Raw genomic sequence first — 72,089 nt, 5'->3', positions numbered from 1 at the left:
TACGAATTTGATTACAACTGTTAACAAACTCTGAAAGTCCCTAGAATTCGCTGCGCTCGCAAACATTTGCCGCTCAGTGAGATACCCCTTAAGACTATTAGTACTATGGTCAACGATCTTTTCAATATCCAATACCTCATCTTTGGAATCAGCTCCCTGATGATAATATTATGAGAGCATGTTTACCACTAGTACTTAGTTCAAGTCTTCATTGAAGTTTCATCTGTTTGTGAAGTAATTTTCACTGTTTTCTAAACTCTTACTTTAATGAAGTGTTTTAGGTTGATATATTATTTTTTTTCTCTTTTGTCTTTGTGTGTTCTTATACATGTATCTGAAGTCTTTTCACGTTTCTTAAAAAGCGCTTGGAGACGTAAATTTAATTTGCGTTCTATAAAAGTGGTTTATTGTTATTTGTTTACGAAAAATTCGGAAACTTTCCGAGGTCAGATTCCTGAATCATGCATGCTGAAACTGAATCGTTGAAAGTTATTCACGGAGTTATCTGGAGTTCCTTTCTCAAATACTACGGATGCTCATGGATGAGCCATTTCTCTAAAGAAAACAGAACTGTACCAAAAACAAATGATGCGAGCAAATAGTGACAAGTAAACGACAGGTTCCAGAAAGCATGGGGACTCACCAAGAGGCAATCTTCCGCCGTTGGTGGCGTTGTACGGGGTCCAAACGTAGCCGTCTTGATTCGGGAGAGTGTTGAGAATTGTAACCTGGTCATTCTGTATATCCGAGCTTGGAAAAAAAAAAAGAGAGAGGAGTGAGTAAAAATTAAAACAGAACGAACTCATGCACATTCTTTACTTGTCGACATGACCTTTACAAGTAACCAACCAACTGAAGGCTATAACTACATCGAACTACTTTCTCTTTCTTTCCGTCTCTTTTCCGATCTATCTCTTTCTCTTTCATGTTTTCCCTACACTCTACGAAATGCTAAATAAACATTCTGAATGTAGTCTCTTCTCTAGCCTTTTTGTTAAATGTTAAATCTCACACTAAACAGGTTATGTTTAACCCTCAACATGTTAAACTACCATTTCAAAAAAAAAAATTATATCCAACATGAAGAATGTTATATTTAGTATTATAGTACAATAAATTGATAATTATAATTCTTGCAATATATATGATGATTATATATTACAAAAATTATCCTTTACAGAAAGGTTGGAGGAATTAAAGCATTAGAAATTTCGATTTACCATTTCATTTTGAAAGTGTTCCTGTAGCTTTACCTGATTTTAATGGGAACTTGTTCGCTTGCTGTCATGACGGCATCAAGGAGCGATTCTTGGGAGACGTTAGACAGGACTAGCTGCTTACAGACTGGCTGGAACCTGGTGCCGTTTGTGAAATTCTGGGTGTTTCCCGACGACACGGTGAGGTAAAACACACCATACGTCAAAGGCATGTTCGGTTGAATATCAGGTGCATTCAGACATACACCTGGAACATTGTGGAATGCGAGAAAGCGCAATAGATACAGTATAAAAGCCAAAAAAGGACAGTTGCAAACTGAAATGTCGCATAAGTTAATTTTTGATATAGTCAGTCCTTTGCCATTGACTCTTTGATCGCAAAACTTGCACCTTTCGAGCAAAAAATAAAGAATAAGCAAAGTAAATAAAGAAAAAAACAAAGAAATAAATGAAAAGCTCAAAAGAAAAATCATACACGTTGATTTGACTTCATGAATGAAATTAGATTGATACGTTTATGTGATGTGTATAGGAAACCCTATATATTATAATTGAATATATAAATGAATTCTCAGAATATGCCTTTCTTTACTTTTTAAAAATGAATTTCACCAGTTCCATGCAGAGTACAGAGTAAAATTCAGAGTCACTGATTGATGAGGATGGCCGCTGAACGGGGGTGGGGGGGGGGGGGGGTGGGGGGAGGGGTTGCGCTTCTCATCCCCTCTCTTTTAGGTCTTGAAAAAAAATGACGCAAAAAACAACAACACCAATGACTTTCAGAAGGACTGGTCCCGTCCCCCCCCCCCCCCGGAAAAAACAACAAATATAAACTAAAGATAATAAACATTCAACTTCCCTTGGATGAGATGATAATTTCTGACACAAATACGGTTGACTCACCCTCGTAAGTCCGATTATGATTGCCGCTGGACATCACTTCGGTGAAACTCCATATATACGCAGAGCCCTCTACGGGATACAGGAAGTCAACACCTGGTGGACGGCAGGATGAAAAATGGTTGTTGAACTTAAACATCCAATGACCTTTCTCGGAAAGGTCGAAGGGCGAGTGAATGTAAAGGGTAGACACAATTCAAACGTAGCTACAGAGACAGATTACCCAAATGCTAAACGTGTCCTAAATAGCGACTAACACATCGAAGTTTTTTTCTTCTTCTTTTTCTAAACGTCTTGCTGTAATATAAGACTCTAACCATAGTGTCAAGCATTGGTTTGCTATGATATCATGTTGTTAAAGGGATAGTCAATTGGTGGAGATGAGGATTGGGCTTTTAACTTTTTGCGAGATACCAAGAAACCACTTATGAAAATAGTACAGAGCATACCATTCTAAGAGGAATTCACAGTTTATTTGATGAAAATCGGTTTTGGAATGGCTGAGACACCTAACAACAAAGTAAAACAAAGCGATCCTAATAAAAGGATCCCACCTTGTATAGGATTGCTCTGTTTTGGATATCTCAGCCATTTCAAAACCAATTTTCATCAAACAAATGGTGAATACCTCTGGGAATTATATGTTCTTTTATAGTTCATCAGAGGTTCCTCGTTATCTCACCAAAAATGCTGGAAACGTGAAATTATAGGTTTTAACTAAAACTATACGGGCCCTTTAAAGCAAGAAAAAAATACCTACAATGCTGTTGATTAAATTTGGTAGGAAAAAAATAGAAACGAAAATGAAAATCACACGATTCAGTGTAATTCAAACATCACAATTTGAATGATTGATAAGCACACCAGACTGCACATGGAAACATCAAAGGAAATGAGCAGTGGTACAGCATAATTATATTTCAGAAAAATCATAAATATTCTGGTACAAGTCAAGTTGTGTTGTTGGGCTGGAAAGAATAAAGGTGTCCCACCGTGTGAACACATTGTGAACACAGTGTGAAATCTCTTCACATTATCAAATTCGAGTGTTTTAACAATGTGAATACATTGCTTGCAAATCATCAATTTACATGCAGTGTGGAACAAATCATTGATTTGTGAATTCTCTTAAAACCACACCACAGTGTGAATTCATCTTCACACTGTTAAATTCGAGTGTTTTCACATAGTCGACTATGTGAACACACTGTGAACACACTGTGAACACACTGTGAACACACTGTGAACACACTGTGGGACACTGTTCTTTCCAGCATGGATTACTCACCCACAGGCGTCATAGCACCCATTTCGTCGTATAAACCCCAGAAATAGTCGCTGTTGCCCATCAGGCCGTTGATAGTTGTAACGAAATGTCCGTACATAGCATAAAGTTGAGCCTCAAAGCTGCGGAAAAGTCAATTAAAGCCATACACTCTATTTTATTTCTTATGTTTAAGTGTCGTACATGAAGTGGAACGCCAAGTTTTCATGCAAACAAAATGTTACCAATTATGTGACATTCAGGTATATTTGAAGTGGATATCAAGCAATCTGAAGTTTATATATTTTTACGGTACAGTAAACACTCCCGTTATAACGAACATGGTTATAGCGAGATTCCGGTTACAACGAAGCAAAATTCAGGCCGCAACATTTTCAGCTCTATGAATCTGTATTGTTTCATTTGTTCGGCTATAACGAAATTTCGATATAACGAGAGAAAACTGCTGGTCTCGAGGACATCGTTATAATCGGATTCCACTATATGTCACAAACAGTGATCATGGCGGTATCAACATAATAATTTGAATGCGTTTTTCAATGAAATGATAATGTTATTGTCCCGCTAGAGTGGATACATTGTGTGTGTCTATGCACGCTTTCCTAACCCGACTCGGAAAAGCAAGAAATCGTTTCCTTTGTATAATCATGATAAGAGTGTAGTCACAATCATAGACTTCATCAGTTATCCAGTCATTTCTTGTCAATGTCCCCGATTAACTCTGACGGTATAATAATGATAAGAACTAGGGGAGGAGGGATTATATCACTTTACCCCTCCGTAGACCACTATCATTAAAGAAAGAAATCATACTGCATACAGATATGTTTCCAATGGAAAACTATGATCTACGGTCTGGAGAAAATGTCCAGCTTACGTGAAATTCATGCCATGCTGTTGTGACGCCGCAAGCATCCCTTGCCACAGGGTGGCGTTCTCCGGTACGCCGTACTGCAGCCGACAAAACGTCGAACCGTTCCCCTGACCATCCGCTGAAATGAAGCTTGTGATGATCGGGATGTTTTCGCTTGTCGGTCCGTACATACCCATTTCCATCGGGCACTCATTGTAACTTCCTTCATAAGAGAAAAAAAAAAAGCATTGTCAACAACACAGAGTATAAAATGAATGATATATTTGCCGTGTTGCCAGTTTACCGAATGCATCGTCACAAGATATAGTACAATCAAGAAAAAAAGTAGTTTATAACCCAGTAAAACACAGGGAAAATCAAGCAAAATCCTAGTATTGTATAAAAATGAATAACATTCATTTGATAATCAAACACCATCGTCAATCAGGGCAAATTGTCAATGGTGAAATTTTCTATTTCATCAGTTTATTGAATAACTTTGTTTATTGTATGGTTTCAGTATACTTTGAAGGGGAAAAAACGCTAGTTATAACTTTTCAAAGGGAAGAAGGGCGCGCCCACAAACACACACAAACACAACCATTGATCCCTGGCCAAAATTCTAATTTCATACATTGGGTTTAAGTTGAAAAAAGAAACCCGCAACTTTATGGAATAAAGACGGATCTCACTGAATTTAGAATAGTCACTATTCACAGTGATTCATCCAGGATTCTTCCAGACTATATCCAATGTTTTAGTAAATTGTTAAGTCTACAAACAGGTTAAACAAGTGCATTTCGTAACAACTGTAACAGACTCACACACTTTAAAAAAAGAAAACACTTTGTGAAGGTATACATAACATACCTTGAGTCAGAGCTGCCCAAACCAAGAAGAGTGATGTTGTCAGCAAAACTCTCGCCATGTTAGAAATACAAGGTAGTTGCACGGATACTCGGACTTTTTTTTAATCTTCCTCTTCCAGTACTCTGGGACTTTTGCATTGGGTCCGGATCAAAGAAGTGATGCGTTGCGACTGCTGAGGACTAGTTATCATGCCCAGTTTATGCCGCTAGTCGGACCCTACGTCATGTGGGCGTGCCAACAAGGCAGTCACATCCAGCCAATCGGGACATGATCTTTAGAAAACTGACGCTCGATCCCCAACCACGAAGTGCAGCGTATTTCCACAAAGAGCAAGCGGAAATGACAGCGAAAAAAAGTTACTGATGTTGTTATTATATTCATGCGATATATTAGTTTGGTGTAGTGGACATCAAAGTGGCCTCGTATGACTATGAGGATAGAAAACTAAGCAAAACTGATACAAACCACAAAATCAGTGGCTTAAAAAAACAGGGATTTAGGCCAAGAATGACAATCAGTGACGTGTCCCGCTTGCAATTTTTTAGCTTTTGGCCTAGTTTTCAAGGCTTAAACACGCTTGACAATTATATATCAATACTATAGTTATTTGTCTTTATTTCGTTACGCCAAGTCGCTGGTTATGAGGTGCTGGTAAATACACCCTGCTTAAACAACAACGCTCATGAAACGAAACATTATTGTATCACAGCTGGCATAATGATACCGATTTTCTAAAGCTTATAACTGTTATTGCAAACCTTCACATGGTGGATGTATGAATGTATCTGTACGTTGTTGTTGTTTTTTGCGAGCTCATTATTAATGAAACTGAATTGATATTAATTTAATTGTCAACAGTCGCATTTGACTCATTTCTTCCTCCCATTCGTCAGTGAATTTTCTTGTATTAGTTTTTCTCCCCCTGCCCCCCCCCCCCGTCCCTCCCTTTCTCTGTCTATCTCTTATTGTTTTCACTCGTCTTGTTTTCTGCCACTTTCTTTCTTATTTTTTATCTTCTCATTTTTTCCTTTTCTTATAACGTTCCGTCTCAGTCTCCTTCTTATCTTCTTTCTTCATCTTTTTCTGACTTCCTCTGAAGTTTTTTTTTTTCTGAATCCTTATATTCTTCTACCACTCCTGTCAAGATACTCATACACACAAGCAGAGTGCCACCTTTATGTTTTCATGGAATTTTCACCCAGACGCTGTTTGTATGTCTATTATGTTCTAACCGGATACTGCTGCGAAATGTTTGGCTGATTCCATTGTGCCAAATTTTACCGTCAAACTTCCTACTCGCTTTTAGATGTGTGGGATCTTGTGATAAAGTAGACTAGCTAGAGCAGACCCAGTCTATCTTATCAAAGTTACAATCATCTGGCGCTATTTAAAGTCCTTGGTGGAAAATTACAGCGTTGTCATTGGTTTAGAATCCAACTATGATACACATTCCAATAGAAATAGGTAATAACCTGATTAGCTCAACATCTGTAAATAATGGCTCGTACACACACACACATAACTGGATAAAGACATTTTCTTCGATATTAACCAGCCACAACTCCCCTCCCCATGCAACCCCCCCCCCCCCCCAAAAAAAAAAATGATAATAATAATTATATATAATTTATATTCTCTGTTCGGAATAAACACCACGCGAAGAAATCTAGCCATCCATCCAAACGAAATCCAGATCAAGGAAAGAAAACACTCAACACATTGGTGACGAGCATGTCACGTTTGTCAATGATGTGAAACGTATACGTCTCTCACTGTCAAGACATTACTGTATAGATGAATTGGTAGAACCAGGCATTACGACAGAGTAGTCGCCATAGCGACATATCCAGTTTGTTCTTAGTTTTGCGATGACCTTAGATATAGGACTAATAGCGATAACAACAGGAAGGAGCACGAGGTTTAAAGTGAAACAAGCTGATTCACAGATACATAAAAAATGGAATGCCCTGAACCTTTCATTTCCATCATGAAAAGAGAGACAAACTCAGAATCCTACATATTGAATTGCATAATATGAAGAGTTTGTTCGCAAAAACCGATAAGTCCATTTTTGAAGATTTTGAAGTACGACCTCTGTCATAAAGTACAAAATGATACCTTTTAAATGATATATTGGTCACTATATATAAAGGTACATTTTTGAAGTCATGGACAAAAGAAGCAAAAATTTTCTTATCATTCTCTTTATTTTTCTTGTTCTTTAATCGCAAATATCTCCATTTGGCAAATATGGACTTATCGGTTTTTGCAAACAAACTCTTCATATGTATTATGCATTTGTATATGTGCAAAAAAAAATCATATTATGTTTTCTTCATTTGTTACTCATTATCACATGTATTGTGTTAATATACTATTTTAACTTTCATTAAAAAATAAGTTCTGCTTATACATTGTAGATGAATTTCTCTATTCACAATTTTGATGAAAGTGAAAGTGAATTTGAATTTGAATTTGAATTTGAATTTGAAGTTGCATTGTATCTGAGTTTGAGGTTGGCATCTAAGTTCTGCGTTTGCCTATAATAGGTATGCGAAACAGCGGCATTTTGCATTTTCTTTTTTATTGTTTCTCTCAGCCATGTTTTGTTTTTGCGTCCTTCCGCTTGTTCTGACGTTCAGCAACGTTTCAATATACAAATCATTCCGCTTTGTAGCCACAACAAGCACTGATAAAACCTATACGGAAATGACTTGAAAAAGAATATCCCCGACCAAAAAAAAAAAAACACAAAAAAAAAACACAAAAAAACAACACCATCAACTATTGGTCTTCTCGATGTGGTCATGCAAATCTCGTGATAGGCAATGAGTGTTAGTTTACCAAAAGTGACGGTGTTGATGCCAGAAATTCTGTAAAACCTCTGTTCGCCCCTAAAACACACACACACATACATACACACAAAAGAAATACCAGAACAGAAAAAGGACATGGCTAACGGCAAAATTAGATAATAGCAGGTCGTTTTTATTGATTTTGTTTCAACCTATTTTTCATTTCTATCAGTGTAAGTATTGGGTACATTGTAATTACTTTAATGTCAAGATAGTATCCCATGAAGCAATTCAGAAGTATATCGATCTGCAAGAGAATTTGTCATTTCTTTTGAGAATTGTTTTTATTTCTTTGTTTTAATAATCTTTTTTAGTTTCTTCATGAGCAACCATGGCACCATGGGGTTTTGGTTGACTTCTCTTTCAGTAATAGCTAAATCATATATATATATATATATATATATATATATATATATATATATATATATATTATATATATATATATATATATATATATATATATATATATATATTATATATATATCCATGAATATATATATATGTAAAGACATATATAATATATAATATATAATGATACAAAAACTTCTCGTTGGATCCATGGCGTACTTGAGACTCTTTCTTCTATATGTATATATATATATATATATATATATATATATATATATAACTGGTTTTGAAGAAATGTTCTCCTGCTAGTAGTTCTGTTGTTGTATTTGTCTGCATTCAGTGAAATTACTCTCTGAGGGTTATTTCCACATCAAAGTTAAAACGTTAAAAAGGCGAGAATACATCGCGTGTGCCTTCCTTGTGGACATAACACAAGCAATAGGCCTTGTCATGCCACTGGCGAGTACGTCATTTCTATTCTAAACAATTTAAAGGTGTGGATCTTACCGCAGATGTGCGTAGGGAAGACTTATAACAATGGTGCCAATGCCCGGATGCGGTGTCAACATTTACTTATGGGGAATTCCCCCGTTATTTCCCGTCCCTTGTTTAGTTTGCCCAGACCCGACTGCTCTCTTTTTTAGCGTGGATTTCAATATCAGTATTGTAAACAAACCAGGCATGTGAATCTGCGCCTTCTCCGTGGAATGGGACGTTTCTGTATTGTATTCAGACTTTATTCATACTTTGTTAACAGAGCTTGCCGGAGGCTTGACCTATTTATACCTGTAGCATCAACTATAATAATAATAAGTACAGTATTTGTAAAGCGCCTTCGATCTAGTAGCCTATTCTGAGGCGCAAATGGACATACTTATAGAGAGAATAACATACATTATATTCTTATAGTTGTACATAAGAAGGTTGAAGAAGAAAGAGGTAGAAATATATACCCAATGAGCAATTCAATGAATATTCAACCAAACAAGGATGCGAACATATGAATTCAGAAGCTGTTTAAGTGTTTCAATGGTTTCTGCTGATCGGATCCTCAGTGGAGGAGCGTTCCAGAGAAATGGGGCTGCAGAAACAAAGGCTTTTTCTCCGAGAGTCGAGATTATTCTTTAACTGTTAATTGTTTACTATTACATGAACGAAAATTTCTGCCGGTGACGTATTCTGAAGCGAGGTTCTCCAAATATTTTGGAGCTGAAGAATGTACTGCTTTCCATGTAAGTAGAATATTTTTAAACTCTATCCTCTTGGATATTGGTAGCCAGTGAAGATTTTTAAGAATTGGGGTAATTGCTGGAGAAGAAAGATGTTCCACTGAGGACCCGAGCAGCAGAGTTCTGAGCACGCTGTAGTTTGGCCAGTTGGTAATAATGAAGCCTTGAACAATAATGTATTTCCATAATCAATACGAGACAAAACATACGAATGAATAACAGAGGGTGCAACTTTGTGTGATAATGACTTCCTGATACTGTGAATATTGCGTAGTTGTATATCAAGAACAGATCGATATGTGTTTGTCATGACGTGTCCCCATTGACAGCAATGCAGTGAATTCCTGGCTATGGAACTTCCCGGGAAGGAGCAGGGGAATAAAATGTTTCGTCACAAGGCTGTATTAAAAGAAACATCCATTTAATGTTAATGCATTACAGAAACGGTCTATTGGAGTACAGACAGTATAATACAATATACACCCCTTACAAACACGCAATCAGGGCTAATCTTATTATTATTATCATTATTGTTTCAGTCACATATACACGTACTTTCCAAGGTTGCGGCTCGCTTTGAGGGGAAGCCAAGTGGACGGGTTGGGTGCACTGGCAAAATATTTCTCCGAAACAGAATCTGGTTCACCAGTCAGCCAAAGTGGCATTTCACCAGATAATGTGTTCCTGTTGTTGTTGTTGCTGTTGTTTGCTGTTGATGTAGTTTTTGGTGGTGTTGTTGTTTATGTTGTTGTTCTTGTTGTTCATGTTGGTGCTGCTGCTGCTGCTGCTGTCTTTGTTTACAAGTCATAAGTGGAGCATAGCCCAAATAGCATTAGCGAAAATCTTATCAAGAATGAAAAACTGACATTCAAATTCAAATCCAAATGATTTTCATTTGGGACAGAGAAGAGCTTTCTTTTTGAGGTTTTTGTTTTATACTAAGTAAATAAGATTATGTGCTTTATCTGCATATTAAATCTGTAAGGAACAATAAAAACAAACAAAAAAACCTTCATGATAATACTCTCTTCGAAAGTAAACAATTCCCTTCCCCCACGTATAATACGCCTTTCTGGAGGCTCATGAATTATGAGCAGGAGAGAATGAAAAGAGGTGAGGCACTGGGTATTCGGGTTCTAGAGCAATTACCCTAAAGACAATTACCCCAGACCCTTCCTAAACCTAATCCTAACCTGAACCTAATCCTAACCCAATCTCTAACCTTAAAGGTTGGAGGGAATCCCATTTGCATGCCTCAAATGAAGAGTTGTATAAATACAGTGGTATGTTGAAGAGAGTATCATTTTAGAAACTCCCATAAAGTATTGAAAGTGGAAGGTAACATTTAGTTCATTTTTATTGACCGTTAGATTTTGAATTGAATTTTTTTCGGGCTCACCGTAAATTACAGTACATTACTAGGCTACCTTTGCAGACCCATGCACTGCATATGTGTCCATCATGTATGTTTTGTGAAGAAAGTTCATCAAAACTTACAAACATTTCTATATACATTCTTGCCACACACTCTATATGTTATTACATCAGCTCTTATACTTTTAGATTTGTGTTTATAGATAAAAAAATACAGAAGACTGCAACAAAAAGGCTTAAGTGTGGCTGACACACAGAACTACTGAGTAGTTGAGTTTTGTGCATTATTCAAATTGTAGATAACTGTTGACTTCCAAATTTCTCAGCAGTGGCCTAAACAAGTCCCCTGAGGTTCATATTTAATGTTTTGCTGCATTTTGGGAGGTCTGTAAAAGGTATCCCCTACCTTTAAACCTAACCTAACCCTAATCTTTACTCTAATCTTGTCACTAACCAGATATAAGTTAAATTAGCGGGAGGGGTGGGGCGTTACTGTTCCTCATGGGGTAACTGCCCTGTTATGGGGTGTTTGACCCTACGTCAATTTCAATTTCAATTACAATTTCAAATGAATTTTTATTTCCAAATCCAATAGCACATTTTCGTTGATACAAGTTCAAGGGAAAATCAATGTTTACAACAATACTACACTGCAAAAAGTCCGGTGTTAAATAGTGAACACCGAGCTGGTGTTACATTTTCGGTGCTCATTTATGGTGTTAGATTAACACCCCCGGGTGTCATTTCCAAATTTTAGACTGTTTTTTTTGAAGAGCTTCTTAGTAACTGCACTTCTTGTTGATTTTTGATTTAAACAAGACGATCAAGAATTTTACATTAAAATACTAGATTTTTTTAAAAATGTGAAAATAAATTTACACCACAGTAACACCAGCTGGTGTGGTCTCTTATTGAAGCTGGACGGGTGTTAAACCATTGATATTAACACCAACAAATATCAAATCAACACCATGTGGTGTCATTTTTGAATTAACACCAGTACAGTGTCAAAATAACACCAGGTACAGTGTCAAATCAACACCACGAAGTGTCAGGTGAACACTTTTCAACACCATCACAGTGCATTTTTAACACCTGTGGGTGTGGTCCTTTATTGAAGTTTGATCGGTGTTAGATTTAACACCCGTGGTGTTAAATCTAACACCGATGTTTTTACAGTATAGATACATACATGTGAAATTAATCTTCGAAATAACTGCGTTATTGGAAAAGAAAGGCCCATTTAAAAGACAAGCTTGAAGAAAATTAGATGTGGGCCACACAGAATATTGAACTCGAAATACAAAAAATATATATATAATATATACAGGAACAAAACCACAAACACAGGCACAAGACGCTCGCGGTAAACAAGGACGTAAGAAAAACAAGAAGAGACAGTACGGAATAGGAGAGGGAGGTTTAATAGAGAAAGGTGGAAAGGAAAAGGATTGAGAAAGAAAGGCATGCAGGGGTCCTCAACGTCATCGTGTCACTGATTGCCCTGAAATGGCTTTAGGGCAGTGCAGCTGGCCGGTGTAAGCAGTAGGCAACGACGCACTGTTCAAATTCGACGCTAGTTTCTTCTTTTTCACTTGTTATTCATGATCTTTCATGCATGCATGTATTCATTCATTCATTCATTCATTTTTTCCATCTCCAACAGAACTTGTAAATACAAGTACTTTTTTCACATTAAGATATACGTAGGTACCTATACATACATGTATATGTCAACGTTACAAAATATGACATATGAAATTTATGGATGTAATGATAGGGTAAAAAAGAAAAAAGCACATACGTACGGATGAATACAGTGATGTAATAATACAGAATATTTGATGGAGCACACGATCTTTGGCCTAAATACGCAGAGTACAATATGAAAAAAAAACTATTTATATAGTAATGTCATTTCATATTTTCCACAAACCATTCCGCTTTATTGTTATTCATGAAAGCGTTCTTTTTGTTGTTAATTTAACGTTCACGTGTTTTAGACAAACACACAGACTTTTATCTAATTTGATGAAATTCTTACCCCGAGTTGTTTTGTTTTGTTTTGTTTTGTTTTTGATTTTTTTGGGGGGGGGTTGATTTACGACGATGTATAAAAGGTAATTTGAAATAGATAAAGTGAATTTGAGGAAAAAAATAAATTGTGTGTTGAAAATTAAAAGAAAATGTTTTTTTGAGTCGAAAAGCTTTAAATATCTTTTGACGACAAATCGCAGTGGGTTGTTCACATCGAAGAATTAACATCAAACTATTTGACTGATTGTAGTTATAGGTCTGCTTAGGCAACGTGTGAACATGACTGAACTGAAGTTGATAATAATATGCTATTGTGTTAAACCTTATTTTGATTATAAAACGATACCATGTACTCTACAGTATAATCGGCACAACCAAAACAAAACTTTCTAGCGTTTATTAAGCCAGGGTCTTATACATGCACTACAAATCACATTGATTTCAGTGTGGATTAAAATACCGTATCCAGAAGACAAGAGATTTGATATCATTTGCATATAGGATATTGAAATAATCTCCGTTTACCTCAGCCTAAAACAAAACTACTGCAAGTGATCATTCTGTATTGAGTTGAATGATAATGAAATGTCTCCAACTTGACTTTTTTTTTAAAAGATTTCTCCTCATGCTATGTTTATGACCCAGAGACCGCATTGCATACACGGACACTGCCAGCAGCATATATACCCATCATGGACACCAGCACGTACGTACAACACGCGGGTACATAATGCTTTAAGGGGGGGGGAATTCTGGGGGGGAGGGGGGGGCGTGACTAATATTTCTGGTGCCACTTCCGGGTTTCATTGCAGTTTGTTTCTTTTTATTTTCTTTGTTTTTAACGAAAATTAAAGGGGGGCGTGCGCCGGTTGCGCTCCCCTCTGGATCCGCCACTGCTTTACACCACACCCTCGAAGGTTAAATCATATCGATCTTTATTTTCCAACAATAATCGCTTCGATCGACGTGCGTACATTTTCCAGTGAACTATAACAGTTCTGTCCCTTAAACTGATATGAATGAAAACTAACAATACTCATGAGCATAGAATTACTATTACACTAAACGGAATATACACTTCTCTTTAATGTTCTCATTACAGTTAGAGACAAGCAGCTGTTGATGGAGTCACTGCACACTTAGTCCTGTGAGTTGCAGACCAACAACATGTAATTTGAGCGCAGAGATATTAGCAACCCGCGATCATCGGTATGCATATACGTGTAAGAGAAACTACGAGTGTTTCGCTACCAGCAAAGTCATATCTACCGAAGTGTTTTTACTTCTTCAGTGCTTTGTATGTGGTGCTCGTTAATATAGTTGGAAACGTCTGAATTCAAGAGACCATTAATCGAGTGGCGCCAGTCAAGTGCCTTCACGGGCACCACTTCGTTCATTGTCGTATTAATTCAGGCGTCTCTATTACTGCAGATAGAATCACCAAGCACTATCTAGCTAAATTCAATTGGTCTACACAGGTCTTAAACCACAAAACATAATGGGCATTAGACAAAAAGTGAGTTTAACCAAGTGGCAATTTAGCCCCAAATCAAACTTACCCTAAGGCTGCGTTCAGGCACATGAAACAAACAAAAAAATGTCCTCAAACTATAAGATTGCAAAATTTGCAATGTTACGACCTCACTTCGGTCCAAAATATATAACTTTTTTTTTTTGTTCTTATGATGATAAGATAAATGATTCATGATTTTTGTTGTTCGCTTGGACACCAGGTGACGTCCACCTTTATCAAAAACAAGCAAGCAAACAAGCAAACAAAAAAAATCACTGTCTCTTTCCGTATCAAAGATGTCATTTTGTTTTTATTGTTGATTCTAAATATTCTTTAATATGTTTGTGTAGCATTCTTTGTTTTATTTCATTTCACTTCGTTTATCTTTTCCCTCGTTTGTCGGCTAAAGGTGTGCCTCTAGAACCTCTTTTTTTCTTTGTGTGTGTATATATGCAGTTACTTTGCTTCTTTGTTTTTGTTTTGTATTTTTTTTTTGGTTGTTTGTTTATTTGTGTTTTTATTTAATGAAGAATTGGCCAGTAACAAGAGAGGGCAGTATTTGCTGCAATGATTCATCATAAATGATTCACAAGTCTCGATACCGAACTCGGCTCAGCGAAGACTCTGCCAAGCGTGCACGCATGCTACCATAATAAATGTGACTGCATGCATGCGATAGCTAGGATGATAGGACTTTCCAGCCCCATCTGTTATAATCGTAGGCTTCTGTAAGTTTCATCATTGTAATGTTTCGTTATTGTTCTGTAATCTGTTCAATTCATGTATATTTTTCAACTGATTAACGACTTGCCCTACATTGGCGTAAATAAGCGCTGAATTGATAAGTGTTATCAGCTGGTTATAGTAGGATCTATGACCCCATCTGTTATAATCGTGGGCTTCTGTAAGTTTCATCATTATAATGTTTCGTTATTGTTCTGTAATCTGTTCAATTCATGTATATTTTTCAACTGATTAACGACTTGCCCTACATCGGCGTAAATAAGCGCTGAATTGATAAGTGTTATCAGCTGGTTATAGTAGGATCTATGACTCTATCCTCATGATTTCTTTTTATCACTGCAATAAAACAGCACGACGCAAGTTATAAATCTATATTATGCTATATTGCTTACATTATATCCTGTTTCAAAGAAAGTCAAGAGTAGTAGTGTTTATGTAACATTTTTGTCATGCATGATTGTATAACGAAGATTCAATAATTTTTTGCGTCTTCATTGTAGCAAAAAAGTTACAAGTCATCATTCTTATAATGACAAATTTTAAAAAAAAGTATTTTCTAATTCATTATGAAATACATGTAATGGAATACTTGAATATAAGAAAGACCAAAGCCTATACAAAGAGCATCAACAAAATTCAAAATAAGAAAACAAATGAAGAGTTTGATCCCAAAAATGGGATTAGCACCATTTTTAAACATTTCACATTAAGGCCATCCAACGATAGAGCACAAGAAACCCTTTCCAATGATATCTCACTTGTAACATAACATGGAATATCTTTGAAGTTATGATTGTAATACCTCATAATTTCTTATTTTTTCTTTTTTGTTTTTAAGCAGTTTCAAAAGGAAACATCAACTCAACTTGACGCAAACAGCGTTAACTCGAATGAAGATCAAGCTCCTTAAATAAACATCCTGATATTTTATTTTATTTCAATTATGAGAATTTTAATCACGCAAACTGATGACAAATGATTGGTTTACACTTTTTTTTTGCAAGGGTCTCCAATTATTAAGGCCAAATTTGGACTTGGGCCGTTCTTATTTTCAGATATTCCATATTTGATATCACTGCATTATTAAACTCAGAACTCCGTATCTGAAGAAACACATAGAGCTACAGGGGCCGCGGAGTCGGGAGGGGGGGGGGGGTAGGGGAGTAACCATTTATTGATCCTAGACCCAACCACAAGAACTGCCACTGACATACCCCTCCCGCCGCTACGAACAGCATATAAAAAAGAAAGAAAATAAAAGCACACGGGCCCTGAGCTTTCACTGTGTATCCTTCACGTATTCATTGCTTTGTTTGTATTCATCATCATCACCGCTTTTAGCATTATATGATTCACATTTGCTGCTATCATGGTGTGTAACCGTAGTAACCGTAGAACTCTCGTTGTTCTAGATTATCTGGCAACCATCTATGTTATCGATTGAAGTAGATGAATAATCATTCCATTATAGGAGGTATTATGCCGTCACATAAGTGGGCGAATCCTAGTTTCGTATCATTAACCTTTTCGAAAACAGACAACTTCTATATTTCCAGTTTCAGTGGCGGATCGGGAGGGGGTTCAACCGGCGCACGCCCCTTTATTTTTCGTTAAAAACAAAAGAAATAAAAGGAAAAAATGAAATGAAACCCGGAAGTGGCACAAGAAATATTAGTTGCGCCCACCCCCCCCCCCCCCTTTTTACATAATTCCTGGATCCGCCCCTGAGTTTACATCGGAGAGATAAGCACACGTGCCTTTACAGATCAATGCTACACTTCATTACCATGATTACTGTTCTCAGATTGTACCAAGGCTAATGATGGATGTAGCCCTACCACAAATTGCTTGAGTTATGCTAGAAAATAAAATCAAAATCTATATAACTCATATGATTTGCAAATAAAGATGATTACCCTGCCGACCCCGGCATGTAAAGTCTACATTTTTATACTACCAAGTAAATGTGGACTTGCTGCTGCAATCTCTTTCTTTTAAAGTTGTTCTGCAGTATGAATCAAAATGCCTTTGTGTTTGTTTGGGGTTTTTTTACAAACTTTTTGTCACAATTCCTCAAAATCCTCAAAAAAAGAAAACGACAAAATGGTGAAAACCGATTGTCCTGGTTGTTGAAGACAGCACATTCTTTGTCATATTCGTGTTATCATATGACATTGTAGGTATAAGCTAACCTTTTCTTCTGTTCTTCTTCTTCTTCTTCTTCTTCTTCTTCTTCTTCTTCTTCTTCCACTTTGTGTCATTACGTTTCTACCGCTGCACACATACAATGCATTATACTGAAGACTAGGGCATTTTTTTTTCTTTCATTCGTGTTGAACATTGAAGAGTGATCAACAGTTTTCGTACAAGATTTCAGATGGTGGCTGGCTGCTTGCGTAAAAGCAATCACCACCAGATGGGGACGTGGGTGGAAAAGTGCTAGGACAGACTCCACCTTTACGAGTGATATGATAGGCGCTTGGCTTGTCCTCGTCACTTGACGTGTGTCGATCATCATTGGACATCACAAGTGCGGCGGACGGTGTGTTTAAAGTCAAGGCCGTATATGCACTTGCACCGCCTTCCCGACTCGTTAGTTGGTAGGGTGCCTGGTAACTAAAGTCTGGCACCTGTCTTTCCCTTCCATCTGATCTGTGGATGGGGGATGTATACAATGTATCAAGAAAACGATGATTATTATGATAGTATTATCAACTTGTTATTATTCTTTATCATAGGTATACACACACACACACACACATATATATATATATATATATATATATATATATATATATATACATATACATAATTATTATTATACTGTATATATTAAACAATATTTGGGCAATTCTGCATGAACTAAATGCTGTATTTGAATGCTGTATCCGTTTTCACCATAACAGATAATAAAGAACTTGATGTATCATAACATGGGATAGAAAAATGCCACAACTGCAATAGAATAAAGAAGTTCATCACTTCCACAAGGAGTTCAGGTGTCAGCCTGTTGAATGTGTTATGTACAGTATCTGTTGTTTTAGTTTAACAATCTCATTAAACATTAGAATAAGTATACTGTATTATTGCAAACCACGCTAGTATCATAATTACTGTATTGCCACCAGACAGTTAGTGCTTCAATCGGCAGTTTAAAAATTACAGGGCTATTTCCAAACACAATAAGCCTTACAAACATTTCGTGTTTTTAAATCTTTCAAAATGTTCAATGAAACAATAACGAAAGATACTGGAAATTACGTATCATTACAATGTTTTGTATAATAGAACAATATGTGCGTCATAACTTTAGATGACATAGCTGCCATAATTCAGAATGTTTGCAATTGACATCTTAAGAAAATTCAGAATATTCCATTTTTATGTGGTTGGAAAATGAGTGTATTCAAATATATTCACTTCTCAAACAATGTCCGGAGCTAATAGTGATGCAAATAGATGGGTTCGTCTAAAGTTTTAGTGCATGATTGAATTCTTATCAATTGTGACTGACGTTAGTAGGCCCTATTTATGACATTTTCCTTCAATTCGTCGCACAAAAAGCAAAACAGGACAAATAAGTCAAAACTGATTTCATTTCTTAGTGTTTTGTGCGGCCGAGTAATTGTAATGTTTAATGTATTTCTTTATTAACCCTTTAAAAAAATGTAGAAGTGTCCCACTGTAGTAGCGTTGTTAATAATCAGAATCAACACGTACTTGGTCCGATACATGGTATGCCAAACTTATGAAAGGATTATTTCCGTAAACCAAATCAATATCCAGAGTGAGTTGTTTTGTTCTCAGAAAAAAAAAATCATTTGTTCAGTGTGTTTTCGTCTATGTGTGCGTCTGTGTTTGTTTGATAGTTATTTACCTTTTATTGCGCTTTTCTATATGAGTTTTCCCCCTCTATTATCATGGTTATCGAAAAGCGCGTCCACCTTAAAAAAAAACAAAACAAAACAAAACCTGTATATAGATGGTAGGTTGATGTTTAGTTATACTTTCGTGTGTCCCTTTTGCAAGCCTGAAATTAGATTCCTTTCATAAGATGGTATAATATTGTAGATAATTTATAGTTGATTAAGACCTTTCATTGGAAAAAAATAAAGCTGGAAACTTCTCTATGTTTGAGAGCGAAACAATACTAGATTTGCAGTGAACTTATCATGACTCTTGGGGCTGATCCAGGAATTCTGTAAAGGGGGGGGGGGGGGTGCGCAACTAATATTTCTGGTGCCACTTCCGGGTTTCATTTCATTTTTTTTTCTTTTTATTTCTTTTGTTTTTATTGATAAATAAACGGGGCGTGCGCCTCTTGCTCCCCCTTCTGGATCTGCCACTGACTCCGAAAAAAAAAACACAATTCAAGCATCATTCCCTGTACAAAAGGACAGGGTATTCTTTAGTGACATGTAGTTAGTTTTGCATTTCTTTTTTTTAAAGAAACTCTGTGTTGTGTTTTCATAAGATTTCAAACATGATGTGGGAGGCATTATTCTTCAACCATGCAAACTTTCGTGACGTTTGCACAAGGGACATAATACGACCTTCATGTCTCTATTCGCTTTCGTCACTGCTGCTACACTTTACAATAGGCGTGTGCATTAACTTACTTCACAAGGCATCTTTGAAGTTTGTTCCGGCGCCACAGCCAATAGATAGATAACAAAGCTATGCATGAGGCGATGGTGACTACCAATGAGATGCAGAGCAAAACCACGCCCCTCGGGGAAAGAGGGACACCTGGCCAGGGGCGAAGAGATACCGAAGGCGTGGTCTCATCCTCAACAGCTGCAGCAATCGTGGTATGTCCCGCCTCGTTCGAAGTTGGAGGACCAAGATCCCATTTGTGGGTCGTCCCTGCAACTAATGCAACTTCATGTATTAATCGCTTCTTTCTATCCTTTTTCATTATCTAACAAAATCAATGTCAAATATTTTTTTCATTTCAATTAAGCCTATAAATAATGTACTGTATCGAAAGTCAGTTCGATTACCAGTCATCGTCAAAATATTGACCATGACAAAGACTTATACTGCAAGTATTTTCAGACTCTATTCATGATTCAAGGAGCAAAAGTGGAAACGAAAGTACATGATAGTTATAGCTCTTTTACTTGAGATTCGGCTAAGTGCGTTATAAGATAAAGTACTCAACACACACAGACAGAACATCGCCAGTTTCAGTGTGGTTAAAAACAAGTCACTCAAAAGCAACACACTAAAATCCCAGCTGTACAAAATAGCTATGCGTGGTTGAGGCAGACAATGGAGATAATAATGTTATCTTGGAAATCAAAGTGCTATGACCACCAACAGATTCTATCATGAAATATTATCACTTGAGATATCATCATTCAACTTGCATATCATTGTGCAGCAGAAGTCTTGTTATTTGTTTTCGTCCTGTACTTCATTTGTATTTTCGCATACCAGCACGAGTATCAACATCCTAATGAATATTCATGAAACGACAATGATGAAATATTACCGGTGTTGTGCAGAGGCATTTTCACCAAGCTTGTCGTGATTTCTGAATTCACAGCTCCTCTCACTGTCGACTCAATTTCTTGATCGTCTAAAAGAGAGAGAGAGAAAGAGAAAGAGAAAAAAATGCGACATACACGGAGCATAGCAGATATCTAATGTTGTACCCTAGCAGAGTGAGAATAAATGACTGTGCATCATCTGTGTGTATGTGTGTGTCTGTATCTGTGAGTGTGTGAGAGTGCCTGTTTGTCTGTGATTTTGTGTTTATGCATTTTAATCATGATTCATTTATGCCTGTGTGCGGGTTTTACTGTACGTGTTTATACGATAATTGTCTTTCTAGAGTGTTACAATTAAAGGGATGGTACAGTATTGGTGGAGATAAAAATTGGGCTTTTAAATTTTTGCAGATACCAAGAAAACACTTATGATATAGTACAGAGCATACCATTTTAAGAGGAATTCAAAGTTTGTTTGATGAAAATCGGGTTTGGAATGACTGAAACATCCAAAAACAAAGTAAAACTAGGGCGATCGTAATAAAGTGTGAGTCCCACACTTTATTAGAATTACTCTTTTTTGGATATCTCAGCCATTTCAAAACCAATTTTCATCAAATAAACGTTGAATTCCTCATAGAATTACATGCTCTTTCATATTCCATAAGAGGTTTCTCATTATCTCACCAAAAAAATTTTAGAAATCTGAAATTAGGTCTCAACCAAAACTATACGATCCCTTTAAGGGAGAAGAGATAAAAACAGCATGAAAGCATATAGGGGGAAAGAGTCATCATGAATAAAAGGTTTATTGATATGCATAGGTTTGCCCCTATGCTTTTGTATTGCTATCTTTGTTTCTCCAAGATTTGGGGTAAACACTGGTAAAACCTAGGTTGGCAATTGTTCTTGTCAGCAACTAAGAGACCAATATGTCTTTAAAGGCTTGATTCTTATTCGGCTTCTACCATCATTGTGATAAAGCAGACCGTTTGTTTTTGTCTAATCATCGGGGATTTTTTTCTTTCTTTCTTGTGCAATCAACAAAATAATCAAACCACATTATGAATATGGTGGTTTGTTGCTTCTTTTGTTCAGCGATGTCTTTCGTTCTTTTGTTTACTTTTTATCGCTATCTTGCACAAGGACAAACAAAGAAACCTTGCAAATTCCATCTGAAAATACGGTTTAACAATCACGTGTTACCCACACCCATGCATAGCTTTCTTCACTGTTTGCTCTTCTCTCCCACATGAGACCACAGCATTTTTGCCCGGTACCTTTTTCTACGCATCTTTTATTCAAGAGGTACGATGTGGGGTAAAAGTTCTAGCACGAGGGCGATCGTGTCCAGCAGAATCTAAACCAGAATGTTCTGTTGATGGTTGAAGAGTCAATCAACAAACATTTTGAATATTCATCAATAAACTTTTGTTTTATATACAACGAGACCAAAACAAAACAAGCAAACAAACAGCTTATTGATCAAAACAAAGCAAACAGCAAAGATTTACATTCTATATATATATATATATATATATATATATATCGTCAAAGAGATGGGAGAAGAATTAAGAAAGAAAAGTGGATGTGAAGACGAGTTTAAGTGAAGAAAAATAGTAAGGATACCTGGTATATGTGTAGCAGTTGTCGGGATGGGAACACATTCATCCTTGGTTCCTCGGCGAAAGCCCGGACAGCAAACAGATTGAATGCTGTAACGAAGTCGGGACACGTACTCGCGGCTGTACACAACTGTCGTTCTTTGAAAAAAAATTATAGGTAACAGCGTTACATGAGTAAATAAAAATTATCCTCAAACAAAGCAACAACAAAGATAAACATGCAAATGACGAGGAAGAGGACTATGAGAATGTCGTATGTTACTGCTTAGTTGCAATCCCTCCCTCTCACTCTCCAAATGTCTCCTGTTGTTTTTATTTTTCCTCTCATATACTGTTTTATAACATGAAGCCATGTCATTATATCTATGATTTCACATCATCGTGTCGATAGAAATTAGCAATGTCATGCTGCTATTCAAACAATGCTGTAGATATGCATATTATATTTTTCATGCACTGATCAATCAAGACGAAATATGCAGTCAAACTCAGTTAAAATGACATATTCGATATACTTTTGTCTTTCAAACGTTACAACAGAATCTTTCTGCATCCTTGTTCGTTATGGTGAAGTCCGCTTGTATCATCGGGCCAACACCCACGAGTCAAACATCCTATGAGTTCGACATTAAAGGGGAAGGCTAGTAACTGATCAGTGGGAATCAGTGGAAATGATTTGCTTCAGAACAGTCTCATATTCAAGTAATGTGCAGATTAATGCTCCGTCACTGACCAGGGACGCTAACCTGGAAGCATTAAACTGCACATTACTTGAATATGAGACCATTCTGAAGCAAATCATTTTCACACAACAATAGATATACAATGAACTCTTGAATGAATCCCATAAGGATTGGAACAATCATCTCCTAGCATTTCCATTGATTCCCACTGATCAGTTACTAGCCTTCCCCTTTAAGCAAACATGCAAGGCCCACAACTCTAACTCTTGAGCTGCTTTACCTCATAGTGTTAAACTCAGGGCCTCATTTTTTGCCCAGTGTCGAACTCGTGGGCTGTATGACTCATGGACTTTTTTTTTCTCAATGTCGAACTCGCGGAATCTACGACCCGGGGCGTAGGCCTCGTGGGATTATCCCATATAGTACTGAGCGATTTTTCAAAATGCAGATTTTATCTATTATAATATAGTTTTACCTTGCACCATTTGAAACTGTTTTGCTTATCACAGCCGGCTCCAAATGTACCCGCCTGCAATAGAAACAACGGGGAAACTATTGAAATTCTTTCACGCATTGATGACTGCCCCAGTCGATATTGAATACATTTTAAGAAATAACTTGTTCGGATTAAAATCATTGTTACAACGCTCATCGCAATTATCATCATTAATACACGAGCCTGTAGTCTAATACTAATCATCATCATAATAATTGATCATAGCAGTAACTATTTATATAACAACAGCTGATGGTGATAGCAGGAGCATTAGAAATAATGTACATGTATTACAATTTATGATTTCCCGGTCATTATTAAACTCTTGCCAATCAATTTTGTCTAATGGGGATTTGAATTGAACAATTCTTGTCTTATCATGTCTATCGGTCATACACATTAACACAAACACCTAGCAGTTTCGTTATTGAATGATACAGGAAGACAGTTTCCATGGCATTTCAAAATTCTGCTGATGAGCGTACTTGGAACATCGAATTTGTTTGTACTTTAATCTATCTTTTTTTTTTCTTTTTTTGCTGCATTCATTCAATTTAAAGTCATCTTGTACGATGTATCAGTATATATATATATATATATATATATATATATATGTATATATGAAGAGTTTGTTTGCAAAAACCGATAAGTCCATATTTGTCAAATGGAGATATTTGCGATTAAAGGTCAAGAAAAATAAAGAGAATAATAAGAAAATTTATGCTTCTTTTGACCATAACTTCAAAAATATACCTTTATATGCAATGACCAATATATCATTTAAAAGGTATTATTTTGTACTTTATGACAGAGATCGTACTTCAAAATCTTCAAAAATGGACTTATCGGTTTTTGCAAACAAACCCTTCATATGTAACAAACGACGAACATTTTTCTTGTAACTGGTGTACATACACAGACATGCATATAGTTTACTGTCGTTTTCCTTTCTTGTCATCTGTTTGTATGTTTGTTTTTCAATTTCTTTATTCATCGTTTTTCTCTTTTTGTTCTTTTCTTATCGTTACATGTTCGTTTTCCTTTTCTTCTTCCTGTGCTTTTTCTTTCAGTATAGGTAGTCAGGAACAAACTTAGTGTAAAACGTATGAGCATACAATTCAAATGTGTTAAAACCGATCTAAACATATTACGCAATAATTTTATGCAACATCTATAATGGACTAGAGGACAATAAAAACAGACATTACTTAATATTTCCACACAAACACACACACAAACAAGAATGTTGTATACACACACACACACGCACACACACACACACACACACAACCTTTTTTTTCTGGCTATTACAGATGAGCTTCGCAATACCATGGCTAAGTACAGAGATAATTATGAATTAGCGTTCCCCAAACCTGCATGCTGATGGGGGGGGGGGGGGGGGGATCGTACATGCCGTGCCTACGACGATGACATATTTGATTTTCTTGTTTTCAATTCAATTCAATATAATTCAATTCAATTTAGTTCAATTCAATTCAATAGTTTGCTGATTTCTATCATCAAAAAGAAAAAGAAAACATTCAAAGTGGTACAAGTTGTCGATTTGTCTTTCATTCATCTGATAAGGACAATTTTTTTCGAATACAATATAAAGTATGTGAACAAATTGTTTCTGTATTGATCGAGCAGTGTCATTGCCGTGTTTTGTTTTACTTTTCAATAGTGAATTTATTGATTATTGTAATATACCAGGACATACCTATGTGAACATTAATACTTACATTTCATACAATGTATCCTAAAAGGAGGGTATAGTTTTGGTTGAGATGTAGATTTAGGTTTTATCTTTTTGCGAGATAATCAAAACTCACTTATACGGCATTTAGTATGACAGAACAAAAATTCTATGAGGAATTAAAAGTTTATTATCGATGAAATTTGGTTTTGAGATGGCTGAGATATCCAAACAAAGTAAAACAAAATGGTCTTAATAAAAGGCGGGACCCACCGTTTAGGACCTGTTTGCTATGGGATGATGATGATCGATGATTTCAGTTCAATTCAGTTCAATTTTGAACGATGCAAAACGTTATTATATTATCATTAAATATTAGATTAGTGATGGGGAAAGCCGAGGAATCCGAGAAATTCTTTGAGTAGCCGCCGTATGGATAACCACAAGATATTAATTGTAAGGAACGTTCCAGGTTAGAGTTCGCTGGAAGCAGCGGATGCTCCCCGTGGCATTTAGGCATTTTATCCTCATTGGGCTGTCACTTGGAGAGGGCTCACATCCGTCTGCTCCGTAGTAACTTTCTTCCTTCGTGACCACGCAAATAAATCCCCCCAAACACCTACTATGTTAAATACATGTTTTTACAGTCACGTCCTTAAAATCAAAGAAAACTAAACAGAGAATGATAAATTAAGTGTTCACCTTGTTTGCTCGTTCTAATGCGTATTACAATAGAAAATGTTTTTTTTTTAAGATCAGAAAGTATTAATGAATCAAAAAAAGGGAAAGAACATTGCATTTTAAAAGAAAAAAAACTTTTACTTTAAAAATATTTTTGTATGATCACAATATAAAATACGATGGAAGGCCTGAAACAACAACAATAGGCCTTTGTAAGAGCCTAAATCAGAGCATAGGGATCTAACGGTTAGATTCGTAGGTGAAACTCGACTACTTTGAAGAACAATATTGATGATTATGCAACACATGAGTGAAATGACTTATTTGATTTGATTTATTCCTGCATTCAATCAGATACAAATTGAATACAAATTTCAAAAGTACAAAGACAAAGAATAGCAGGTGCAGTGAAATAAATCGATAACAGTACACAAATAGGAAGTGATTGCATTGAGCAGTATACATACACAAAAAATATACACTATTTTTTCACTAAATGACAGAGATAATTGAATACAGGAGACCACCATCGTCAGCGATTAAGCTTGAAATGGATGGGGGCCTCATAAAAGGACTTATTTGACTTACTTGTGCGTGATTTTTTTAGATAATTGTTAATCTTAATTCAATGTCAATGCCTGGAAATAACTCGAGGTTAAAAAAAAGCGCTAGTATACATGTACTTCGAAAAAATTTTCTTGTATAAGACGTTATAGTTAATTCCTTTTTATTTATTGTCATCATAAGAAAATAAACAAAACAAAGCAATAGTTTTTTATGCATAATACCACTTTCTAAGCTGGTGGGCCATTATGGTCAAAACTTCGGCAGACGATTTGTTGGTAAAGTGGCAACCTACAGGCTACAAGTCTTCAATATTGTTACTCAGACTTATCAGGCCAACACATCTATGTAACATGCAAAATTTTTACTCTTCGATATACTACCAGTGTAATATTCAGCATTATTTCTATACCATGACACCATGAGGCTCATAACACCTGGAATACAACACAGTAGGCGTACTTATTCACTTCTTTTTCACTCGTCTAACACCTACAAAATTTCACTTTATAAGGCATTCATGATTAATGAAATACTAGTATCTATGTTAAATATTGAAGGAAGTATATAACCGAGGAAGTATGTTTGATGCCTTGCTGGGAGTACTTACGCAACTCTCCGGGTACATGTTGCTCCCTCGCCATGGCTACACGTTATCCAGGCAGTTAACATCAAAGTGACAAATAGTGCCTGGAAGATATGATTTCGGGTGCCCATTTGAGACTAGAAAAAAAAAAGAGAAACAAACAAGAAGAAGATGATGAAGATGAAAAACTAAATCGGAATCCTTATGCAGGTATTCAAGAGACTCACTGGTCGTCAAATGAATCACAATTCACAGGAATGTGCAGTTCCACACTGCTTAGAAGCAGACATACGCGAGATATCAAGAGGGACGTTTACACAGTAGCGAGAAGTTAGGCATTGTCCGCATAACTGTAAAGAAACTAGCGTCCGAAGTGTTCTTCGGCCTGAAGTAGGCTTAACGCGATATATCCATCCGTTTCGTTTTGTTTTGTTTTGTTTTTGTGGGGTTTTTTTCTTGGGGGGGGGGGGGAGGGGTTTTTGTGTGTTATGTTGTTGTTACTGTTGTTCAGAATTCAAAGTAGTATGATTTTTAATTAGAGGGGAAAGCCGAATCGAGGAGGTTGACAGTGTGTCGACAATTGAGGTTTTCGTCGTACATTAGACTTCTTAGAGGGAAATAAAAGCGAAAGTACGAATACGAGTTTAAAGTGCTGGACTGTGGTCATGCACCTCAAGTGCTAAAATCTCCCCGACCATTGTATCTATAAGAGGTGAAGTGAAGTGTATTGGTGACAGCTTCATGATTTATGATTTGCCTCGTTCTTATTTACTGTCGTCAGGGGTTTTTTTTAATAGCATACTTCTGAAATCATTGAAACAAAGATCGTTCTCCGACAGGAAAAAAAAATCAACTATGGTGGGAACGCCATTTGCATGGTCCTTAAAAATTGTTCTGTAGTTCACTGGAAAACAGTCGTATATTGTACAAACATGTATCTTATTTCCTTCATTTTCATTCAACACTTTTGGTCGATTTAAGTTTGTTTTCTTCTGGTTTCTCACGCCCCCTATCACATCCTACATTTTCTATATTAAAGGGGGTGGCTAGTAGCTGATCAGTGGGAATCAGTGGGAATGCTGAGGGGTGATTGTTTCAATCCTTGTGGGATTCATTTAAGAGTACATTATATATCTATTGTTGTGTGAAAATTATTTGCTTCAGAATGGTCTCATATTCAAGTAATGTGCAGTCTAATGCCCCGTCACTGTACAAGTATGCTAACCTGGAAACATTGAACATTGAGAGTCCATTTGAATTGAGTTATAGATCATTTTAAAGCTTAAAGGAGACCTCCGGATGATTTTCAGATTTTTACATGTGAACAACTATAAATTAGTAATACTGAGGACAGAGTTTCAGAATTTGTGATAATTGGGATGAAGAATAAGAATATTTTCAAAATTTAGAACAAATTGCAATGAACAAGGATGGTGACATGGCAGAGTCACCATAAGAATGCATGAGTTGGGGCTCAAGGAAGCAGAACAAAAGAAGAAGGCATGCATAGGTTAATACACAGGTGAACTTGCAAGCAAGCAGTATTGTAATGGAATTACACTGCTGCATTTCTGAAATATGTGAACCTCCTATGTCATCATCCTTGTTCAGTGTAATTTGTTTAAGGTTTTTCAAATTATTGTTTCTCTGCTCAAGAACCACAATAAATTCCACAAATCTATACACGGAGTTGTCGATTTATGTACTACATGATGTGAAATTATGAAAATCGTCTGGAATGTCCCTTTAAAGTCTGCTCTTTCAGATTCTGTTCTTCACTAAAAATCAATGTCTGGAGGCTTTTTGTTTGTTTTGTGATGCACGATCACATTTTGTCTTCTTCTTTTTCTTCTTCTTCTTCTTCTTCTTCTTCTTCTTCTTCTTCTTCTTCTGTCGCCCACATCCCCTGACACGTCCTTCACTTCTGAAGGTTATTGCAGACATCCTTATTATACCTTCATGCTGTGATCGAGTGCATCACTCAGTGCAATAAAAAAGTCAAGTCCTTTCCGCCAATACATGCAATTCGCCCGCTTCTGCCTAAGAGATGACGAAACAGTCATGCTTATAAGACATGTAGGCCCTATGTACATTCCTGAACGCCTTCAATCGAGCAGTTACTCGGTAATATCGTCGTAACATACACAAAACCATTAGTATAAAACGCTTTCATGAACGCACATTAATCAGTCACAATAATACATAATTTATTTCACCAAAAATAATCATCTAAAATTAAAGGGATAGTACAGTATTGGTGGAGATGAGAATTGGGCTTTTAACTTTTTGCAAGATACCAAGAAAACACTAATGATATAATACAGAGCATACCATTTTAAGAGGAATTCAAAGTTTATTTGATGAAAACCAGGTTTGGAATGACTGAAACATCCAAAAACAAAGTAAAACAGAACGATAGTAATAAAGTGTGGGTCCCACACTTCATTAGAATCGCTCTTTTGGGGATATCTCATCCATTTCAAAACCAATTTTCATCAAATAATTATTGAATTCCTCATAGAATTACATGCTCTTTCATATTCCATAAGAGGTTTCTCATTATTTCACCAAAAAATGTTAGAAACCTGAAATTAGGTCTCAACCAAAAACTGTACGATCCCTTTAATTGTCCGTTGCTAGATATCTGCATGCTGCCTCGTCGACTCGCTCATTTTTGCTTATAATGAATAATATTTTTCCCTCATCTGGTATTATGTATTTACTTGCTGATGCATGCATACAATAGGCCCCATCTTTATGCATAGAAATTGTCACGAGTACGCATGGCCACTGGCCTTCGCACATACTGACAGGCTTTTCCTTGAGCACAAAATTCTGAAAATAAAAGAGTTGTATTTGTTTCAACTTGGTCAATTTATGTTTAATTACAACTGCAATCATCTACCCAAAATGTTTTATTCTTTATTTCACCGTAACAGCCACGTACATAATTATCCCACGAGACAATCTAAAGAATTTCATCTTCCCTTAGTTAGAACTGCACACACTCAAAATACATTTGTTTATACCGGACCCAGATTTTGGAATAGCTTAGATAATGATCTAAAAGAATCTGTGAAGTTAATTACATTTAAGTATAAACTAAAAAAAAAAATTGTTTTCTAAATATACCAGTTAATTGATGTGTTGGCTCAGTGAGTAGAGCGGCTGCCCTCACAATCGGGAGGTCGTGGGTTCAAACCCCGGCCGCGTCATACCAAAAGACATTAAAAGATGGGAGTTGCTGCTACCTTACTGTTTGCCGTTCAACAGTTGAAAAGGTTAGAGCAACGTCGATCTTGCGCTGCTCAGTGGCTGCCGGGCCCACGATCAATTGGGCAAAATGAATTTCCATTCTTGGACAATAAAATTTGGAGTTTATATCCAAAACAATTATTATTATTATTATTATTATTATTATTATTATTATTATTATTATTAATTCTGTTCAATGAAAAAACCCGTCATGTTTCACTTTTCCTTGAGATTTTGTAGTGTGTCCACAGACCTTTTCCATCCCTCTCCTTTTCCTTCTCTATTCTTCCCTGCTCCTTTTTCCTCGTTCTTCGTTGTCCAGTATTTGTCTGAGTGCATTTCCTCAAATTCTGTTATTTCTGTGTATTGTGTTATTGTTGTTGTTGTCGTCATTTTTTTTTCATTTTTTTTTTTTTTGTGGCCGATTGCATATCTTCCTTTCCGTTCAATTTTCCTGGCACACATGGCCCCATAGTGTCTGTGCCACAAATGTGATATGTTATAGTTTATACGTTTGCATCCTAAAATCCTCATAAGTATTGTTCATAGTATCAACATCATTATATCAATGAGTAAAATGTACAATAGTATATAGAAGAATTTAAAATGAATATGTCTTGTTGGTATAACAAATTGGTGCTGTTGTATTGTTCCAGTGTTCCACGTTTTATAAGCGTGGCTTTTTTAGTGGAACACTGTTTTCCATCATTGTGATTATTTACTATTTTTGTTGCCATGACAAAGTGCATTGTTTCTTTTTTTACGACATCATTCGTGTATAATATGATATATATTGTATTGAAAAAATCCTTTATCAGACGAGTGTAAGAGAAATGAAAAAAAATTGTATCACTTTGGATTATGTCAACTTTTTCTTTTCTTTTCTTTGTGATGATGGAAATAAATAAACTATTGAATTGAATTGAATTGAAATCAAATGAAGTTCCAATTAACTGTTCATATTCCACTAACTTTTCCCATTTTTATTTTTTTATTTTTTTCAAATTCAGGATATCAGAACAGCATTCGTGAGAGGATAACTGGATTGGCCAACGTCAGCTTGTCATCAGTAATGCCATTCCATTATGTTGACTATATTAAGAGCGTGAATGAATGAAACAGAATAAGAATTGAACTTGTTAACATTTTCATCTAAATCTCTCATATATATGTATATATATATATATATATATATATATATATATATACACGTATATATATGTATATGATAAGTATAAATATATATATATATATATATATATATATATATACGTATATATATATGTATATATATATATATATATATATATATATATACATGTATATACCTATACCCATACATATAATATTATCGAGATACGAGTGTTGGCATGTTGTATATTTCTTTTTGATTGAAACCATGTGCAGATCACCAGAAACTTTGTCAGTTGATTGAATGATACATTTATTCACTTGCATGATAATATCGATTTCCCAGTTTGCATACAGACTGGTACATCATTTCAATCAATCATTTAATCAATCATATATAATTGTTCATAAGAGATACTTAGTCATTAGAACTCTTTACAGACAAAACTGTGGAATTCTCAGAACCATTTTATTTCATATTCTGCTGACTGACCTCTGTGGTGCTGAGAAATGAATGCAGAAATACTCAATCACACAGAAGTTTGGACAATAAGCCAGTTCGGGCTCCACTTTGAGCATAAGCAGAAAAAGATCATCTGTACCAGCAGAGCATGTTGGTTTTTAAATTCACTGAGATAAGCATCTGTGATGTAATAATTATTCAAGTTATCCCTATAAGTGGTGCTTGCCTGCACATCCACCCTACAGCAAAAGCGGTATCTGACAATATCAACAGAAAGAGATTGGTAATACATTCAATGCAAAATAATGAAATGGATGCTTTCCAAAATGCCATTGGAAGGATCATTCTGGTCACCTGGTCTACGCAAGTTCATCCTTCGTTTGAACATGGCTGATGAATTCCATATACGTTGGGCAAACTTATGCCTTCTGTCGCTCGAGACTAGTGGAGTGCCTAATCAACTGAGAAAGAAGAAAGGTCATTTGTACCCATGTGCCCATGAGCTCACCCCGAAGTGGCTTATTACCTATGGACAAACGTGTGTGTCCATGCTATAACATTTACAGAGCATATTATGTACTCCAAAGGTTATACTGTATGATGGAGGGGGGGGGGGGGGGGGGTTCTGCATAGTATCAAATTCAATTACTCAAATTTGTATTTTCCCACAGAAATTAAGGTAATTTTCAACCAGATTTTGTTTTGATTTGTTGCTTCAGCATTTTTTGATAGACCAATACCAAAGACGGTGACAAGACATTTGCTCCTGCGACAAGTGCTCCAGTCTTTTCTCCAAGGACTTCGGGCTTATATAGGTTTGTGATGGGGTTTTAAGATTTAGGTTATAGTTTGATGTGAGGGTGAGGATTAGGATTAGGGTTATAGTCATCTTTGTAGGTAGAATTTATGTTTAGCCTTGCGCACACATATTTCATGGGAGCAATTATTGTCTCAGGAGCAAATGTTTGAACAATATTATTTCAATATTATTGTCTCAGGAGCAAACGTTTGAACAATATTATTTCATCACATGTATACTTTGTACTATGTTTTATGATTTCTGATGATTGGAAATTAACTATGATTGAATTGATTGAATTGATTTGAATGTCATGGGACCACCAAAGCCACAGGTAGACTGTAGGATCATGCATCTTATTATTTTCCACTTTAATATAAGAACTTTGAATATAGAGAGCAGCTGACTGTGGTGGTTGTTTTATATATAACTTCGAATCTGTCTGATGTCATATTGAACATTTTACCGTGAACAAAATAGGCAAAAATACATGAATATAGTACCCCATATTCACACCAGGACTCGCATCACGGGGAAAGTCCAACACTGTGTCCTAGGACTTTCCCTTCCTTAACCACAGTGTGCTGGACGCTCACTGGGACATCAGGCGGTGTGCCCGTAAAACTTGTCGGGTCTGACCAGGGACAAAATTTTGGAGGGGACAGTGACCATGAGTCTTAAAGGGATGGTAATATAGTATTAGTGGAGATTAGGATTGGGCTTTTTAACTTTTGGCGCGATACCAAGAAACCACTTACGAAATAATACAGAGCATACCATTCAAAGAAGAATTCAATCTTTATTAGGTGAAAATCAGTTTTGCAATGGCTGAGACATCCAAAAACAAAGTAAAACAAAGTGATTCTAATAAAAAGGTGGGTCCCATCTTTTATTAGGATTGCTCTGTTTTGGATATCTTGGCCATTTCAAAACCATTTCTCATCAAATACCAGTACACACTGAATCCCTCTTAGAATTACACGCTCTTTCATATTTGATAAGAGGTTTCTCATTAACTCCCCCCAAAATGTAAGAAACCTGAAGTTAGGTCTCAACCAAAACTATACGAACCCCTTTAAATGATAGCGCCCAGGAGTATACAGCAAATGTGGAATTGCACAAATTCTGGTGTCAAATGGCAGGACTCTGCCCAAAATTCAAATGCCTCTTGAGGTCAAATTGTATCACATGGTCCCTCGATATTTCGCAAAGACAGCTGCAGTCATCGTCTATGAAAAGTTTTAGTACACTGGCAGTAGTATGACCTCACAGAGACCCCCTTTTTAAGGTTCTCTCTCTGAATGATTTTAAAAACAATCATGCATGATATCATGATTTAGTTTACAGTATAACAAACTCCAAAATGGGACCGCAAGGATCAGCTGTTGAGGTCCATGATATCAATAAAGTCAGGAATAAATTGATATAATTTGACATAGTTTGAGAAAGACTGTTTACATACAGAGCAAAAAGAGCTACAGAGCAGTTGTAGGAAATCTTAAAGTTTACATTCAAAGTTACTCTTGTAAAAATATTTATTTTACAAAATTCCTTCGTATTTGATACTTACCCTTTCTATGACAACAGTAAAGTTGAAGAATATCTTGGGGCAATACATTCTAAACATTTCACTTCACTCTAAATACTATTACATTAAAGATTATGGAGTTCCTGCTCTATGCACTGTCTGCTTTTGACACACCTAGTGACATGTATAACAGACTTTTATACCAAATAATCAGACATTTAACAAAAAACTTTAAAAAACAAAGATAGGCAATACACATATTGAACCATAACAATCATAGTTACTCACTGTTTCCACAGAAAAAATAACAAACACCCAAGGATCATGATTGCTACAAAGCCCTAAAATATCACCAATTTGTCTGTTCCGTTTCGATATTTACCTCCACCAAAGAGGTAATGCTTCTGACGGCATTGCTTTGTCTGTCTGCCTGTCTGTCTGTCCTTCAGTTCACAAACAACTTAAAAAAGTTATGAAGGGATTCGAGTAAAACTTACAGGAAAAGTCGATATGATAAAGACACAAGGAACAGAATAATGATTACATTTTGGTAGTGAGCTGGAAAACAGTTTGGATCCAGCATACCGTCGCTGGGGCGACAAGACCTCGAATCTACGAAATGTCAAATGTTCACGAGAGCCAAAAAACATGGCGGCCAAAGCACTATAGCGAATGGGATAGCCTTTCCTTTGACATGCCGTGGTGGCTTCATTTTTGGACTAAGACAGTAGGGATTTGGACAGGACATCACTTAACCCATTATTTGACTATTACTCTAAAAAAGTCATTTTCACCAAAATTGCAGATACAAGGTCTAGTCACCCCAGCGACGCTACTTTTTTTTAACGTTTTGTTTTTGTTTTTGTTTTGTTTTTTAAGGATTAGCACTGGCAAAATGGAACAACAAACGAGGGAGGTGAAGCTGACGGTATTTGAACAGGTCTGCCAACATTCCCACATCCAAATCAGGGAGATTCCACACAGCAATCAGGGAGATATCTGCGTGTTACATGCATTTCAATGAGTGAAAATAATGTCCCAAATCAGGGAGATGTTAATATTCTCTTATTCAGACATGAACAGATTTTGACATTTTCAAGGAGACTCCTGCAGAATCAGGGAGACTTGGCAGCTCTGTTTGAGGTGTGCATGTGTGCACTTGAGCCCAGGCCAGAGGAGCAGCGTGCTGTAAAGCCCCCGTTCCACTATGCCGTTCTCGCTACGATTTGACAATTTTCTCAGGTCGGGAAGGATCGGGTAAAACCTGAGCCGATCTGGACACAGTACGATGTTAGAACGCTCTAAGTACGCTGCAGTTACGACTACCAAGTGCTTGCTACGCTCTTACTACGATGATCGGGAATTAGACATTGCGATCTCTGCCGCTGCCGGTACGCTTTAGAACGATGTAGCTACGCTATTAGTGCGATGTTGCCGATGTTATCCGATCAATGCACGCTGTATCTACGCTCTGAACGATCTATACGATCTTATCACGCTGTTACCCCGTTCAGAGAGCTGAAAAGTGCCCGATGTGCCCCGATGTACCCCGATTCGACTGTGGGTCAGCAGTCAGTCAACTTATTAGCATGCAGAACCGAAGAAATATACTGTGGACCTCGAAGATTCATTCTTCTTTTGTTACTTTTGATTTTGAAGTTGGTGTTGCTTCGTTATTCTCACTACTCTTTCTTCATCAGCGAGCCCGTGCTTCTGTGCCTCCAGTGCCCTGGTTATGACCCACCATTTCCCTCTCCTCTCCCCTCCCCCCCCCCCCCCTTGTCCACCTCGGACTTACTACCTTCTTCACTACTATATCTTTCTATCCTCTCATCAATTTTTTCCTTACAAGAGAGCCGCCATGTGTTTGTTAATGTGCGTCCGTATGTGTGCATGTATGTGTGTATTACTCTGTCTGTCTTTTTTTTTTTTTTTTTTGCTACCGCTTAGGGAAATTTGTTGTTGTTGTTTTTTGCAATTATATATTTTTCTCTATGAGGGGACTGCATTCTAATACTACAAGCTCTGCTTTTTAGCAGTCCCCTCCATTTCCAGCAATATTTTGTATGCATTTACCACAGTGACGTAACTGTTATTTGTATCTCTGTTGATAATTTGCCTGCATCTCTTTTACAATGTTATTCTGTTCATCGCATTGTGGTACTGATTTCATGACGTCTGTGTATATGAGCGTTTCTTTGTATTTTTTATTATTTGTTTGTTGGAAGTGAAATAAATCAACGTGAACTTGAACTTGAAGAGCCTCCTCAACTCACGGTTCTTTTGCAGCAATGCATTGTATAAACAAAGGCGTGCTGATTTTTCAAAGGATTTTTCTTGATGTCCTTGCTTTTATAGTCCGTCTTCCTCCAGTTGTAGATGATTTCATATTCTTCAAAATTCTGCTATGTCCTCTTGAGTTCTCCTCTTTCAGCATCACGTGCAGTCTCTCTTTCTTCGCCTTTCGGGTAGCTGCTTCGCTGCTTTCTTCTCTTCTTTTTCTTCATCTCTTCTTCTTCTTCGAAAATTACAGCTAAAATTACTTCCCGTTCTTGTGCCGATGTTACTACGCTCAGAAAGACCTTGTTACGCTCATCCCGCTGCGTTTACGCCGTCATTACGCTCTCCCCGCTGCGTTTACGCTGTCACTACGCTCTCCCCGCTTGCCGTACGATTAAAAATATGTCAATTTTGATCGGGGAGATCGGGAAGAAATTTTGAACCGGTTCAAAATTTCTTCCCGATCTGAAAAACTGCCCGCTCCAACCCCGACCTCCACAAGCTGCTGCTACGATGCTTCCGATCCCCGTACGCTTTTGCCGCTCTCTCCCGATCTGCTAGATCGGGACAGATCGGGGTCCAAATCGTGATAGTGGAACGGGGGCTTAAGCTTCTGATGAGATAGATTATGCAAATGAGACATGACAGGAGGCTTCTTTATCACTGGAAATAAGAGGTTTGGCCAAGGTCTGTGCCCTCCTGAATGCTTTTCTACCTTTGCATATACTGTATGTCGGCAGTCCCGAAAAAAAAAATTAAAACAGGACCTTCCACTACGGTAACTTTTGAAGTAGTGAATCAATCCAAATAAAATTTCAGGGTATGAAACTATAACTTATTACCCACATCCTACAGAAAACCCCATCCCATTTGCTTCAGTGGTCAATGAGAAAAGAGAATTTTTTAGAGCATGCCAGGAATCCCTTCTCTCAAAGTTCTGTCCATTGTGTTCACATATTAATATGCAGTGCCAAGAGCATCACCAAGTGCTAAACTTGGAAGAATCAGACAGATGGCATCCTTTACAATGATCCACATTTCTCTGTGGCAACTTAAACAAATGGAATGGTTTTCTGCAAAACATAGGCAAGATGTTTTATTTTTAGACCCTGAAATAGCATTCAGCCAGTTGAAAGTTATCAATGCAAAAATCCAATTGTAAATTTTGGGGGGACATACTGTATATATATATTTGAATATACAAGTGTATTTTCTATTTTTGAAGGAGGGGATGGGAAGCGGAATTTTAGGAATTACAGGGGTGAGATTGATACGTAAATAATGGAACTAGGGAAACTGTTTTGAGTGACTCAAATCCACAAGGGTGGGGTGGGGAGGGACCCAACTATAAAACTTAAACAACAGTGCCATCACTGCAAAACTGTCATACAGTCTGGAAAATGAGGTAACACAATGACTTCAAAATACAAATTTCCTGTTTTTCTAGGAAATTATTATCCTCAACATACATACTGTTAAGCTGTTCATTACTGCAATTGATTATGACATAGATATTACACAGTTTGACACAAAGATCATTTTTTAAAAAATTACCTTAGAAACATTTCCATGATTTATAATCACATTCTTATAGAATTTATGCAGTGAATTACATTCTTCTGACATACGGTAAAGGCACATTTTCCTAACAGAAAAGAAAACGTAACCCCAGCATGCACAGCATACTTCTCTAAAAATAATTTTGTTTATACATTACATACTTACACATACATACATGAATAAATTAATTAACACATTGATTTTTCAATTCCTTACCTCCCTCATTTCTCTTTGTACACATAAGGAAATATAATCATATCTATTGAATGTTAAAGTACATGAAAGTGTCGTGGAGGGCACGATATCTTCAATTTCACAATCGTTATCCACTTCATTTGGAAGATGTATTTGTTATATACTGGAATCACATCATGAATAGTTCCAACTTACAAATACAATTTCACTAGCATTGTATTCCGGAGGTGACAACATGTACAGTACCAAATAGCTTTTATATCACAGAAATCACTATTTACATACCCCGGTATACAATGTATGATTGTACCACAGTCATCAGACGCATACAAAAATCAATATACTATGTCTACATCTATTTCGAAATGTCCAGTGTCACCACTGACAGATTCGGCGACAACATTTTCATATCGCTGCTTCATATTCTCTGTCATAGAGGGATGTCAACGTAAACGTGGCAATGAGAAGTCAAAGCTACTGATTTCTTCTACATTTTCACCAATGAACCATTACCCATGATTGCTTCTACTGTCCTCGAGTACATTTCTTGGCCACTGCACTGTTGGCACTACACTGTTGGCTGCAGGGAAGTTCTAAAGCTCAAATGATGAGATCTCTTCATCTTTACCTTCTTCCAGTTCTGCTAAAAAAATTGAAGGAATTGGCTAAAATTCCAGGGGGGTGTTTCATCAATGCTTGTCAGCGCCGACAACTGTTGCCGCTGACCAATTTCAGCAAAATCCTTGGTTTTGATTGGCTGAGATGCTCTGGTCACCGACTGTTACTATGGTGATTCAAGTTGTCAGCGCCGACAAACGTTGATGAAACATCCCCCAGATTTTTATGACATGTAAGCTCGTGTCACACGTTGGTATCCTTCTGGAATTCCACCTTCTGAATGGATTCCGGAATGTCGCCAGATGAGCGGGAGATCTGCGTGTTGACGAGATCGGGTGCCTCCATCTCTCCTCTTGAGATGAGATCGAACTCGCGGATGAGGTCGTAGTTGATCAGCTCAGAGACGACTGAGTCCTGCTTGTAGTCGGGGTGACTGAGGACAAAATCACGTATCCACCGTGCTGTTGTCTTCAGGCGACCTACATACATAAGGCAAAAAGGCAAGTTTTAGGAGAACCCTGATGAAACAAGCACCAATGCAACAAGATTTCTTGCCCCAAAAGTTTTCCCTGTCCAATATTAACATGTATTTTCTTTTTTTTTCAAACCATATCTATGGAAAACTTCACTCAAAAAGTAGAGGTCATTTTGGATCGCAACTCAGATTTTGGTAGCACCAGGGGAACCTTAGCAGAAACAGTATTAAATCATTCTATCATTACTTTCCTTTTCTGGACAAAGACTGCCGAAAAAGGGGGGGGGGGGGGGGAGAGGATTAGAGGAAACAACTTCCCAATGCACCCTGCAAGTATTCACAACCAGCTATATCTTGTACACATTACACAGAAACCAACAATATAGCTTCATTCACCTGCATTTCCCAAGCCATGTCTTTAGCATTTAGCACAGACTAAAAAAGCATTAAAAGTCTTTCTGTAGTGAAACTGTATCAATTTTCTGTGCAAAAGTTCCTAGTATGCTTTCTGCATTTCAATAACAGAGTATCCAAACAGCGACAAAAGCAACTACAAAATTTGATGTTTTAGTTGTCATGGTTATAAGCAGTCATTTCTGGCAGGCAAACTGGATGCTTTCAGAGGAAAAGAGGAGAACAAGAGATAGAGGCTTAAAACTAGGTGTCGGCCACATAAGGATTAGCAAAACAAAAAATAATAACACTAATATGCATCTGATTCAAAGCTTTGACGCGATTGAAGGTCCGATTGAATACCTGCCGCCCGGTCAGAAATGAGTTTGAGGTAGTGGATGATCGTGCACCGTGTGTCTACGTCTACGCCTTCCTGCGTGTTGAGGTACTGGCGGACCAGCGGCACCAGTCCGGGGAAATTGGCCTGGGGGCAGTCTGGGTACTGTCCGCCGTTGATGATGGTATTGATGTCCATGCAGCCATAGTACTCCTTCATGTCTGTACACGTCCCAACGTTTGTGGTTATCTCTGTGTCGCTGACTGGATGGAAATGAAAATACAGTGGAATTAAAGGACAAGTCCACCTTCATAGACATGTGGGTTGAGTGAATGCAGCAAAATTAGAAGAATATATCAGTGAGAGTTTGAGGAAAATCGGACAATCCGTTCAAAAGTTATGAATTTTTGAAGTTTCTGCTCAGTCATGGCTGGACGAAAAGACTAATATAGCTTGTGATGTCACATGTGTACAACGTTATAAAGAAAGAATAAAGAAAATTCAACATATTTCCATTTTTCTCGCATAACAAAAGAACACTCATCTTCTCTCTTTCAGAAGGCAGGGGGAATAATATTACCCTTAACATACGTCAGTAACAAGTCAAAGAAATTTGCACTTTATTCAAAAAAGTAAAGTTTTGTGAAATTCTCTTTTTATTTTCCTTAGATCGTTGTACGCATGTGGCATCATACACTGTAGTAGTCTTCTTATCCAGCAGTGACTGTGCAGATACTTAAAAGATTCATAACTTTTGGAAGGATAGTCCGATTTTCCTCAAATCTTCACTGATGTGTTCTACTAATATTGTTGCATTCTCACAATCCTTATGTATATGAAGGTGGACTTGTCCTTTAATATTCATTCTTTCTTTCTGAATATTATCTTTCTTTCTTTCATTTAATATGCCTTGTCTGCCTTGGGCTACTTAACATACAATGTCGGAATTTTGGAGCTTGAGTATTTGTTCCATGTTCATCGCATCACTGCCAGCTACCAGGGACAGCCTGGTGGTAGTGTCGCTGCCCGGAAAGCAGTACATAGATGACAGGTTCGAGTCCCGCTGGTACCTTTTTTCCGACATGTTTGTTAATTTACAGATCAGCAGTTGCGGTCTTAACAAATTTAATTTGTAGAGGGAGACAAAGTGAAGAAACTCGCACCTGAACCTTCACCCCTCCGAATAATATCTTTCTTTCTTTCAGAGTGGAATCTCTTTATAAAAGGATGGCATATACAGAAGTTGAGATACAATGTACCTGATATAACGAGGCAATTCTGCAGATCTTATTCCTGTTATATTGATGTATTTTTATTCCTGATAATGAGATATATTTTTCTGTTTGTAAACATTTTTTAAAAGCTGCCATACTTTTTGTTCGTACTTGGGTGTACACTCCATGAATGCGCTGAGCTTGGTCTCACTCTTTCGTTCCCGTATTAGTGGTCTGTCACTTTCATACAATTCTGTCCTACTTACCGGGCACACAATAAATTTTTTGTCATGTTATTATTCGGCAGTTTTTGTTTTCAGTGGTCCCATACACTGGATACTGTGAATGGCAAAAGTTGAAAGGCTGTAGCTACGCATGTTTTTTTTTTTGTTTTGTTTTTTTTTGTTTGTTTTTTTTTTTTGGGGGGGGGGGGGGTTTGTGTGTTTTTTGGGGGGGTTGCATGTTTTGTTTTGTGTTTTTTGCAAAATTTGGGTCGCAACCCAAGTTGCACAAATTTGTGCAAATTTTGGCAAAAAGACGTGAAATTGTGCGGTGAGAATTGTGACTGAAAAAAAAAAAAAAAATGTCTAGATTTTGTATCAAACAGCAGGATGCATAACCCAGTGAAGTAGTCCCACCTCACATCCAACTGGACCCCACAGAAGACCAGTTATATATACAACTGAAAATGGGCTATCCAGCAATCTTCTCATCAATAGAAAATGAAAGCTTGCTGTGGACCACATTTTGTTGATGCCCAGAGTTGTTGCATAAAACAAATTAATGGTACATGGTGTTTACTCTGATACACTACAATGAAACAAGATTTCACCCCTGTGACCATTTTGTATGAAATCATTGCTTCATGAAAACAAGCCAAATTTTGACATCATACAGACTAATTTTCCCTGATAGCATCAGGGGCAGTTTCATCGATGAAACTGCTCAATCAGGTGTGAGAGTACTCTCACTTCCCATAACACAATTCAAGTAACTCCCGCTTTTGCTCTATTAGTGGGACTATTAAGCCCACTCAATGCTCTACAGCTGTTCCATTCATGAATGAAACTGCCCCTGAACTCTGTCACAAACAAGGATTAAAGCAAGTCTTTATTTCTTATTTTACACCTGATTGAATTCCACTTCTTTAATCCCTTTTGTTTACTGTAAAACGAGAAATGTTCGCGTGCATTTTAATTTCGCGAATTTCGCGAGCGCCAAGATTCGCAAAATTAAAATGCACGCGAAATTTCTTATCTACACTATTTGCATTGAACGCAAGAGGCAATTCGCGAAAATTTCTTGCCACGAAAAATGCCGTCGGCTCCAATTCGCGAAAATTTCGTGCCGCGAATATATTATGTTTTACAGTATTATTTGGACATGAAGTGGCATTTCACTTTCAATGATTCTGTAAAATGTGACTAACGAGTAACTATGCGGTCATACTCACATGAATGGATGTCTTTTCTGAAGTAGAATTTTTCGTTCAGGACTGCATCTTTCTTCTGAGCCCTCTTCATGTTTTCATCAACCTAAAGGCAGAATGGGAATATACACTACACAGGCGTGTCATCAGAATGCAATTTTCTTCAAAAAAAACATGCACATTACTATTAACATATAGGACAGTGAAACAAACTTCTTGTCAAACTTTGAATACCACAGGAACAATATGCATACATGTATGTAAAAAGGCAAAATAAATAGAAACAATGCTGACTACAGTGTATTAAAGATTGTGTCCAGGTGAACCATTGTATATGTGACCGTGCACCTCAAAACAAACATAAAGTCGCACACACTGATTTTGCGTGAGGACTGAAAATAAGTGAAATGGGTCAACCTAGCCGAACTTGACTTTTTCATATTTTCTGAAAGAGCGGGTCTTCTTTAACATTATGCTAAAATTTGGTATTATAAAACGGGCGGGAAAGTGTGTTTTTTTAACAGTTTATCTCGAACACTTTTGGTAGAATAGTGTGATTAGGTGTGTCTTTAGAATCCCTTTTTCATTTTTGAAAAACCTTGTCCACACTCTTCACTTTCAACTCTAATAACTTTTGAAAGGATAGTGCTACTGCTTTGAAAGTTGGCATTGATTATGGACAGAATGTGTTAATGAGGCATGCTTAATTTCAGTTTAATCTAATAATCTCTTCATTGTTGTTACTCTGGTGGTTTACTTCCTGTTTTTTTTGTCCCATTTATCGCACAGCCAGCAGGGTTTGGTAAAGATTAAGCGCTTGAATAGACACTGTACTTCAGAGCCTCTTTTCTCAGTTCACACTTTTTCTGAGTTTGTGCTTTCTTTCCAATATTTATACAGGTTAGGAGAGTCCATTTGATTTGAGTTATACATCATTTTAAAGCTTAAAGTCTGCTCTTTCAGAATATGGTCTTAACTAAAAATTCATGTCTGGCGACTTTTTGTTTGTTTTGAGGTGCAGTGTCACATATATTGGCACAGGAAGGCATGAGATCTATCAACACTGTGTACACGGCAAAACTAGTGTACAACTTAAAACTGACATCATCTTGCTCACAACAAAATGATTTTCCTGATTTTCCTTCAAATTAAGTTTTGCTGATCTGTTTTACATGATCCCTTAACCCTAACTAGGCGAGGCTATTTTAATAGGTAGTTGATAGAGCCGGAGGGGGGGGACCTCCCAGGCCTCCCCTCCAGATCTCGGCCGTTGACTGCGCGATCGCGACGAAAATTGGCACACACATTGCCTATGATGTAATCTAAAATACCATGAAGTTAATTTTAAAAAAATTATCATTTATGCTAAATTATGCTAATTTATGCATAATGATGGGTGAAATCAGACTATTTGGTATAAATCACAAAATAAAGCTCAAAACAGGCACATTTTTTGTGTAAATATTCTTTTAGTGTCCTTAGCAAATGTGATAAAAAAAATTGTGATATCACAAAGAATTCTGAAGTATTTTATTGTTTTTTGAATTTCTTATGAATTTCTCTGTTTTTTCGACTTTGTTTTTCATTGTTTTTTCGATGAAATTTGTCCGTGACATCGCTCCGAACAAGAAAATATGTTATTCATTGATTTTAATCAATAAAACACCCAAATAATCATGCTTTTATAAAATTTGCCTGTAAGCACAGTTTGCATTGAAATTGTACACGAATTCACGTTTTTGAGCAATTTTTGGTCTGACATGCATGCACATATTTATGTGTAACTTCAGAACCGCGCGCCCGGCCTCGCAAATTTGGTGTCAAAAGATGCCGGAGACTTCAAAGAAAAAAGTCATGAAACGTCGCTGCGATAGCTTTTTGCGATTGCGGCCTAGTTAGGGTTAAAAAAGAAATGAATGCTTGTTAGCAAACACAATCATGAAACTGACTATTTTCTACAGTCCTCTAAAAATACTCTAACATGTATCATAACAAAACAAACACTTTTGAACATACGAAAACATTCATAAACTTTAACATCATGACAAGACATATTTAAGCTACCAAACTTTCACCTTCAATGTATGCTGGCGTACATTTTTTTTTTATTTTTTTTTTACATTAACATATATATTTTTGTAGACTCCTTGGCTTCAAAGTTTGTGATTCCATGAAAGGTAGCATGGTGATGGGGCATCACATTTGTTAGAGGGTGAACACAGAGACACAACTCTTCTTTGGGTGACAGTAATATCACTGTCTCAACACCCAGCTACCACTTTGACAATATATCTTTAAGATCATTTCACTGACCAACACCACTTTCGCCATTTGAGCAAAATCATTACTTGTCATTTATCATGCAAACTTTTACCAAGCTGTTTACATAATTTGGACACTTGCAATCAAAATGTATCTTCAAAAAGATTGACAATATTCTTGGCGAGCCGATATGGCTTGCTCGCTCCTCACGTACCTTTGAGATTGGAATGAGGAAGTTGAGCTTGAATGTCAAGATTGCACGGGTGAGGAGGACGAGGAATACCACGAAGGCTGCATTCTCAAAGTCAGTCAATTGCACCTGTCATCATGGGAAGATATGAAAACACAGTTCATTCCCGTTATATAGAAAACACACTTAAAACAAAATTTCACTTTAACAAAGTAAAAAATTTAGATCCCGATGATTATCCGTACCAATAAATCACAACAGACTTTATTGTCTGGTTTATCTAAACAACATTTTGGTGGAACAAAAACAAACCGCCAGTCCAGTGGACTTCATTTCAATGGGAGTCACCTGTTCAGAACATCCTAATCCAAGACTAGCAAATCTCTGTCTTACACCATACGTCTTCTACGTGTACATCAGATCATTTTTCTCAAAGAATGAACACTTTTTTCAATAAATACATGCCTACCTGTCAGTATTTTTACATGACTCAATTTTGTAACGGGTTGAAACTGGACCACAGTGAGAGACTGTAGCTGATACACGTATGTGACTGCATATCACAAAACGAACAAAAAAGAACATGCAGATATCTTACATTTATAAGGACTCAAAATAAATGAAATGGGTCAACCAAGTCAATCTTCTCTTCTCTCAGCTCAGTAAACAGGTTTTTAGATTGTGTGCTTTCTTTCCATGATTTAGTTAGAAGAGTCCATTTGATCAGTGTTATACATTATTTCAAAGCTTAGAGTCTGCTCTCCAAGAATCTACATTGTATCTTTATTGAAATATCTATGTCTGCCAACTTTTGGTTGGTTGTGTGATGCAGGGTCACATCTCAGACTACAATGTAGTCATCATTCTCACCTCAATGGGTCTGAACTCCACTCTCCAGCCAATCTTGGAGTTGACTGGTGGTGGTTTGAATCTCATCGACTGCCAATTGGTTGACTGGATGTTCTGTCATGTATCGGAAAAAGAGGAAGAGAGGCACTGGAATTAAAGCTCAAGTTTTGACACAAGCTATTACAAAGGATAAGGGAGTGATATCAGAGATAGATATTATTTTTATAGAGAGAGACATAAGGCACGGTCAGACTGGCAAGATATCGAGAAGTTTAAGATCACGGAGTTTGAGCCATTGGTACGCACGCAAGAAAGAGTACGCTGTCCGATAGCCAGTGATTGTGACGTTTGTAACAATGCATATCTGTACATGACAATGGCCTCGCGCTTCGGAGACACTGCGCGTAAATAGATCGAGAAGTTTCACGGGAAGTTTGGGGTCAGTTTGCTGTCACACTGGCAAAACTTCAAGATCTTGAACTTCTCGATCTTTAGCCAGTCTGACCGCAACTATAGAGAAATAGATACGGTAGTGAGGAAGAAAGAGGGACAGAATACCACACATACAAGACCTTCACTTTATCAACAATTTCTCTTATTCAATACATTATTGGCTTTAATTTGCTGCATGGTGAAACTTAGAAAACTTATAATTATGTCATACACTCTGGTGGTTTTAAACATTATGGAGAAATGAAACATGCCAAAGTAAAGATTTCAAAATGAGGGCATGGTATGCATCAACCATATGAAATGCTATAAAGGTTCAGAGTACAAAAAGTAATCATGAGACTTTCCTTCATATAAAGCCTATTGAAGATGTGATTCTTGCTGGGAATTCTTTTGCATTTAGTTCTGAAGAACAATTCATATATAATATCCATATTGATTTAATACAAGACAGAAACTAAAATCAGTCAGAAGACATGGATTATAAGACTTTCAATGAAATTGGACAAGAGAAAATTATGGTATGTTGCAGTACTAAAATGTTTTCAACAAGTAAAGTTACTGGTAGGAAGCATATAAGCAAATGAGCAGAATATGGGCAGGATCACACCTCTGTCATTGTGTTGGTTTAATTTCATTTTATTCATTCAAGCCAACTTCACCAAGGATTTGATCTGAGGGTCATTGGTTCATAGTGCAAAATGACACACATAATAATAATGATGATATGGTCTTCTTTATCTTTGATATGGTCTTCTTTATCTAGGGTAGCCTCTTCAGAGTTGCCACTTATAAACCAGAGGGCCCTGCCAATATAATTATCTTCGCATTGTCAGGTACCCATATTGATATACACCTGGGTCAAGAGGGACATGGTACAGGCCAACTTCTACCAGGATTTGATTTGTAATAGAGAGGTTCACTGGTTCATGGTGAAAAATGACACACATAATAATAATGATGATATGGTCTTCTTTATCTAGGGTAGCCCCTTCAGAGTTGCCACTTATAAACCAGAGGGCCCTGCCAATATAATTATCTTCGCGTTGTCAGGTACTCATATTGATATACACCCGGGTCAAGAGGGACATGGCACAATCCACTTTAGTGCGCGCATGCAAATCTCAAATACATGTACGCGCAGCCTGAACCCCCAAGTTCACTGACCCTACCTGCCAAAATATCAGAAATCATTCATAAATTCCCCCAAATTCTTGGATCACTACCCAAATTTAATCATCTGTTACTTGTATCATTCTAAATCTTTCCTGCAAGTTTCATCCAAATCCGTTGACTACTTTTTGAGTTATTTTGCACAAGGACAACCAAACACACAAACCAACAGTAACAAAAACATTTAACCTCCTCCCTTGGCGGCGGTAATTATGATATGGTCTTCTCTATCTAGGGTAGCCCCTTCTGAGTTGCCACTTTAAATAATCAGAGGGCCCTGCCAATACCGTTATCTTTAGCGTTGTCAGGTACCCACTTTATCTTATATACACCTGGTTCAAGAGGAACATAGTACAAGCCAACTTCTCCCAGGATTTGATCTTTAATAGAGAGGTTCACTGGTTCATAGTGAAATACATGTATAACACACATAAATAATGATGATACAGTCTTCTTTATCTAATGATAATGATGATAAGGTCTTCTTTATCTAGGGTAGCCTCTTCAGAGTTCCCACTTATTAACCAGAGGGCCCCATCAATATCATTATTCTAGCGTTGTCAGGTACCCATTTGTACACCTGAGTCAAGAGGGACATGGTACAAGCCAACTTCTCCCAGAATTTGATCTTTAATACAGAGGTTTACTGATTCATAGTGAAATATAGCAAACATAATAATAATGATGGTACGGTCTTCTTTATCTAATAATAATGATGATAAGGTCTTCTTTATCTAGGGTAGCCTCTTCAGAGTTCCCACTTATCAACCAGAGGGCCCTGCCAGTATCATTATCTTAGTGTTGCCAGGTACCCATTTGTACACCTGGGTCAAGAGGGACATCATGGTACAAGGCTACTTCTCCCAAGATTTGATCTTTGATAGATAGGTTTACTGGTTCATAGTGAAGTGAAGCATGACACACATTATAATGATGATGATATGGTCTTCTTTATCTAGGGTAGCCCCTTCAGAGTGGCCACTTATAAACCAGAGGGCCCTGTCAATGTTGTTATCTAATAGCATTGTCAGGTACCCATTTATACACCTGGGTTAAGAGGGACATGGTACAAGCCAACTTCTCCCAGGATTTAATCTTTAATAGAGAGGTTCACTGGCCAGTTCATATTGAAATATGACACACATAATAATAATGATATGGTCTTCTCTATCTAGAGTACCCAATATGCCAATATCATTATCTAAGCATTGTCAGGTACCCATTTATACACCTGGGTCAAGAGGGACATGGTACAAGCCAACTTCTACCAGGATTTGATCTTTAATAGAGAGGTTCACTGGTTCAGAATGAAATATGACACACATAATAATAATGATGATATGGTTTTCTTTATTTAGGGTAGCCCCTTCAGAGTTGCCACTTATAAACCAGAGGGCCCTGCCAATATCATTATCTATACAATAGCGTTGTCAGGTACCCATTTATACACCTGGGTCAAGAGGGACATGGTACGTAAAGGATGTTTTGTCCATGGATGTAGGTACTTGACAGAATTTGAACTTGAGACCTTCACAATGAACACTAGGAGTCTTATCCACGCCACAGTGCAACAGTGAAAATTGACATCACTAAAAATTAGAAAGTCATAGTTTGGGGTCAGTATGTTGTGACATAGAGTCAAGTGTTCTTACCTCAAAATGGTCTGAGTCGTTGCGGTCATCTTGGTTGATCCTCTCGCTGAAAAGAGAGACCGGGTCCCTAATGAAAAGATGGGCTATGTGTCTGGCCAGCTGGCGGTCAATACCTGGACATGGGAAATAATCGACAGTCTCATGAGCACGGTCAGTTTACAGAGTATCGTTTTGGCCTGAATATTGACTTGAGGAAAAAGCAACATACCTGAAAGTAGTTTTGTACAATATAAGTATCCCCAAGTGTTCATACATCTACAGTTTATTTGGGCATCAAACATGTACACGTACATGCAAATGATTGATATCAATTTATGAATCAGATAATAGCTGGCCATTTTTTTTCTCTTTTTAAATGACATACATATAAATATTGTATTTGTCCTCATTTTACCCATAGTGCACTCATCTTCTACTTGTGCCATGACGCCTGAGCTCAGGCAACATACTCCAATGTCCGTACAAGGCAAACATTTGGTGACCTTTCATCACAAAAGCCACAGAGTCACACAGGTCATTTTGCTGGGAGGTCTACTAACTGTAAAACACAATATTGTTGTGGCATGAAATTTTTGCAAATTGGAGCTGACGGCCTGTTTTGTGGCATGAAATTTTCGCAAGTTGCCTCTGACATTCAGTGCAAATAATGTAGACAAGAACTCTTGCATGCATTATAATTTCGCGAATCTTGGCTCTCGCAAAATTCACAAAATTAACATGCAAGCGAACATTCCTTGTTTTACGGTTTTAAATCCGTTTGCTGTCCACCAATGTCTGACATTCAATGCATATAGTGTAGACAAGAACTCTTGCATGCATTATAATTTCGCGAATCTTGGCTCTCACAAAATTTGCGAAATTAACATGCACACGAACATTCCTCGTTTTACGGTTTTAATCTGTTTGCCGTCTACAGCTGATATGCTTTTATTCATTTTTTTCTAATGGTTTGGAAAGTCAAAATTTAATGAGTTAATTCATACCCTCATAAAGCTGAGAATTCTTCATTCAGACAATGATCAAAACTTTAGATTGCTAACCCTAACCAGGCAGGGATTTTTGGCCTATTCTTTGGCCAGGGGAGGGTTGATTCAACCCCCTCCCCCTCCGAAATCTCCGCCGTTGATCGCACAATCGCCCTAAAATATGGCACATACATTACATATCGCGTAATCTACCATAAAAGAAAAAAATTGAATTTTTCATTTTTTTATATTTCACATGTTTTTAATATTTAATATGCATGACATCATAAATTTTGCTCTAATTCAGAAAGTAAAGCTAATGGCATCCTAATTTTTGGTAATATTATTCCTTGTAGGATTCCTAACAATGTACTTGAAAAAAAATCTGGAATCAAAATTAATTTCTTATCTATTCTATTGTTTTATGAATTTTTTATGTATTTCTGTTTTTCAACCTTTTGTGTTTTTCCGTTTTTTTTCCACAAAATTTATTACAGAACCTATTTCAAAAATAATTATGATGAAATTAATTGATTTCAGCCATTGAAAGTGAAAATAATCATATCTTTTTGAATAAGGAGAGAAAACTCTATTTGCATAGATTTTGTACACAAAATCACGTTTTTGAGCCATTTTCGGTCTGACAAGCATGTATAAAAGGTCGTGCAGCATCGTAACGGCATGTCTGATTTACGCGAAAATGGTGTCATCAGATGTGCGAGATTTGAAAGTAAAAAGTCAGAGAGCAGCGCGGTCAAAAAAATTTGCATGGCAGAATGGTCGCGGAAAATGTCGGGGGGGGGGGGGAGGGGGGGTTGATTCCACCCCCCTCCCCGGACCTCTTAGGGTTAAATGACTTTATGTTGGGCCTGGTATATCATTATGCCTGTATCCTCATTCAATAATTTTACATGCAAGGAATTATCACTGGCTAAATTTCCAGACATCTCAACTTCCTAGACAAAGTCAAAGATCCATTTTATATTATCTGAAGTACAATTTTCCTACCTCTTCTCCATCTGTTAACTGCAAATTAAAAGCATCTTTGGAAATATATTTTCTTACAGCCGCAGTATTAAGTACCTTGATTATTATTCGAAAAAAATAATGCCATGAGTAGCAGTAAGGAAGTTGATGCCTCTGCAATCTGTCAGAAGCAAGTCAAAGATTAGCATCATATTGTAGAATGATAGCAAATAATCCTTGCAATCACTGGCGATAGACACTGTAAACACACTATCGCACACTTGCAGCATAAGAGTTCCCGCATTTAGTAATATAAAGCAGCAAGAGTTCACACACTTTTAATAGCCAGAGATAGCTAGCCATGCGTCAATGCCTTACCCATTCCTTCAATTAAGTAGTGCATCCAGTAACTACTTTATGCACAGTTGCATGTACAGCAAGCAAGAAGGAAAAGCAATTTGCAAAGTGCTAGTAATCATTGGGAAAACAATTACATACAATGGATTTCTGGCAATTTTGTTTTTCCACCATTCGATATGAAATTAACAATGCCAGTGTTGTTTTGTGCATCAGTATGAAAAGTATGCTTGCAGTAACTACAGAATTTCTTTAAAAAAAACACACACACACACACACTTTCTGATAGGTGTGCCTCGTGGATTAACAATTCCATAATTACAATATGCACACAATTACTACTGGTGTACTCAGACCGGTTCACAATGTGTACGCTGATCCATGGAAAAAAAAATGGACATTGATGCATTCTCACAAATACTATTTTAGTATCAAAAATAATTCTGGTCACATAAGGGCTTGTTCAAAAGACTATAAACATAATTTATGATCAAAGTGATAAAGCAATGTAATTTTTCATTTGTTTAATATCTGTGAACCAGACCGATTATTCAGGAATCATGGTAATATGGGGAAAAAATGGAATCAAGAGGTATTGTATTCAGAAAATTACAAAGGGGGAAAAACTTGTGCAATCATGTTGTCAATAACTAGCAAATGATTTAAATAACTTTACAAAAGTGATACACCGTATGTATGTTCATGTGTGCCACAAAATGCAGTAATGATTACTGCGAACACAGCACAAATTTGCCTCATCAATGTACATGCTTTTGTTATATTATTTTCTCGTACTTGTTTGTACTGTTCATGTACAGCTCCACTGTATAAAACTTAATAACTACGTGAAAACTGCATGTCACCTAGAGAAGGGGGGAGGTACTCAGAAGTAAAAATCTGATCACAATAATCATGACACTGCATTTCTCTGTGGGCTTTAAGTTTACACAGAGCATTGTATCAACCCACACTGTGCTTTGTTTACCTAATGGCACGCATGTTGGAGTGCTGTCTTCACGGAATCACACAGATGTCTGAAATCTAACTGTCAATGAATAGAGATTACCTAATCTTCCTAATCCCAATTGTGTCACCATGGTTCAATGCTGGAATGAGGTGCAATCCTGTGCCTGATGGGATCCCTAATTACTTGAATTACTGAATTTTGATGAAAAAGCTTTGAAAGGTTAAAGGGATGGTGTAGTATTGGTTGAGGTGAGAATTCAGCTTTTAACTTTGTGCAACATACTTAGAAACCATTTCTAAAATGTCAAAAAGCATACCAGGTACTATAATTCTACATAGAATTCAATGTTTATTTGACAAAAATCGGTTTTGAAATGGCTGAGATATCCAAAAGAAAAGTAAAGGCAATCCTAATTAAAGGTGGGTCCCACCTTTTATCAGGATTGCTTAAATGTGGATACAAAAATCTCAGCCATTTCAAAACCACTTTTTATCAAATAAACTTCCAATTCCTCTTAGAATTTATGCTCTTTCATTTTCATTAGAGGTTTGTGATTATCAAAATAAAAAAAGTTATAAAAAATATAGGAAACCTCACATCCCAGCTCAACCGAAACTCCACCATCCCTTTAAGCCAAGAGCCTGAGCACACTAAGACTTACAGGAATGCTGTTTACACGAGCCTATTGTAAACACATACCCATACATAACAGTAGGTCCGTTTGCTACATTTGATTTACTACAAACTACAATGCAAACCTGCATCATATCATATTGGATCATTCCCATTCAAACTATTTCTGAAGCCATGTTTGGACTCTGCACCGCCTTGGTGCCACTTTTAGCAGCTAATGACCTCGGTTGTCTCGGATGAATTGACAAAAAATGTCTGACGGGAATGACAATAACCTTTGCCCGCTCCTTGTCAACATTGTATCAGAATATCTCATTGTGCAGAGAGACAGATGAGAAGTGCAGACTGATTGATGTTCTTTATTTCCCAATACTACAAAGCACTCCAGCTCTGTCGCTATGTTTTTTTTTTTCTCTCTCTCTCTCTCTCTCTCTTCTTCTTCTTTCATTGATACAGTAGTATTATACTCAAATCAACTCTTTACATGCCCTGGCACACAAATGCACACTATCTTGACTCGCCAATCTTTGTCATCGGTAATTAGGAATAATAATAAAAATAATAATTATATAACATATTTATTTAGTACCTATATGACCACAATTACCTCTGGCAACATATTTGAATGTTGTTACATTTTTCGTCCAATCTAGTAAATTGCAAAATTCTTCACAATAAAAGCCAATACAGAATTGCATTTTATTGCTTCAGTTTGGGTAGATCACTGAAAAATGGCCACTATTGATAAAGATAAACCCTGGCCACTTATCTTTACCTTAGGGCTCAGAAAAAAGATTATGCATACAGTTACGTACAAAAAGTTGACTGTGGTATAAAGCAAACAAAGCCAAAGTGTAGTGACAGGGGATGACATATTGAATGATATCAGACAGGCATTCAAAATATTCGGTTGAAATTAATGGGCTCAGACTGTGATCGTCTGCCACCTGTGTATGTACATGAACTTTAAGAGCTCTTACCACATGGTTCTTTAGGCTTGCATTAAGCAAAAAAAAAAAAAATTAACTTTGATGCATGAGTAGGCTTCAGACAATGATCAGATACCCTATGCAAGTCACAGAAACCAATGAGAGCCGTTCCTTTACTCCAGATCCAAATGTTTTCAGGAGCGAGTTATTCAGTGTCAGTTTTTACAACATATGAATGTAAAACAAATGAGTTGACAATGGTCTCACCCATTAAATATGTCTCCCCCATAACCTGACATACAAATCTTGCACACTGTCTGAAAAAGCAAACAAACAAACAAACAGAAAAAAAAAAGAAAAGAAAACTTGTATCTAATGGAAGTCAGCATACCACTATTGTGTTGTGTCACTGTAGCAATGGTACTTTTTACACAGACGATCTTGAAACTTTCTACTTCTTACAAAAATAGGAAAATATATACACCACACATACACACAATATAACAAAATGCTTTGGGATCACTAGAGCACACAGCTGACAATGTGTATCCAGAGTTTCTACTCAAAGCAGATTTACTCATGAAGATCCAACATCTATGCTTCACTGATCCTAAAAGCATCACCAGAGGGGCAGGGAAGGTGGTGTAGGAATCACTAGGCTTGACAAATTCCACAGTAGCAGACAAAAGCTAGCAAGTCAAGCCGGTGGTAGCCTAATTTTGTTGTGATATTCTTTATAGTTACAGTCTTTCCCCAACTGATTAACCCGTTGAGAACGGACTGATTTTGCTATAACACGCATTTCACAATAGCAGACAAAAGCTAGCAAGTCAAGCCGGTGGTAGCCTAATTTTGTTGTGATATTCTTTATAGTTACAGTCTTTCCCCAACTGATTAACCCGTTGAGAACGGACTGATTTTGCTATAACACGCATTTCCCGTAGACGCGTGCCCAAGTATGCTCGGGACTCGTCTTCAACGGGTTAAAGTTCCCTGTATAAAACATTTTCTTTCAAATACTATGTAACTTTATCATACAGGAACCATTGCCCCCCCCCCCCCCCTTCCCCCTTTTCCTGCTCCATACGAGGGTAATGTGACTCTGTTTGTAGCACATCATATAGCTCAGGTTTGATTCTCATCAAGCCTACATGAAGCTGAGTAATGTGGTGTGTAATTCTGCACCTGTCCCCTCCAGTACAAGGCAAAATACTCTGTACTATCTTGTAGTACATAGAGGACATAAAATGGAGGACCCATGTGTGAGGGAGTCACAACTTAGGCACGTAAAAGATCCCACTTCAATCACTCATCACAAAAAGCAAGATGCTATAAAAACCTGATGAAGCAATACCCCTCACATACCAAAACCGGAAAATGACTGGCTGATGCCGAGTCCCCTCCCCCCCCCCCCCCCCCCACCCCTTTATCGCCTCGGGTGACTAGCAATACCGGCAGCCAGCAATCAGAAATAAAGAAGAAGGTTGAAAGAAAGAGGACGTCATTATAAATGCAGATTGGTGACGATGTGCTATGGCAGATTTGTTTAATAATATCAGTTGTGACCCTGCACCACAAAACACACAAAAAGTCGCCAGACATGAAATTTTAGTTAAGAGCATATTTTGAAAGACCAGACTTTAAGCTTTAAAATGATGTATTACTCAAATCATATGGACTCTCCTATAAACCTATCTAAATATTGGAAAGAAAGCACACATTCAGGAAAAGTGTGAATTGAGAAAAGAGGCTCTGAAGTACAGTGTCTATTCAAGCGCTTAATCTTTACCAAGCCATGTTGGTTGTGCGATGAATGGGACTAAAAAAAACAGGATGTAAACCACAAGAGTGACAACAATGAAGGCATTATTATATTAAACAGAAATTGAGTATGCCTTTTATTAACACATTCTGTCCTTAATTAATGCCAATTTTCAAAGTAATAGCATCATCCTTTCAAAAGTTATAGGAGTTGAAAGTGAAAAGTGTGTACAAGGTTTTTGAGAAATGAAAAGGAGACGTTTAAAAGAAACACTTAATCACACTGTTCTGCCAAAAAATGTTCAAGATAAATTGCTAAAAAACACACTTTCCTGCCCATCTTATGATCCCAAATTTTAGCATAATGTAGAAGAAGACTTGCTCTTTCAGAAAGAATGAAAAAGTCAAGATCGGCTCGGTTGACCCATTTCACCTATTTTCTAGTCCTCACACAAAATCAATGTGTGCGACTTTTTGTTCGATTTGTGATGCACCGTCACAATTAGTCACCCTCTGTAGGAATTTATTTGTAAGATCACAACAGTTACTGCTGATCAACATTTTAAAGAACACAGAAAACTGCTCAACATGAAAGACACAATTTTCAAATTACCCTCACCTGCATCGAGCATATCTTGTAGGAGCTCCTCGTCCAGAATGAGATCGGTGTCGTTGTACCTCTCACCCTGTGGCGACAGGTAACTGTCCACGCTGTCATAGCGTGACTTTGGTATCTTGAAGCGATTCGTCTTCAGCTCCTGTTTGATCCAAAATAGTGCGGAAAAAAACATTTTTTTACTTGCATGAAGGCAATTTGCTTACTATAAAATATATAATAAAAGCACGCCATGTATTCCAATACTTACAGTTGTAAATGTCCTGATTCCGTGGAACTAAAAACATGAAAGTCTTACCCTGCCGGGCACGAAAGATTACGAACGCGAAAATATTCCCTTTTACGATTAACCTCTATATTCCCTCCACAATTGACAATTCACTTCCTTCATGTCAACTTTCCTTTCTGGAGGTTAATGAATATTGAATATGGACCACGAAAGAATAGGAGAGGTGATGCATTGGGTATGTGTTTAAAAATGTTTAAAAATGTTTTTAGATGTTTAAAAAATGGTTGCTGATCTGTACTGCAATCAAACTCTTCAGCTGCAGACAAATCATAGTGCCACCAAACATTTCATTTGTGACCAGGAGTAGAACTGTACCTCGAGACCCCGCTCTTCTCTGGTCCGGTCGTCAACGGAAGCCGAGATGATGTTCCAGCGACAATCGACGTCTGCGAGGTAGCCACGGAAGATGGGAGATGCAGCGCTAAGTGCCATCTGAAATGGGAAAAATTGCCATGGTAATTGCTTACTGATTTATCTCATGTTCATCACTCTGGCATGAGAAAACATGTAAAGTGTTCCACGCATCCTGTAGTTGTGAGAGTATTCATGGGGTGTATTGGTGTCCAATTATGATTATGAGGGTGTCAGGAGTTGAAGAGTCTGTACTGTGTTAAGAATGCAGGGGGCAAAGTGTTTCAAGTGTCCTATAGTGGTGGGAGTATGTACGGGGTGTATTGCGTCCAATTATGACAGTGAGGGGTGTTACAGCGTAGGTGTTCAAGAGTCATGTGTTCAGAATGAAGGGTGTAGAGTGTTCTTTGTATCTTATAGTGGTGCTGGTACAGGTTATATATCTGGGTGTCCAATGTTGACAGTGAGGGTGTTAGTTGTTCAAGAGTCTTTTATAATTGAACACTTTTATAGGGTGTAAAGTGTTCCAAGTGTCCTATTTTGGAATATGGGGTGCATTGTGTTCAATTATAATGGGAGGGAGAAATATTAAAATAGCTCAAACAGTTGTACAAAGATAACATGTGAGGGGTGTCAAGTGTTCAAGTGTCTTTTATACTGTCAGGGGTGCTCAGTATTCAGGTGTCTTTAAGTTACTATGAGGGGTGTATAGTCTTGAGGTGACATACATGTATACTATGATGGGCATTAAAACTTCAAGCATCTTTAATACTAGGAGGGGTGTTACAACGTATGTATTCAGGTATCTATGAGGGTGTAAAGTGTTCAAGTGTCTTCTTATGAGGGGTGTTAAGTGTTTCACTGTCTTAGTGTGACAGGTGAAATGCAGACAAGTGTCTTAAGATGGGTGCAAAGTCTTCAAATGTGTTACTGAGATAAGTGTAAAGTGTTGAGGTGCATTGCTATGAAAGGTGTAAAATGTTCACATGTCTATCATTACAATTGTATCAAAAGGGTGTAATACCAGTGTCTTCCTATGAGGGGGTGTTAAAGTGTTCAGGTGTCTTACTATGAGGGGTGTTAACGTGTTCAGGTGTCTTGCTATGAGGGGTTGTAAAGTGTTCAGGTGTCTTACTATGATGGGTGTGAGTGGTGTCAGCTGGTCGTAGAGTTCTCTGGCCTCCTTGATGTTGCAGGCTTGGAAGGTGGTCTGCAGGCAACAGTTGCCCATCCCAAACCCCATACAGTCCATGTAGATATGGTCTTCCTTGGCTGCCCGTGCCGACTCGCCGTCGTGGTCATTGCCGAATGTCTCCACAAACGGGTTCGGCGTGTTCTTGTCCATGTAGACTGCAGGTCAAGAAACAGAAACGTGAGCTGGACTCTGTTTCATAAAGCTCGTCACAAAGTTATGCATGACTTTATGAACGACTGGAAAATGAAGTGCCAATATGTGTGCCCATATTTGTTTCCTTACATTTTAACAAAGTACGACGGTATGTCAATATTTCATCTACATTGGGGCAAATATACACTTTCAATTAAAATGTGTGTTAAACTGTAAGAATCATCATTATTGCAAATGTCAATAATTATTTGCAAATTTCAACTTTAGCTTTTGAAATTTACAATGATTAGGAAACCAACTACAATGTAGGCTTGCCATATTTACTGTAAAACAAGAACTGTTCGCGTGGATTTTACTTTAATGACTCGCAAGAGCTGAGTTTGGCAAAATTAAAATGCACACTAAAGATCTTGTCTGGACTATTATGCATTGAATGTTACAGGCAACCCACGAAAGTTTTGTGCAGCGAAAATGTCATGTTTTACAGTATCACTCAAAGTCGTTTGTAAAGTAATGTGTAACTTTACGAACAGCTTTATGAAACAGGGCCCTCGTGCATTTGCTGGCAACAACTTTTATAAAGGCATCACTACCCCTAGGAACTGTTTGAGAATTCCTCTGCAATATTACAGCTTATTGTAAAATCAGAATTTTTACAGTGTGGAAATTTTTGTATATTTCACCCAACCAGAAAGAAGTGTGAAAATAAAAGTACACAAATATTTCTGGTTGCTTAATGTAACACTTTCTAATGTTTTGGTTAATAGGCAGAATTAAAAACACACAAAATGAATTTTACTTGGTAGAATGTGAAAAAAATTGCTCCTGTGAAAATTTCTATTCTCAGAGAAATATGATTCTGGATAAAGTCTTCATGCACGTTAATGTGACATTATTTCCTGCAGGATTCATTCTTAAAACTGATTGCATTATAACTGTCTTTTGTCAGTTGCAACAAATAAAAATACAAAACTTTACTTTCGATTTACATACTTAGTGAAGACATAAACACAGGTTTGGAAGTGTCAGGCTGAAACACATCAACAAAATTTTGGCAACCTCACACAGACATACTTTCAAGTTACTGCTTATAGCATCTGTGACCTAACATAGGCTACAACAGCTACGTAGTTCTTTGGGTTTTCTCTCACACCCCCCCCCCTCCCCATTTTTATGCCAAGTAGATGGCCATTTCAATTATCAAACATAACAAAAAATAAATGAAAACAAAATCTTTTTGAATGCATCATATTTTGTTTGACTAACTGTGATAAATGTAAGGCATGTTTTTACTTTTTTTCTGCTTGTTTTATTAAATGTTAATAATGTGGAGTAAGTTACAATGATCGTTAAAATACTAGTAATCTTTTACATTGTCAGCTGTTGACTTACTTGGAACATTGATTGCCACTTTTTCTCCTTTTCGCTTCCTGATATTCTTTGTGAGTGTTCTGTAAGAAGACAGGCAACATTTAATATCACATCTGTTTTATCTTCTAAATTTAATGATTCACACATGTGTATATACCACTTTGAGATTCAACAACACACAACAGGTGCAAGGTTGTCGGCTGTTATGCTTCTAGATGATTTCTTCCACTTCAATGCGCAGTATCAATGTGCAATAATCACAAGAATATTAATCACCATCATACTATCATAATGCCAATGTTTTACACTTTGCTTTAATACATTTGTTTGCTTCATATCAATAACTCTTTGTTCCAATACCAACTATTATAGAACACAGAGAGACGAAGCTTATGATATTGCAGGTAATCTTCAGGCATTAGTTGATGTTTAACACTGCAGTGTACACTGTTGTATGTGGATGGTCATACACGTTGTAGATATGATCGCTGGATGATCCCAGATATGAAATACTGAATATCGGTGAGAAAAAAAAAAAAGAGAACTATAATACATATTGGCAATACAAGTGGAAAAATATAAAACAGAGCATGTATCATCACCAACACTGAAAAGTCCTTTGGAAAAAAGAAAAAGAAGAAGAAGAAAAAAAAGGAAAACTAGAGGCCATCCTCACTGCTTACCTGAATCTTGGATGAGAATTATGGATAATTTCATCAGGAAGAAAAATACTCTTGCTCACTCCTTCATCCACTGGGTTGGGAATGTGAGACGGCACCGAAAAGTCTGGGCAGCCAAGTCTAATTCACAGAGGAATACAGGCAGACAAAGAGCTAACATGAAACAAAATTACTTTATAGTACCATGGGAAAGAAAGACAAAAACTAAAGAATGGTTTATTGCAGGGGAGGAGTAGGAGGGGAAATGAGAATGAATCACAGTAAAAGTAATTTTCTCACAATGAACAGAGAGTAAAAGACAAGCACAACAAAGTTAAAAAATTAAAAAAAAACAACTTACATTTCATTTCATTTCATTTCATTTCATATATTTCCACATCCTGATAAAAAACAGTATGTACAAGTAATACAAGAACAACACATACACAGTAGAACATTGGAACAATACAGAACAAGAGACCCGCGGGTCTAGCGCTCACCTGAGTATCGCAAGTTCACCTTTCACGCAGTCACTAATCTAAATTATTCACAGCTCTACCAAAATTTGACGAGGCATTCTCAAGTGGAAGATGAAAATGTACAATAAGGGCCCAATTTTTTCAAGATTCCTTAATTTGGGGGAATTGGGGCCCCCTGGGGCCCTCTGGGTGGGGCATGGTGCCCAGTTTGATAAATTGAGATCCTGACCACCTAGGGATGCTACCTGCCAAGTTTGACAAAAATCCATCATGAGGTTTTCAGGAAGAAGATGAAAATGTACAATTCAGGCCTCCATTTGGACCCTTCCAACCACCCCCCCCCCCCACCCCCAAGAGGGGCACCCCTGGATCTCCTATGAACAAACTTGAAACTACAGTCATTACTGTACTCACTCATAGTATTATCTCAGCTCTATAACTTCTGATTCTAGAGAAGATTTTTAAAGATTCCTTCATTTGGGGGGTTTGGGCCCCCTGGGGGCCCCCTGGGCGGGGCATGGTGCCCATTTTAACAAATTGAGATCCTAACCCCCTAGGGATGCTACCTGCCAAGTTTGGTGAAAATGGGTCATGGGGTTCTCAAGAAGAAGATAAAAATGTACAATTTAGGCCCCATTAGGACCCCTCCTCACCCCCACCCCCCCCCCCCCCCCCCCCCCCCCGGGTCCAAAGGGGGGCACCCCTGATTCTGCCATGAACAAACTTGAAACTACAGTCATCAATGTGCTAACTCATAGTATTAACCTAGCTCTATCACTTCTGGTTCTAGAGAAGAAGATTTTTGCGGATTCCTTAATTTTGGGGGGTTTGGGCCCCCTGGGGGCCCCCTGGGTGGGTCATGGTGCCCAATTTAACAAATGGAGTTCCTAACCCCCTAGGGATGCTACCTGCCAAGTTTGTTGAAAATGGGTCATGGAGTTCTCAAGAAGAAGATGAAAATGTACAATTTAGGCCCCATTAGAACCCTTCCCCACCCCCCTCCCCTGGGTCCCAAGGGGGGCACCCCTGATTCTGCCATGAACAAACTTGAAACTACAGTCATCAATGTACTAACTCATATTATTAACTTAGCTCTATCACTTCTGGTTCTAGAGAAGAAGATTTTTACAGATTCCTTAATTTTGGGGGGTTTGGGCCCCCCTGGGGGCCCCCTGGGTGGGGCATGGTGCCCATTTTAACAAATTGAGTTCCTAACCCCCTAGGGATGCTACCTGCCAAGTTTGATGAAAATCGGTCTTGGGGTTTTCAAGAAGAAGATGAAAATGTAAAAAGTTTACGCACGACGCACGACGGACGACGGACGACGCACGACGGACGACGCACGACGCACGACGCACGACGCACGACGCACGACGGACGCCGGACGCCGGACGAAGGGCGATCGCAATAGCTCACTTGAGCCTTTGGCTCAGGTGAGCTAAAAATGTTCAACTTATAACAATTCCACACCATGAATCAGAGATAGCTGCAAATTTGGAGCAAAGTCACTGAATATGGATCAATGCAATAATACAAAGCATATTTAAAGAATATCCTGAGAATTCAGAATGATAAAATGTACAAGTGTCTACACAGTGTACTTGGCATCTCTTTATTGGCAGTATACCATTCTAGATCTATGTACATACATGTATGTATTAAAAGCATACAAACATCTAAAGAAAAAAAATCATGAAAATCGGCAAAAAATCAGGAATACTCGGAACTTTCATAATGAAAATGCCATGTGATCTGCAAATATTTTACTGGTATTAAAGTAAATCAGCAAACTACCATGGGATTGATACAACGATCTGTAGTTAAAGATACCAGTCTACACATCACTGTGAAGTCAAGAAATCAAGAAAGGCCTTTCCTCGCACTCTCTCATGTGTCCCATTTATTTCGGGGCTTGAGGAGGGTAAGGCACATTTGGCAGTTCTGCATCGAAGGAAGAAATGGAAACGATACCATACCTGGGAAAGACAGTGATGCTAAGACACGATTCCCCGTTGGCGCTGTCCAAGGTGCTCAGAACTTGCTGTCTCCTTGGGAGATTAAAAAACAAACAGACAAACAAACACAAACAGACAGAGAAAATGAGACAGAGTAAAACTAGAAACATATGTGGCATGACACCTTTGTGCAAACTGGAGCTGACAGACTTTTTCCCTGCATAAAAACTTCACAAACTGCCACTGGCATTCAATGCATTGAGAAGATAAACATTTTTGTGTCTGTTTCACTTTTGTGAATCTTGGCTCCTTGTGAATATCACAAAAGTTTCATGCATGCAAAAATTTTTAATTTTAATAATGAGATGAAAACAAGCAAAATTTGTAGCCAGGTGAGATTCCTTTGGGTGTAAGACTGAAATGGATTTAATTTATGAAACATATGGATAAAGATATCATGTGAATATTCAGTATTATGTTAAGAATGGGCGGGGGGATGGGAGAGAGTAAACATTTGGCTTTTTTTTTGGGTACTTTCTTGTATTTTTGTATTATTTTTTTTATTTAAATCCATGTATTGTATTTTTGTTTTGTTTGTTTGATATGCTTGTTATTGTACAATGTATGATGATTATCGGGCACAGACCAGCTGAAGAACAGCCATTGGCTGAAGCAGGTTTCCGTGAAGCAATTATGGGGGAGGTTGCTATCCGATTTGTACAATGCTGGAAAAAAAAATCCGTACAATTTTTATAACAAAAGGGGAGCAAACCAACAAGGACAGAGGAAGCTTCATAAAAATCACACAAAAGATACAAAAATTTGTGGTTAGATACAGAAAAGTGTGGTTTCTTTATATGAAAAAGCTCGCCAAACAGCAAACTACAATGTACAATGTACAAGGTACATTATAAATAATGGTTAGATGCACACATGATCAGTGTTACAAAATAATGAATGCACAGAACCAGCAGAAATGGTGCAGCCATAAAAATATGCTCGGAAGAAGTCCATACACACATTACATTAACATCACTTGCTACAACATACATGTACAACCTGTATGGCTTAATATAGACTTTGTGTGGGTGTGTGGTTGTGTAGGTGTGTGGGTGTGTGGTTGTGTAGGTGTGTGGGTGTGAAATTCAGACAATTGTAGCAGTTTCAAAACATTTCTTTTATTTCACGAAAATACAGCAGTAACAGATGACATACATAACATCCACTTTTACTCTATACTTTCATTCATTCCTGACAATACTGTAGGCCTATACGCCATACATGTATATTTCGTGAGTCGAAATTTTCGCGAATCGGGAATGCCCGACGATTTCGCGAGTGGTTAAATTTGCGATCATGGAGTCCTATGATGAACAGAGAAGTGTGCACAGGTACATGTACATCACATTCACATCAGGATCAGAGTCAATATTTTCACGTGTCTTTAATTTCGCGAAGAGCACCCGAGTCACGAAATTCGTGAAAGTAAAAACCTCGCGAAATATTCGGCTTAACAATATTCAGCCAAAACCCTTTTGTGTCCGTATTTTCTTTTGTCACACACAAGACCAGTTTTACTATAACCCATTTGTAACTGAAATGCCACCCAAAATCGCCGGTCCACTTTTTGGATAGTTCTATTTAAAGCTCTATATATATTTTTTTTTTTCGTATATACAGTATAACCACGTAATTTGGAAGAGGTCAAAGGTCAAGAAAAGTACATTGTATGTCAGAATTATTTCTGTGACACACTGCTCTCTCGGTAAAGTCTTATGAGGCTTTCAAATAAACATTGATTACTTTTAATAGACAATAGAAATAAACATGATGCAGTGAGCTATTTTACATCATTTAGAAAATTGAGGAAATGGGAGCAATATCGAGCGTTCCTTCAAGGAAACCACAGGCCATTATAAAGGATCTTCAGTTGCTAAAGGGTTAAATGTTCAAATACAAATCATTTCTATTATAAAAGCAGTACCATCTGGCAGATTGTATATCTGTCTAGACATCATTGGGTCATTGCAACTTACAATAACTTTTAACACATCAATTGTTCAAGTGCCACAGCAGTGATCACGAAAAGAAAAGAACGAAAAACTTTTCTCCATACTTGACGTGGATTATCACAAATTATATTTTCATCTCCTTCTGTTGATGAGTGATGGATGACTACAGGTTTGCATATTTCTACTGCCTGAGCACAAAGGAGACACTACTGTATGTTCAATAATCAGACTTACCGCAGTCGCATATTCGCCTCGACCGTATTGAAGTGCGCCATCAGCCCGCCGTATGGCTTGCCTGGCACGCCTTCCACCATGTAGCTGGCATACTCCGGGGCCCATGTCGTTTTGGTTTCACTGCAGGGGAAGATGGCAAAGAAAATGGATCAAGTGAAATCTTTGAGTGATATTGCATTCACATTTAATTAGTGTTGGTGTCAATTCGCAAAATGTTTATCGTCCTCTTCATTTGCGAAAATATCTGTACGCAAAAATAACAGCGTATTGGTATCTCTGTACCTTTACTGATTTGAAAAAAGATAGAAATTTATGCTTTTCATGGTGTACAGTGTATGCACATTTGTACACAAATTATGTCCGCAGTTGCAGAATCAAACTGTCTGATTTATTAAAAACAATACAGACTACTTTTTCAAGACAGAAAGAAAAAAAAAAAAGTTATTTGTCAACATGGAGACAAAAAACCAGGATAGACTCTGTTTCTGTCATGGGAGGCAATTCTAAATTAGCGAAAGTACCTCTTAATTTTGCTCGTACTTATGTCCAGTGACTTGTTAAATAGGCCTGAAAACAGCACATAACGTATTGTATGGCAAATACATGTAACGTAAAGTCAATCTGCCTTGTCATGGAAGTATTCTGGGTCAGGTCATTCATTGTAACAACCTTGAGCCTTTTTTTCCTCTCCGGTTGTTTCTCTTTCTTCCTTTCACAAACACATGTTCTGTTTTTTAGAGCTCTCATAATGTAGTGCAAAGGGCAACTTAGGGTGTGTTTGTTTTTGTCATTTTTTCTTTTTCTTTTTCTTTTCATTTGAGAGGTTTGAAGAAAAAAAAAATCGGCAAAGGACACTGGTATGATTTCAATAGACTCTACATTGTAATCATTAAACCATGAAGCTCTGTACTTCATTCTACACAAATTTCCTGGTCAAAAATGAATGTTTACTGACCTGAAAAACAGATCAAATGAAACATACATACATCATATAATTAACTTGTATTTCCTGTATGGGCTATTAATGTGGAAATGTTTGTGTACAGCACAGTGTACAATGTACAGCTTGTACATAACATATGTATGGTACACCAACGTGTAAATCCTGTGAGTTGGCCTACACTTCTATTGGTACATGGATTATGCATGATCAATCTACAAAATGTATAGGTATCATATGAGTTTTTACAAAGCAAATACCAATGAATGCCAAATTTAAAAATTCATAAGTTCTCTATTTCCTTTTTCTTTTTTCTTACAGAGCAAGTGTGGGACACATACATATATGTATTTTCATCTTGACACACACCACAGTTTGAAGAAGTACAAGTTGTAAAAACTTAATACAAGCAGAACTACATGTATTTGCTTAAAAACCATCAAAAAAAGAAAAGAAAATGACAATTGTATGTACATGTATGTAAATGACACACATTGCAAGCTACAAACTTCTTCAAGTTGCAACCAACACAAATATTATATAAAGAGGAAAGTCCACTTCATAATCTTAAAGGTAGGGGATACCTTTTACAGACCTCCCAAAATGCAGCAAAACATTAAATATGAACCTCAGGGGACTTGTTTAGGCCACTGCTGAGAAATTTGGAAGTCAACAGTTATCTACAATTTGAATAATGCACAAAACTCAACTACTCAGTAGTTCTGTGTGTCAGCCACACTTAAGCCTTTTTGTTGCAGTCTTCTGTATTTTTTATCTATAAACACAAATCTAAAAGTATAAGAGCTGATGTAATAACATATAGAGTGTGTGGCAAGAATGTATATAGAAATGTTTGAAAGTTTTGATGAACTTTCTTCACAAAATATACATGATGGACACACATGCAGTGCATGGGTCTGCAAAGGTAGCCTAGTAATGTACTGGAATTTACGGTGAGCCCCGAAAAAAATTCAATTCAAAATCTAACGGTCAAAAAAGTGTACTAAATGTTACCTTCCACTTTCAATACTTTATGGGAGTTTCTAAAATGATACTCTCTTCAACATACCACTGTATTTATACAACTCTTCATTTAAGGCATGCAAATGGGATTCCCTACCTTTAAAGAAGTTCAACAGCAGACCAATTTTGAATTGCAGTACTAGGAACTATTAACGGTACGGAGTATTTTGCCAAATTACAGAATGTGCCAAGTCATGGCTGGGCTGACAGCACAAGGCAATTTCCACCCTCATCCACTCCCTTTGAGGTTCGGCAGGGGGCGGACAAAGCAAACAGTGGTTATGTAATGTTAGCAAAACCTGAAAGCATTCTTCCATGAGGACATCAATCTATAGCTGAAGTAGAGCACTATGAATGAATCACTGCCAGCACAAGCTATTGTAGGAGGAACAATCTACAGATGTACTGAACTAAATCAAGATTTGCCTTCTGATCTAATTTCTGATTTAATCCTATTTTCTTTGCTTGAGCACTGTCATTAATATTTCTGGTCAGATTAACTTTATGTTAGGATATAAAATCTGCTTCAAACGACCACATGAGAAGCACTAGATGCTTGCTGTACTACAGTACCGGTACTGAAAGCAAGCAATCACTGGACTGACAGCTTTTTAGGCAATGAGGAGAGAGTACTAGTATCTTGCAGAAGGGCATTCTGTCAACTGTTGAGCCACTATTAAAACAGGCTTGAACTAGGGACTTCATGATTAATAGTTTGTGGTCATATCGACTGAGCAACAACAGCTCCTAATTTTTTCTTTTTCAACTATAAAACCATTGCTTATAATACACCATATAACATACATACAATGTATATAGGCCCTACATACATTGTACAGTTATCACAATGGATCCAAGATTGCTTTGCACCCCGCATAATATCAAAATCACCTCTAATAGTGGCACAAGCACAGGATACAATCTACAATTGTACCTACATTTGTACAGCACATTTTACTTGCAACCTGTGCTCCCAGGAACTTGTGTAGCTTATCATGCCACGCATTGTTTTGTTTGTTTGTTTGTTTGCTTGTTTTTTAAATCATCAGTGCTCAGTAAAGTACAGTGTAATCCATTAATTTGACCAACATGATTTTAGAACATGCTAGCAAATCCCACTTGGGTGTTGCAATGTGTCTCAATCCAAGAGGAAGACCATGCGGCGATGTAGTAGGGACTAAGGGAATTACACAGCTAATCTCTTTTTTTTTTTATTGATAATCACTGCTAGTTTCCTTACATCTACTCTAAATTCATGCCAATCAGTGAAGCCAGCATGTGTGGTAATTGGCGGACAAAGTGCAGGTAGGGTTAGTAAACTTTAGCATCACGTCATACAAAGCTCTGTAGATAAGCTTTGTGGTGATCATTGCTAATAATGAGAAGGACTAGTGTTGCCAATGTGCAGTACATTCTTGAGATTTGCATGATAAACAGATCCTTCACTACCATTTCAATGCAGAACTCATGACTAGGCAAAAAATTAACAACACTCATTGCATAGAGTGTAGAAAAGACAGCCAAGAGTCAACAATGTTTCTATAGCACAATCTACTACTGGTGTAATGCCCACAACAAATATGATGATAGATCTAAAATGCTGCAAGTATGCAATGCATACAGTACGTATCTAGAGACGTGTGCAAATCTGAACATTTTCAATTCCTTCAAAAGACCTGTGATACAATAAGTATCTCAAACATTAAAAATACATGGAAAACACATGTCACAACAACAACAACAACATCAGCAAATACATTGTACTTTGTACTTCCCGACTGGCTGAACAAACATGTAAACAGTGTAGGGGTCTGATGGACAATTACAATGAACATGATGCACATATTTGTATACATAACTACAATTGTACGCATGTCTGTAAAGATCTATACCCATCCAATTATGAAAACATTCAAGTAGCATGCAGCAAACTATTATTAGGAAACAACAATGCTACACCTTTCTGACAGCTAGCAGAAAAAAAAAGGGGGAAAAAATGGACTTGACTTTTTAACCCGGAATTTTGCTGATTCATGATCCATTTTATTCCCACCATTGACACAGTATAATGCACTTTAATGCTTGAGAGCATCCGAAAAATGCTGATTTCTATTTGTTTACATCCAAACCCCTTCGTGAGAAATGGTTTAATCAATCTATAAACATGAACAAGACTTTTTGACTGATGATCAGTAAGTAGGCGGGATCAAGGTACTTCCTTCAATCTCACAGTTTATGTGTACGACACGACACTGCACACTGTACAGCTGGCTGTTTCTTTTTCTCCTAATACAACACACATTCGCTAATTATCTTCAAGATGAAACAAAAGGGCTACAATAATGAAGAAATGTGTTGATACTCCTGAGTTTCTTTACTTTTTACGCTTAGGACCCTGGAACAAGGTGAAGAATCTTGTTTGGGGGCAAGGAAGGCTCTCAGAGAATTGCAGGAGGAACAGGTTAACCCATTTCAAACGGGAACCTGATAATCTATAATGTATTAACACTATGGGGATTTCAGAATTCAGTATGGGATGGGTTGATTTGTTTTGATGGGCAAGCTCCAAAGCTTTCTGGTTGAAAGAAACACCCTAGTTGTACTGTGATATTAAACCTTTTAAATGGCATAAAATGAATGAATGCTAGCATACAGCTCTCTCCTACTTTGCTTATTACCCTTTGTAGGACTGTACAGAGGATGAAAAACATTTTTACATAATGTCAAGATTAGTTTGTTCAAACAAGACAAAATCACAAAGCCTGCTAAATTCCTGCAACCTTCCAACCATTCCAACCCTGAAGGAGATAATGTGTACTACTTCAGCCCTTCAGCTCCTATTAAAACCATCCATGGATAGCCATCCCTCTTGAAAACCACTGGAGCTGGCTCAAAGTAGCCTTTAAATAAATATGCAAGCATTTACACCCTTGTAGGGTGTTGGATTGTGAAACAATTGGTGCAGGCCTCCCAACCCTTCTGACTGAAAAATATGGATGATTTGGCTCAAAAGTAGGAAAGAAAGAGCAGTTCCTACAGTAGCGTGTACTAAAATTTTTAAGAAAAATAGTAAACTCCTATCATTTACAAGAACTACATGTAGGAATGATCACAATTCAGATTCTTTCCTTCAAATCCAGAATGGTTTTAGGAGCTCTGACAAGAAGCTGCATCATCACAGTTTCATTTCATACTGAAATTATCAATTCACTTGTATTTGAACGTGCTGAAGTACAAAATTAATGTATTACAAATGTACTGGTAAGTGTGAGATTTTCTGTCCCCTTTAATTGGAAGAGATTGATACGTATTGTAAGAAACCTCTGGTTGCTGCACGGTGAAATCCTTTGAATGCCACTTTCAATACTTTATCGAATAAACATGGCGTGTACCAGCTAATGTAGCACTAAGAAAAACAGTATAGGATTTACAGCAAAGGTTTCAATTAAGCATCTTTAATGGCCCTCAGTATTACAGAGGCATTCATAAATTTGTGCTACAAGACACAGACAGACTTCTACATAGTTCTAAAGATCCATGTGGGAAAATTAGAATGCACGAAGACAGCCATTATAATCTACTGCAAACCATTACTGATCTGAAAAAAAAAAAAGTGTTTTGCCACAGAAATGGGAAGATTTTCTTCTATGTTTTCAAAAGTGTGCTTTTCACATTATACGTAGTAGATGAAAATGAATTATTTTCTTGATGACACTACCACAAGCAAACACTACAACACTGAAAATGTCACTATTGCCCCAGTTCTGTTACCTACACATGCAGAGTTCAGTATCTATTTGCCCTAAAAAAAGATATGTAGGTATCCACACATTCTGCTTTTTGCAACACGCTGAGAATCGTGACACTCCATAGGATAATGGTTCATCAGGGAAATTTGATGCAAGCACACCTTTCATTGACCAGGATAAAATGAGCATCGCCATGGAAACAGAAAGGTAAAGACACCTACCTTGGTTGCTGCTTCTCTTTCTCCTGCAGAACTGGGAGCAGACGTTCGGCAGCAAGGAGAACTCGAGCCTTCTTCTCCTCGTGGTCCAGCTTTACAAGGATGTATTCAATCTATGAGAATGTAAGAGAGCAGACACAATAATGTATAATTATTTAAATGCAGCTTGCCAATCATGTCTATGAATAGAGTACGGTAACTGTATGGATATCGTTCACCAAAGTTGTCATTTGCATAATATCACTTTATGACACAGAGTATATTCTCCAGCCATTACTGTGCTCTATGATTGTGAATTCAACCACTCACAAAATTGTCGCACAGCCCAGATTCACACACACAAACACACACACACACACACACACACACACAAAAATGACTCGCTAAATATAGCCTACTGTATTAACCCTTTGATGCCGACTGACACAGAAAACCCCATAGCACTGTACACACTGTCCAAAGTCCCTAGCACAGACAGGATTAGTACAGTTGTACCTCATCTCCCCACTTGAGGGTGTCACAGGGACGATCCTTGAGCCGGTGGTAGAGGTTGATGAACTGCTGGATACCATGCTTGCGAACATGGTCTGTGTACTTCTTGGTCTCTTCCCATGTCAAGGGGGTGCCTTGAGAGAGAAGACCCATCACTCCAGGTGACTAACTCCTTTCTAGAGCTTCTGGAATCAAAACAGACAAAAAGAAGAAATGCACCTGATGGATGTTGACATAAGAGGACATGGTACACCTCCCCAATACTCAACTACCTGGCAGTGTTGTACAGTAAGTGTACTGTAATATCTTAATTGTATATTACCGGTATGTTATTTTCCTTTAATGTGTCTACAAATGTATTTCGTGAAATAAAGTGGTATACATGTACCGGTATTATATGTATTTTTAGATTACTAATACACATGTATACACACACACACACACTCAAACACAAATTGTTTATATATGCAT

At 37.3% G+C, this 72,089-nt stretch overlaps 2 protein-coding genes across 2 annotated transcripts in view; both read right to left on the bottom strand.

The window, feature by feature from the left end:
• Positions 1–5,299, bottom strand: part of LOC139739455 (uncharacterized) — a 5,972-nt gene extending 673 nt beyond the window's left edge. The window contains exons 1-6 of the mRNA XM_071650065.1: positions 5,126–5,299; positions 4,280–4,478; positions 3,406–3,524; positions 2,121–2,213; positions 1,254–1,464; positions 644–750 (exon numbers count right to left, since the gene is read on the bottom strand). Coding sequence (XP_071506166.1) covers positions 644–750; positions 1,254–1,464; positions 2,121–2,213; positions 3,406–3,524; positions 4,280–4,478; positions 5,126–5,183 — 787 coding nt within the window. The 5' untranslated portion in view covers positions 5,184–5,299. The remainder of the gene's footprint in view (positions 1–643; positions 751–1,253; positions 1,465–2,120; positions 2,214–3,405; positions 3,525–4,279; positions 4,479–5,125) is intronic.
• Positions 5,300–39,123: 33,824 nt separating this feature from the next.
• LOC139739454 (glutamate--cysteine ligase catalytic subunit-like) lies at positions 39,124–71,842 on the bottom strand. Its single transcript, XM_071650064.1, has 15 exons — positions 71,622–71,842; positions 71,130–71,239; positions 65,197–65,316; positions 62,972–63,043; positions 60,541–60,657; positions 59,879–59,937; positions 58,274–58,488; positions 57,103–57,219; positions 56,502–56,640; positions 49,305–49,417; positions 46,051–46,143; positions 45,205–45,309; positions 42,753–42,834; positions 40,112–40,348; positions 39,124–39,359 (listed from the first exon to the last, which is right to left on the bottom strand). Exons 1-15 carry the CDS (start codon positions 71,769–71,771, stop codon positions 39,124–39,126), a joined length of 1,965 nt encoding a protein of 654 aa, XP_071506165.1. The 5' UTR covers positions 71,772–71,842.
• Between the last annotated feature and the right edge of the window lie 247 nt (positions 71,843–72,089).

Source organism: Diadema antillarum, unplaced genomic scaffold (assembly GCF_040938485.1).
Source record: "Diadema antillarum isolate AM-2024a unplaced genomic scaffold, OU_Dant_1.0 seq00000799_RagTag, whole genome shotgun sequence".
Classification (NCBI taxonomy): Eukaryota; Metazoa; Echinodermata; class Echinoidea; order Diadematoida; family Diadematidae; genus Diadema; species Diadema antillarum.
The sequence above is the reverse complement of the archived record's forward strand: the minus strand, read 5'-3'. Positions and strand labels throughout refer to the sequence as shown.

Bases quoted from the DNA above. Each gene is read 5' to 3' on its own strand.
- LOC139739454 (XM_071650064.1), bottom strand. From the start codon at position 71,771: ATGGGTCTTCTCTCTCAAGGCACCCCCTTGACATGGGAAGAGACCAAG. The intron at 65,317-71,129 runs GTAGGTGTCTTT...CTTCCCCTGCAG, and splicing joins AAAGAGAAGCAGCAACCAAG to TGAAACCAAAACGACATGGG. The intron at 39,360-40,111 runs GTATTCAATCGG...TTATGTATGTAG, and splicing joins CATTTCTGACCGGGCGGCAG to GTCGCCTGAAGACAACAGCA.